The 72,089-nt window shown below is 41.2% G+C and overlaps 1 protein-coding gene across 2 annotated transcripts; it reads left to right on the forward strand.

Annotated features, from left to right (window-relative positions):
• Positions 1-4,534: 4,534 nt before the first annotated feature.
• On the forward strand, positions 4,535-49,045 carry tbx4 (T-box transcription factor 4). 2 transcript variants are annotated; one of them, XM_033630824.2, is made up of 9 exons: positions 4,535-4,618; positions 10,551-10,696; positions 11,906-12,000; positions 19,050-19,169; positions 36,815-36,962; positions 45,894-46,046; positions 47,233-47,321; positions 47,519-47,754; positions 47,862-49,045. In XM_033630824.2, the coding sequence occupies exons 2-9, from the start codon at positions 10,553-10,555 to the stop codon at positions 48,515-48,517; spliced, it is 1,641 nt and encodes a 546-aa protein (XP_033486715.2). In that variant the 5' UTR covers positions 4,535-4,618; positions 10,551-10,552; the 3' UTR covers positions 48,518-49,045. The 2 variants fall into 2 exon arrangements, with proteins under 2 accessions (XP_033486715.2, XP_033486714.2); XM_033630823.2 differs by lacking the exon at positions 4,535-4,618 and adding an exon at positions 7,049-7,243.
• The last annotated feature ends 23,044 nt before the right edge of the window (positions 49,046-72,089 follow it).

The following is a 72,089-nucleotide window of genomic DNA, read 5'->3' on the forward strand; positions in this document are numbered from 1 at the left end:
TGTTATTATACACATATGATTATTGTCACATATGTATACTATCAGATATTAATATATACTTTCAACATATTGTACCACAATAGCCGGAATTATAATTATAATATTATTACTTTCATTAATGTTGTTGTAAGCTACTGTCATTACCGTCTGTCCTGCATCTCTCTCTCTGTCTCTGTCTCTGTCTCTGTCTCTGTCTCTCTGTCTCTCTCTCTGTCTCTCTTTCTGTCTCATTGTGTCATACGGATTACTGTGAATTTATCATGTTGATCTGTTCTGTACGACACCTATTGCACGTCTGTCCATCCTGGAAAAGGGTTAAAGAGTTTTTCCTTATCCGCTGCGAGGGTCGTAAGGACAAAGGGATGTCGTATGCTGTAAAGCCCTGTGAGGCAAATTGTGATTTGTGATATTGGGCTTTATAAATAAAATTGAAATCCAAGCGGTCCATGTTCATAGCCTTCATTGTGGAGGCAGCTACCAAAAGTTGTGGACAGACAGTCGTTGATGCCTGTCATAACGGCAACCTCAGAACCTTCTTGTGGACACCAGCAGTGAAGGAGGCTATCAGGCTGAAGAAGGAGGCCTTTCAGGCTTGGTTGGTCCAGAGGTTTCCCGAAGCAGCAGATGGGTATCAGTTGGCCAGAAGAGCTGCAGCTCAGGTGGTTGCCAAAGCAAAAACCTGGGTGTGAGAGGAGTTTGGGGAGGCTATGGAGAAGGACTTCCGGTAAGGAAGGCCTTAAGGAAGTTTTGGCAAACTGTTAGACACTTCAGGAAGGGAAAGCAGGGCTTGTCTCAGGCTGTGTTCAGCAGGGGAGTAGAACAGCTGACCCCCTAAATGAGGATATTGTTAAGTGGTGAAAAGAGCACTTCCATACGTCTTCCGTGGAGAAGGCAGAGTCTGAAGAATAGGGGGAAGCCTTATCTATATCCCTGGCAGAGGTCACTGAGGTAGTCAAAAAGCTCCTTGGCGACAAGGTGTCAGGTGTGGATGAGATTCACCCTGAGATGCTGAGGGCTGTGGACCTTTTTGGGCTGTCTTGGCTGATAGCCTTTTCAGTGTCACAGTTTTCAAAAAGAAGACCCAACAATTTGCTCCAATTATTGGTGTATCACATTGCTCAGCCTCCCTGGAAAGTTTATTCCAGGGTACTGAATAGGAGGCTCCGACCAAGTCTAACCTTGAATTCGGGAGGAGCAATGCAGATTCCATCCTGGTTCCGTCCACAGTTGAGCAGCTCTTTACCTTTGCAGGGATGCTGAAGGGGTCATGGGAGTTTGCCCATCCAGTCTACATGTGTTTTGTGGACTTTGAGAGGGCTTACGACCTCTTCCCTCCTGTGGAGGGTACTGCAGGGATACAGGGTACCAGGGTCATTACTACAAGCCACCCGGTCCCTGTATAACCAAAGTGAGAGCTGTATCCGCATACTCAGCACAAAGTCAAACACATTTACAGTAGGTGTTGGCCTCCACCGGGATTGCCCCTTGACACCAATTCTGTTTGTGATATTCATGGACAGGATCTCAAAGCACAGCCGGGGAGAGGAAGGGGTCCAGTTTGGGGACCTCAGAATTGCTTCTCTGGTCTTTGCAGTATGCATGTTTGCAGCCAAGTATGAAGCAGTTGTGATGAAAGTCAGTACCTTCAAATCTGAGGCAATGGTGGTTCTCTGCTGGAAAATGGTGGATTGCCCCCTCTGGGCTGTGAGAGAGGTGCCGCCCTAAGCGAAGGGGTTCAAGTATCTCAGGGTCTTATTCACACGTTAGGGTAAAATGGAGCATGAGATGGACAAGCAGTTTGGCATGGCATCAGTACTGATGTGTTTTCTTCTTTTGGTATTGGATCAGTGTGCTAGGGACTTAAACAGAGGGATAACAAAAAAAAATGAGCCAGAATGGAATGGTTCTCTCGGTACCATCCAAAGACAATGGAAACTCTGGTGTCAAGATCTGTCAGTATACTTCAGTGGATTAAACCATTTGGCTTGTGAATTATATTGTTTGGAGGGAGGATATCTTTTGAACGGAACAGAACTGAACTGAACTGAACTGAGAGACTGTAATTATAATTGACTGGACTGAGAAATCCTGGAACAGAGTTTTTGTAGATTGTACTTCAGGACTGTGTTTCTTGCTGGATCTGTTTCACTCACTCCACATTCACTTCTACAGATTAACTGATTACTTGTGCTTTGAATATATTGTTTGTTGGATTTCAAGAGATGTGGTTCAGTGATTTGTTTAAGAGGATGGAAATCATCCAGGGTATTTGAGTCTCATTGCAGTGTTTAAAAGGGTCAATTTGATTTATAAGGTGTATTCTGATACATGTACTTTTTATAGAATTTGACAAGACTCTGACAATGGTCAGGCCCCGACCTGACTGGCACCCCAGCTACTAGTCAAACCATTACATTATGATCTCAGAGCAACTCCACCCTAATACTTTATCACACAACTTACACAACACTTAACTTGTATTTTACTGGTGGTCATTGGTGCTGTTTAGATATATTTATGTAATATTTATATGTACACCTTTTTTTTAACACTGTTGTGTACGTAATAGACTTAACCTTTATTTGTCCAGGTCTGTTGTCCTTGTTCCTAGCTGTTATGCCTATTTCTGTGTAAGTTCATTGAAAGCAATGCAAAAAAGAGTCAAATTGTATGTGTCCACGTTGGCCAACAAAGGTGATTCTGATTCTGATAACTACTAAAGCATGCTTGAGCAATGTATTGGAGGTCAGCCATGAACAGTATTACACTGGAGGCCTAGGGAGGGGAGCTGAGACAAAAATCTCCGCCTTGTCTGTGAGGCACTAAAGCCATTTAAAGCTCAGCGTTGGTGAGGATTGAAAATGGCCAATCAGTGATTAGAAATGAAACAGCATGAAAATTGAGGAGGTGGGAGGGGCCTGACAGTGTATCCAGCTAATAAGAAAGGGAGCCTGAACCTCCGCCATTTTGACTGTAGAAGAAACAAGGAGGTGTGGAACAGATGTAGTAAGAAATGTGGTGGAGTGCATTAGCCAGACCCCACCTTCTGCCAATTACATAAGAAAATGTTATGCCAGGAAGAGAAAAGGCCAGACTCCCACTGCTATAAATCTGACACCCTACTCCTTCAACCACGACACCAACAGCAGCTTCACTTCAAATGAGTGAAATCAAAGCCGTTTACCCACTGCACCACTTTGAGGATGAACTGCCTTTTCAGCTTGACAATCTCTGAGGTGTCTGAGACACGCAGTCAAAAGCATTGATAATACAAGGAGGTGAAAATGAAAAACATATTCAACATTTCTAACTGGACAAAATCACTGAATTGGCAGTAAATTGTAAGATCAGCAATCAGTTTATGTCTGAATCATTAATACAGATGTGTCAGAGACTTCTTTTCAGCAATGCAAAATGCAAATACACAGTTTGAATAGAGTTAGATGTCAATGCCCTCAAGCAGGAAAATGACCTTATTTTCAACTGTTGCTGATATTATAAGTACAACATTGTAAACACAACGACACTGAAAGATTAAAATTAATCTATTCAGCAGACAGCACTTGGATGTCAATAAAACTGCTGAAGTGTAATTTTCATATGCTGTTTAAGCCATGAATGGGGTCAGATATTTTGACATTAATACTTTGATATCTTGTGCAGTTTATGTCAATGCTATTGAAAACTACCTGATTCACAACTTTATGTTTCAGTTATTTGAAATTAAATTTGTAAAAAGATCCGTTAAATCAGAAAAGTAAACAAACTGGAAGTTGCTGATTTTCTCACATCTCATTGTTATCCTGTGAATCTCCGTGTCTCAAAAATATTGAGTTTCATTAGCTAAAACAATAACCCTGTTTTATGTTAAATGACGATGTGTTTTTAGAAAAAAAGTTGAATTTTTTTAATTGTTTATTTAACCTCAGTAGTAGTGAAGTATAGAGGTAAATTTTCTCAATCCATAAGGGAAGTAAGGACATTTTATTTGAAAAATCAGAATTACCTCATTTGGAGATACATGTTTATCACTGGACACTGAAATTTTTCATTTTCTTGATATAAATAAAATATTACTATGAAAAGAGTGGACTGTTAACATAAAGACATGGCAATGTTTTTATAATGTATGACACTATGGAACACAAGCAAGACATTTCAATGTATAAGCATATACAGACAAATATGGCATTTGATACAGAATGCACTGCAGTTAGGAATTCAGTGGAGGATACACCAATAGAGTTAATGTGGTTGCATGAACTGTGTTTTTTCTATTGAAAACGTTACAAAATAAGCTATTTCATACAACTTCTGTGAGACAGGGTTGAGTCCTGGGGATACTGATGTTTTTATTCCTTCCAGTGATCACCAATTGGAACTCATATTTCCCAGTGCAGCACTGGTGTCAGACTGACTGTTGCTACAACCTCCTCCTGCTCCAGCCACGTGACGGTGGGAGTGTGCCTACGTTCAGTTCCTCTTCACAACCTCAGCTCAGATCTGCTCCTATAAAAAATATCTAACTTTTTGATTGCAACAGTTACTTGCAGAGGTGCTGCATGTGTGTGGACACTGAGGGAGCGCAGAGGTGAGAGAGCAAAGCAGGAGGTAAGAGGTAAGAACGGATATCACTAACACTGATCCAAAACTAATCAGTATTTTCTGAGTAGAATGCTTTTTTTAAATTATTATTTTTCTTTTTTTTTCTACTTGTGGTTAAAACTGTTAATTTTTTCTTAGGGAGTCTAGTGCATTTCTGCCTGACAAAGTCGGTTTCTGCCTTCAGCCTGTTGAAAATGAAAAGTAAAAAATAGTTAAATTTGGTATTTGCACGAAATAGCTTTTTTTCTGATCCACTAATGATCACATTTCTGCAGGTTTGCCACCTAAATTTACCTACAGTAAGTCCATTGCCTTTGGCCTCATGACCATGGGGCACCTTTACAAAATAAATTTGACAGTTCAGTCTTGTTTTTATCTCATAATATTAGAGGTGGGAGATGTAATTACCAGTTCTCCCCAATGTACACAATGTGTAAATGTAGCAGACTTTACAGGCTGTGAACGAGTTATGATATCATTGTGTTCCAATTAATTTGACTGATTTTCTAATTGGCGATTATTGAAATAAATGCAGCCACATCTTTCTTTCCCTGCTGCAGACAGAACTCGGCTAAACATACCCCAGGCGTTATTTTACAGCCAATAGCTTAATCAACACGCAAACTGAAAGGTGAAAATATGAAAGTAATAGGCTAGAATAAAAAAAAACAATTCAGTGATTAATGGACTTTAAATGGGAGTAAATTAAGCAGATGATGTGATGTTTATAGTGTAGTGTGAGAATGTGTGTGTGGTTAATAGTTTGAGGTTGGAGAATAAAGCACCCAGCAGCCGCTCCAACTACACTTTTCAGCAGATGGAGAGAGTGGTTAGGTGTCTGTCAGCAGCGCGATCAGGCTGCTTGGAAAGGCGGCGGAGCAGAGCTGAAAACATACGCACAGTCGAATGACAAACGGTGGCCGTTCATTTGCCCATGTCACCAACAGATATATAAGTCATACTGGTACCTGATTTATAGACGCGCCGCAGACTTATGCTTCATTTACTGCAAAACCACAAGCGCATATTTCACCTGCAAATACAGCGCGGCCATCCACAACCGTGAGGCTGCACCTCTGCAGGATGACGGCTGGTGGTCGGTTGCTACCCCACACACACACACCACACACACACACACACACACACACACACACACACACACACAGGGAGCATGCAAAGCATATCTTGCTTGCTTTAAACGCATGAAGTGATCCAAAGGAGTATTTACTGCGTGGCAACACGTTTTTTTTTCTAACAAAGGTCCGATTTACCAGAGTATTTTTGTAAATCAGCCCATTCTTTTATCGCCATTGATTCTATATATAGTCTACCTGCAGTTTTAAATGGAAAAATTTAAAACTTCAAGCCTTGAAACTTTAAAACTTGAATTTTAAACTTGAATTTGCATTGTAACAAAACGGGCCCATTTTCTGACACCAGAAAACTAAAGTTTTCCGCAAATAATAATTGTCAGTCATTCAGTCTGTTAGTGTGGAGAGTCATTACGTTACAGGTTGGACTAATTTCGTTCTTAAAAAGGCAATGAAATTACGGCATTTTATTTTGTAGACTGACAGATAATTTTAAGGGTCGATTTATTGGCTAGAAAATGAAAGAATATTGCTTTACACGGATTAGAGATTGTTTTCCAGGAATATATCTTAATATTAACTGCCATTATTTGGAAATAAGTTTATTGAAATCTTGATCAGAGGAGATATCTATTTTGGTGGATAAAAGAATTTTTGGGGTTGAAGTATTCTTGTAAAAAAAACTGGATGTTGATCAACAGTGAATCTCCTGAGGCAGCTGAATGTTGGGGATATCTTTCGGAGTTAAGTTTAATTCAATGCACAAAGTGTTTGTGGCCATTGAGGCCATGGCTATGCTTCTATGAGCAGTGAGTCAACATCAGGTCAACTGAATTAAAGGCTTCCTGAGGTGTAGTCCACACTGCTAACCTAAAACAGGCTAATGACACAGAGACGACTCACGTCACAGCGGCTTAATATTGACTGCTCCACAGAGGCAATTACAAGTAATCTTTGTCCCCAAATCAAGATTATGTGGAAAATGATACGGCAAATGTATTGCAAAAGTGCATGCAGATAGATGCCAAATGTAGATGGTGGTGGTGGCTGGATGTTACCAGGGTTCCGAGGAAGAACACTTGGAAGGCACTGCTTTCCCGCTGCAGCATCGGGGTCAGCCCGGAGAGCGAAACGGGGAGACAAATCTCACACACACATAAAGGGGGCTGAGCAACTGTGTGCATGTAACGTGCAGCAATGTGTGTGTGTGTGTGTGTGTGTGTGTGTGATTCCAAGAAAAAACCACACTGACTCGCCCCCCCCCCCCCCCCCCCCCAGAGCTCAGATAGTGCACTGCACATGCGCAGAACCCAGCTCGATGCTGGGGAAGCTGAAAGGCACTAAGGCAGTCGAACCGACCGACGCTCTGACACTACCCAGCGGACAGCCGCCGCCGCAGCCTCCACACTCCCGCCTGAGAACGGGCTCTTTTTAAACCACGTGCAGCCGCTGTGGGAAGGGAAACACCCTGCTGTTAACAGGCTGAAAGACAAAGCTGCGGTGCGCAGGATGGATTTAAGCAGATGATAGGTGACTGACTGCATGAGGTACAGTAGAGACACGTCTGTGCTTCTGATAAGCTGCAGTGTAAATTAATTATCTGCTGATTATCTGCTTGCTTGTAAACAGCGCTGTGTGTTCCAGACGGGCTATTAAAGACATGGTGTTAGAGGACAAGTGGGCTTTGAAATACACAGTGTCATCCTCTGTGAGGGAGATCAGCTGCGGTACGAATGGTACCACAATCTGATATGGAAGATTTGAATCTGACAGTTAGGGCAGGGTGGAGGGAGAGAGCAGGAGTGTGAAATAAGATGAAGTGATTAAGCAAATTAGATTAATACTGAGGCTTTCTTTTTATTTTTCACTGTTCATTGCCTATTGTTCCTTTTTCTTTTTACATGACATTGTTATATTATGTAATTAGGCCTACATCGTAATCAAATGCAAAAGTATCGGTCTTATTTACAGATACAAGATGGATATTCTTTTTCTGTTAAAACAATTTATAAAAATAACACTTAATTTTACTATAATTATTGTTGTTTATTATACATACATACATAGGCTACATAGGCTAATTACAACTTTTTTTTATTGTAACCTATTGCTAAAATATTGAAAGATGGCAATTTTAACGTAAGGAAATGATGTGAATAGGCTATATAATTTTAAATTCACAATTTACTGTCAAAATATTTTTTTCAGATATGGAGAATGGTGTTTAAAGGATTTGTATTTTCATTTCTCATTAGCTTAAATTAGCCCTGGACAAGACATTGGGTAGCCTATTATTATTATTATTATTAGTATTAGTATTAGTATTATTATTATTTTCAATGGAATACGGTTAGAAAGCCACACTTGATTGGCACTAAATTCACTGTGGGAGTTTCCATGACGCTGGTCATTGCATTCCATCTTTGAAAAAGTTTACAGTGTTGTTAGATTAAATGCCAAATCAGGGCTTTAATTTATGATGATTTTCTAAAAGTAATTTAAATTTCTGTAGACTGTGCAGATTTGTAGTGAAGTGTCGCCAAATTACTGTGAAACTACAGAGAGATGTTGGAATTTTATTCTTTCTTTCTTTTTCTTTTTTTGCATGCTTTACGTACGTATTCGTCATCTAATATTGTTTGTTGTTTAGACTGAAGAACCTTCCCTGTTGATGCTCAGGCCTTTATGCATCAGGGCTGCAGACACAAAATGGCGGCGGGTTGAAATTTATTGGGCTACAGCTGTTTCAGTTTGCACGTGTCATATCTTAAATGCACACACACACACACACACACACACACACACACACAGACGCATAACTCATGTATTTCTATTTAAACTTTTCAGGGTATTATATTTTTTATTTTTGCATTTTTCATTTTAAGGTCTGCACTCTACTTTCTGCAGACCCTTGCCAGGATCTGATATGTTGTCAGTAGAGAATGTGATGTAATGTTGATGGCCAGACCACGTGACCTCCACCAAAAGCATGTAAAATAACAGTGGAGCTTTACATTAATTTGTAGTCAAATGTGCACCAAGGATAACAGAGTTTTTCTGATACCACAATCTGACATGCGAATGCTCATATTTACTGTCTAGATTTTTTCCAGACTTTCCAGATCTGCATATGAAAAAGACTAACACTGTTAATTACTGCTGCACGGACACTATTTCTTCTTGAAGTGCATAGCAGTGTTTTGCAAGCAGATTCACTTAAAGCAAACATTTCTCACAGTACAAACATCAGGCAAAAACCAGACTCCCTTGTGGATTCTGTACATTTAGGCTACATACAACAATATGTGCTCAAAACAAACATCTAACAGCACTTAAGGACAGAACCTATGTTTTCATTTGTTTACCCTTTTTTAGTGTTGACAGGTTATAAAATAGCACTGTATGTGCAGGAATATGTGGCCTGAATAGTTCTCAAACTGAATGCCCAGACACAGTGACAGGAACAGAAGGAGAAACAGTGTTCTGGCTCATGCTGCTCAGTTAAACCACAGTGAAAGGCCCAGTTTCACTCTGGTCTTGCTCTGGTCATTTCCCAGTCAGTTCTTATCTTTATTAGCTTTCACAAATGTCTTCATTAGTTTACTCTGGACGCCGCCTTTCCACTTTCATGGCTAAGAGAGTGGCAGCTCTGTGTTTACAGACTCACATCCCCTGTGTGCAACCAAGAGGAATGAACAGCATTGTGCTCTCAGAGGCAGGGAGAAGAAAGGAACAGGTTTCATACTGATGTTCAGCAGTAGTTTGTGTAGTTTTTGCCTAAATTCTTTAGAAAGGCCTGTACTTAGTGTAATTGAGAACACTAAAGAGTTACAGAAGAGTGCTGAGAACCTGCTGTTAGTGTGAAATACAGTAGCTGAAACATGATATGAATGAGAAATTATTGTCAGATTATGAAATACTAAAATGTGAGGTGTTAAAATGCTTTTGAATGCAATTGAGAATAAAGCATTTTTAAAAAGAGAAAATGTTTTTGAAACAGAAAAAATGGTTTGTTAATCCTTGACCGATAGTTCCAGCCTCTTAAGTAGCACTTAGAGAACAGTGTTTGCAGTTTTGAGCCTGATGGCACCCTCAAGAGTCTTAGGTAGACATGAAGTTCATAACAGCAGCAGGATGAGACACAGACACAAATGTGGAGGTATGAAGCTGTGTGAAAGACAACTTTCAGTGGTTTTGTTGGTTTGAACGACACAAGGACCTATGACCGTCAACATATGACAAGGGCAAATACATCCCCCGTTTTACTCCCACTCTGTTACTTTAACTGGATTTTTTCACTGGTTTTTGGTCCCGACCTTTCTTGCTAAAAACTTGAATCCATCCATTTAGAAAGGGTTTTAAATCGCTGGCCTGTGTACTTCATAATTACATCAAACATCATTACATCATATACCTCACATCTTCTTAAACCATACTGCACTCTCAGTAGTATTTTTACTATAGTTATGACTGAGTATGTCAGTGTGATTTGCTGCTGAGACTTTGAAATCTGAAATACCTGAGCTTTGACTTGTTGACTACCTATTTTTTTTAATTTTGTCTGAATCCAAAGTAAGACTTGCCCAGCAAAACAGATTCATGTAGAATTTAGAGTCTAACAGCTGATGCGTACACTGCTGGTACAAGGCTGAAAGCTCCTCACATTCACTGGAAAAGAGCAACGGAGTGTGCAGAGCAGGCTACACATACATGTTGCAGTCTATAGGCTATATACTGAATGTGTGCATTCTTCATTATATCTGTTAAGTGTCAGATGCAAGGTCTGATGTACATTGAACATCACAGCTACTCACTGATGAGTCTGACAGCTAAGTATTTTTTTTAATCGTGCAGAGATGCTGCAGGAGAAGCTTTCACCCGTAACGGATGAATGTATGAGCCAGGTCCAGACCGGTCGGGAGACGGATCTCCCTCCAGACCATTCACGACTGGGCCTGTCCACAGCTCCCACCATTCCCAGTTCTAATGAGCCTGACCAGGTATACATGGAGAGACCTCACAGCAAAAACACACAGTTGCTTCTTGTGGCTGCAGCTTGTAGAAATATGGAGGGATGATTCTCCAAATAGTTAAACCTTAATTAGAATTACATGTTTATTGGGATTTTTTAAATAAATATATTTCATCTAATATATATATATATATATATATTTTAAATGAAGTAGTTTCAGTGGAGAAAGACACAGCAGATACATCTGTTTATCACCATAAACAGATCTATCTGCTTTGTCTTTCTGGTGTATCAGACCAACACCTAAATACAGCTCTTCATTAATTGTGCCCTGATGATTTTTTTTATGGTGTCAAAACAAATGAAATACTCTAATCAAGAATGGTCAAATCAGTACAATAATGGAGTGGATTTAAAATTTGATAAACTGCAGATGATTTTATACATTGCTCTGCAGCAGTGGTGGACAAAGTACTGTGATCATTTACTTAGCTAAAAGTAGTGACACCACAGTGTGGAACTATTCTGGTATAAAAAAAAAAAGAATTATGCATCAAAAATGTTAGTTAAGTAAACGTACCAAAGTAACAGCATCAAAACATACTTAGAAGACCAAAAGTAAAAGAACTCATTATGCTGTATGGTCCATTTCAGAATATTTTACTGTATATTATATTATATTATATTATATTATATTATATTATATCACATAATTAGATTATGATTATTAATTTTAATTTCATGATTTTACATATATATATGTGTGTGTGTGTGTGTGTGTGTGTGTGTGTATTGACATTTTTTTGCAAGGTTTCATGTGAATATCGACCTGGGGACCAGTAGAGCCCCGTTATATATATTATTATTATTATAGGCCTAATGTCATTTATTGATTACATTTTGCATTGTTAATCTGAATCTGTAACTAAGTTATCCTAAGTAACTAAAATTGTCAGTTAAGTCGGTTAAGTGTAGCTGAGTAAAATGTACAATATTTCTAAAAAGAGTACACAAATAAAGAAGCAGAAAATAGAAATACTCAGTAAAGTACATGTACCTCTAATTTGTCCTTATATACAATTTGAGTAACTATACTTATAACTTTCTACCACTGCTCTGTAGTATATATTCAAATACTTTACATAATATTAGGTTTTTCTTGATACCATATGTTGTGGTAATGACAAGATGGTTTGGTTTGTGTTGAGTGTAACAGTGATTTCCACTCTTTTTTCAGAACATTGAGAACATTAAGGTTGTTCTTCATGAGAGTGAGCTGTGGAAGAAGTTCCATGAGGCCGGTACAGAGATGATCATTACTAAAGCAGGCAGGTTAGTACAGCAGTTAACACACCATCTATCTGTAACAGTACAGTCTACATGCAGAGATGGGAAATCATCAGTTAGTTTCAGTTTACAAATTAGCCAAAATGCAATAATTCTTAATTTAAACATTTCTTATCCATGACCAAAAAAAAGTGATGTCCTGTATGTATTTAGAAAGGTGGTAATTGAGAATGGATGTGTATATATGCTACTATGTTAACATATTCCATTATTAGAAATTACCGTAAAAATCACTGCTGGAAGAAGTATTCAGATGTTTAACTTTAGTTAAAAGTAGCAACACCATACTGTAAAATAATATTAAAAGTCCTGTATTTAACAATTTTAATTGGAAGCACAGAAGTACGAGCAACATTTACTTTAAGTTATCAATAGTAAAAGTACTTGTTTTGCACACTGGCCACTTAAAAGTGTTGATATGAATTTTGTATTAGTTTACTGATTGGTTTATTTTTTATTGTTGATGTATTGACATGTAAAGATCATGTTAGTGTTGTAGTTTTAAGTATTTCATGTACTGCTGGGTTAGCTGAATAAATGAAGATGCATCATTTAATAAGATGAACGTGAGTTTTGTATGTAAAATCTTTATGTGTAAAGTAAGTTGTAACTATAGTCAGACAAATTTAGTGGAGGAAAGAAAATAAAGAAAAATCCTCCAGAAATGTGATAGTGGAGTGTTGGTATAGAACATTAGAATACTCAGAGAACAAATACTTCAACATTCTATGTAATTTAGTACAAAACTAAAATTAACTGAATTACTTACTTTCCACCGCTGTGCATAATGAATCATTAGATATTTTACACCACACAAAAATAGGATTCAGACCAAAGTTATAAATAACATAATACATTACACTAGAGTGAAGTCATCACAAACAGAGAGTCAGTGGCTAAAGGGAGCCTTTCCTCAAAAAAAAAAAACACTTTCACTTGATTTTAACCAAGACGTCAACAGAAACTTGGAAAATTTTACATATATTATTAGTCACATTATTAACCAAAAGTTGCTTATATTCTTCATAAGTTCGTGGAAAATAACAGAGAAAGTGATATTTAAGGGATGGATTCATTGCACAAAATTAGTATCATACCTTTCTGTGACCATCTGTTTAGGCAGTTAATAGTAACACAAAGCAGTTATAAGTTTGTCTTTCAGGAAGAGACAGAAAGTTCCTGTACCAGTGACTTCATAATTGAAAACACAAATGACTGCTTGGCTTGTTGGATTTAATGCGACCTGAGGATTAGATGGTGAGGCCTTTGGACATTAACCAGAGAATGAGTACACTCTCAAATCGACCTCCGCCTGTCATTCCTCATGGGATGTTTTTTTTTTTCTCAGTAAAAAAATGTAAAAGGTCACCACATTTTTTCCTTAATGCTGCATAACCGTAAGTAATGGGCTTTCCCTTGTCCAGCTGATAAAGTGGGCTCTGAATCCTTAAAGCCCTTTGAAGAGCCATGCAGTGCTTTACCTGCGCAGCTGTACTGGGAAACCTTCCTGGGTTTACCTACTGTCAGTCTGCAGCAGACATACTGAAAGTCGCATGAAACTGGATTCATCCTTCAGGAGCAACAGCTCTGAAAATGAACTCACACTATATGATAACACCAGATTAAATTATTCAAGTATGTTATGAATAATGCATTTAGAACTACTCCCCATGTTATCATGGCAGAAGACATTTAGTCACATTGAAGTCTGGTAGCCCAGTCAAATACAGAATACCACTGTATTAAATGTGACATTTGAGCAGAGCATCCTGTAAGTGCAATCAGAGCATCTTGTACATTAGAAAGTTTTTCAGTGAAGTGAGTCATTTCCATTGATTCTCCCAAAATGTTTCAAATATTAATCACAGAGAATACAAGAAAATGTAACAAAATGAATCATCTAAACCAGGCACAGATTACCTTTTAGTGTTTAATCTAAGTCTAAGTCTAATCTGTGTTTGATTGTTTAATTCTCAAAAATGTCAAATCTATGCCATCACTCAGGACACCAGTTTGTCTCATAATCAGAGTCAGATGATAAATCGTGAAACAGAAGCCAAAGAGGCTTCATTATTTATTTTATAGAATCACAAACCAGTGCAGATAAAATAATGACTGCATGAATATGTTCTGCTTGATAAAGGAGTGAAATATCTGGGGAAAAGACGCCATAGTCAGCCAAGCCTTAAAATCATAAATCAAATAATGAGAGGCTGGACTCTGGCTAAATGCTACTGCCAGTGTGGCAACATGCTCCCACTGACAATGCTTACATGGAACAAATACATGAATGAATAAATGAATGAATGACAATATAGCATTTATCATTTCAGTTCAGCATGTTAGCATATTAACATTAGCCAGTTAGCGCCTAACACAAAGTACAGCTGAGGCTGATGCTGTCACTAGGCTTGTTAGTGCTTGGTCATATACCAGTGTTGATGAAGTATTGGACAAATTAAACATTTTGACCTGATGATGAGGAAAGAACAACAGATCACAAAAATTATTACAATTTATCTTGTAGTGTAACATGAATATCATAGACATGCTCATTTTCAGGTTTGTTCTTGTATTTTGAGTTTGTATCAGAACATATTTACATGTTTTAATGTTCAAAGAACACGTTTATCTCATTCTGTCTGCTGCATATAGCCTCATTGACCCTTTGTCTGAAACACTCAGTCTCAGTGCCTGTTCCTTCAAAGGGGGCTCTATGCTAAATTCAGAGAGTATGAGTTGTCTACACACAGTTCTCAACATTAAGGTGGCTGAGCCAGCTGCCAGTTGCTAATTCCATAAACAGCACTAGACAATGGTAACAGTGCTAACAATGCTGACCGAGTTTATAGTGCTGTAAGGGGAGAACTTGAGAGTGAACACAGTGCAAAGCAGCAACAATGAGCTAGCCAGTGGGATAAACATATGCACCGACATGCACACATGTCCCAAATGACTTACAACAACACACTACAGAGAAGCTCGAATCACAACTCACACAGAGGGAGCATGACTTCATTCTAAGCTCAGTAAGCCATTATTCCAGCAAGTAGTGGTTTGCTGCTGTATTAATTAATATTATAAATGGCACATACAGAACACTCCTTCCATTCAACTCGGTGACTCTTTTTCTATATGTGGATCTGACAGAACAGACTCTAGGTAGAGAGAGAGAGGAGGCATATGTTTTATGGTGAATAAGGACTGGTGGGAATGTGAGGTGCTGTTCACTTCCTCCCCACCATGCGCCCCAAGGAGAATAAACTGTCACTGTCTGTGTTTGAGTGGACTGGCCATGCAGCCATCTTGTTGAGGTCAAGAAATGTGAAATGACTTCAACTCATCCCCCCAGTGACACGAGAGATGGAGTTATCATAGTCTGGAGCATGTTCCAAGACACCACCATGGACATCACCCATGTAATCAACATGGATCTGTGGTGGATTTAATTTGTAAAACAACACAGACAACAGTACCCAAAACTACAGTTAAATCATTCCACAACCACAAACCATGGATTACTAGAACCATCCAGGATGTCATAGACACACACACACTGCAGCTCATCTGGGAACATGGACAATTATAAAGCAGCAGCCTACAATGTAAGAAGGGCAGAAAAAGGACATAATCACAGTGCACAAGTTAGAATAGAATAGAAAGCCTTCTTTGTATTCTAAATGCACAAGTTGAATAAGCTGATCTGATCGCATGTCACAGGAGTCATACCTTGTATGACTTCATTTGACAAATAAATAAGTGACTGATTGATCGATTGATTGATACCAAATAATACTGGAGGGTATTGCATATACCAATACTTTACATTCATAAGAATGTTATATATTATCTGAGGTAGTCGAATTACACCTAGGCACAGAACAGTATACTTCTGATAATTACATTAGCCTACAAGTTGTTTATATTCATATAAGGTTATGAAACATATGTTATACACTGGGCACTTAATGTGCAAATTTAAATGAAAAAAACAAAAACAGTTTCACTGTTTGAAACTGTCGATCTACTTCATCAACATGTTTGTAAAATCGGGAGCCAAAGGAAAAAAAACATATGAAAGGGGTGTCCTGGTTTAAAAAGAGCTTTGGACCCACAGTTGTAACATGAAAGGAGGGTCGGTGCAGAGGTGGCAGGTGAGGAGGTACAGAAGCATCATCATGCAGGGGATCCAACATTTTCCCAACACTTTGAAATGAAACTTGCTCAATCCACTCCCATGCAGCACCTATCTAAGCCTAGTAGACTTGTTATTGTGAGTGTAATTGTCCAGGCATAATCCTCCCTCTTCAAAGCACCCAGCGCAGCTCTCTCCTCACTCTCCATCTTTGTATACAGCCCATCAAGAGAGCAGTGGCAGGTTGATAAGAGGAATCTGGCGCCCACAATACTCCACGTCTACTACATTGTAGCCCCCCCCCCCCCCCCAAACCCGCGTCCTTTTGATCTTGCCGTGGTACTGGAGATTCCCAGAGAGGGAATGGATCACCGGAGGGCCTAAACATGTGGGATTGTTAAGAGAAACAGCTGGCTGGGCACAGAAACACACACACACCCTGACACTGATATCATACACACACTCTCGGACTTCCATTTCTCATGCTCCTCTTAAACTCACTCACTTAGTCACACCATTGTATGTATATGTATGCTTTCATATTGTCTGCCTTAGAGAATCTGTTGTCTAGAATTGCAAAACTTAGAATATTTTTAATAGATTTAGCAGATATACAACTCCAAAATATACCGTGTTTGGACTTTGTAAAACAAAAACTTTGATCCTGTCAGTCAAGTGGGATATGGCAAATGATTGGAACTACATTAATTCTACAACATGGTTTAGGATTAAACTATGTGGGTTGCATTCAGATAATTTGGTATTATTACATGCAATGGATGTTTTTTTTAAGTGAAAGTTGTGCTATTTCTTATCCAAAAATCAAAACACACTGTCCTTGTTCAACAATAAAGGTTTATCGGCCTCAGTATGCTACCAACAAAGAGTTTGTTGGACTGCCTAATGGCATTCGGAACCCCCTTTCTGATAGTGGAATGGGGAGGCTGTATTAAACTATTTTTGTAACTTTCCAAAAGTGATAATCCCAGACCCTTGTATGCTGTAATTGGCCAGGTGTGAGGAGGTGTAAAAGAAGGCACAGTTAGACCATCTTTAAGCTGTCATTTTGGAGACACTGTCCAAAAGTGTGACAAAATCCCCATTTGTACGTTTTATTTTGTCTCCACCTCACTATAACCTGAAGTGTGGCTGTTCTAAACACTTTTTGCCTTAGACTTGACCAGCTGGCACATCATACAACCCAATTTGTAGTTTGAAGTATACTCTGACCTAACAGCATACTCTAGGACCAAGCTAAGTAATTTGTACAGAACTAAGACACATTTTACTCACAATATTAATTTGTGTATAAGATTGCAGTGCATCCAGTTTATCTGTCTGGCTTGACCATAAGCTGAGGACTGAGCAGCAGCAGAGCCCATCACTAGGTAGTTATGGCCATATTACACAAATCTGAGGGCCACATGTGTTGACACAGGCCTCCATCTGCTCTGTCTGTATAGTGTGAGTGGAGCCAGGGATGGGAAGAGGTCTGTTTTGAATGTTCCTCTAAGATTAACCCGTCTTTCAGTGAGGATGATACCGGGACTGATCTCTCCTACTGATTGGATTTGAAGCCTGGGAGAGAGATTTAAATTACCTGCCCTCAATCCCCCTCTTCTCTCTCTATCTTACGTTAGGGAGTATTTACAGTAACATGATCAGATGGTGTCAGGCACTACGAGCCTTTGAAGGGCATTTGCTCCAATTGGAACAGCAAATATGTAGATAGGGGTTTTGATACTAAGCCATCTTCCCAGAAAGCATTCAGGGTTTTCATTGGAGTGTCCTCCAATGTTTGAACACATTGCCATGGGCAGCACCCACAGATAAACTGCAGGCCTTTTTGATTGTAGCCTCTTGAGCAATGATGAGTCGGCTGTCTAAACTATTGTCCAATCTTGGGTGCCATTAAAAAACACTTAGGGCTTTATAAGGGGCAAAGAGCCCCATGCAAAATTTCCTTTGGCACAGATAGGATGAAAACGTTTTTGGTTTCCCAGAAGAGGTCAGGAAAGGTAGTTCCCTTCATATGATGTATTGCTTTGAGTGCTATATTAGCATATTATATGTTTTAGACTGGATGCATTTAAAGATGAAAGATAAAGTGTGTTCCCATACTTTTTATGACCTCTTGGTATCACAAGTATGAGAGCGTTGAAGTCTTCTACCAAATAAATCCCTGCAAGGAGACAAATCATTACCAGGCCAAAATATGTGATATTTTGATGGTAAGGACGACATCAAGAAAATGATTGTGGAAGGTTTGGCAATTGGATTTTATTCTGTACTTTGCTTAACAGGGTTATTTGTATAGAAGTAGGTTTGATCCACTTTATGTTCAGGTCAAGGTGTTTCAGGTTTCAGAGAAGGCAGCTTCTCATCCTGCTTTTCTCTCAGTCCCACAATAATAATAATAATGATAATAATTATAATTTTATTTTATATAGCGCCTTTCAAGAAACCCAAGGTCACTTTACAATACATAGTAATGAAACAATATAATGGGTCCTTTCTCATCCCAATCCCTTAAGAACATCACTGAGCTAATCCGATCATCATCTGCACTATCCGTGACGATACTGCACTTATCCTGCACACACACCTGTTTTAGTGGCCCCTGCAAATTCAGACCTTTGGTAAAAGCAGGTTTTTATTAGTCCCTGAAATTGTTTGTATATGAAAAGGCAGTTCTTTTTTAGATGTATGATACAGTACGATCAAATCATTCCTAAAGAATCCAACCACACTGATATATGTGTGAGAATAAGAATGTATGTTTGTATGTATGCGTATGTTTTTAAGATGATAATCGGATACTCAGTTGTTAAATCAAGTATTACCTTGGCTTCATGTGAAAGCGCATTTCTAACACCTTTTTATTTACATTCTTCAACAGGAGGATGTTTCCCAGCTACAAGGTTAAAGTGACTGGGATGAACCTCAAAACCAAATACATTCTACTTATTGACATTGTCCCAGCTGATGACCATCGCTACAAGTTTTGTGATAATAAGTGGTAAGTTTGCAACTGCCACAGCCATAAATGAGTGTTTTTTTGAGGGGGTGGAGGGGTAACCCGCTGTTTGAAGTGCTGAAGGACCATGTTTGAACACATTGCCATGGGCAGCACCCACAGATAAACTGCAGGCCTTTTTGATTGTAGCCTCTTGAGCAATGATGAGTCGAGCGAGCAGCTCTCCTGCTTTCTCTGCTCTGTTAGAATGAGCTAACACAGCAGCAGCGGCTAACATCTAACACCGAGATGTTAAATGGTCCCAACATTCTCAAACTGACACCGAAATGGCTCAACGGTGTTGTTACACTGGTTAATAACTGTTGGGTAACGTTAGCTGTGTGATACTTACATTTAGCCCTGTCACTGTGTTTGTGATTCTGTCCCAGGCACAGAGCTCACACTCCTGCAGTGGTCATCTCATAATAAACAAAGAGAGAAAATATAGGAGAGGGGGGCAAGAAGGGGCTGAGCAAATAAAAACGCTGCACGCAATTAAATGAGATTTTAATCGTTTTAGTATAAGAATAGTAAAACTTGCATTAAAGTTGCAGTGATGGTTGTGAAGCCTCCAGTGAAGGTTGGCTGAATTTGTGTTAATTGTTGTGATCACAACATCAATATCAGACCATTTTGTGCATCCAGTGAAATGATTTTCAAAGTTGTTTCTATCTGTGCAGGGAAACTACTGTATGGTTAGCATTAGGAATATATGTTGATAGCAGAAGACTATGGTCAAGGTGTAGTCAGGATTAGGCAACTTTAATACTTAATTTTATTAATTTCAAGTTTGTTAGGGAATGTGCAGCACTGAATAATATCATAGTATAATTTCAGAGAGGGATATCCTGCATTATTACCTACAGTAATATAGTAAGGTGATGTGGCACTATACAAAAATAATAGTAGATCCAATTTCCAAATGTTCCTTTTTTTCTTTTTCCTTTTTTAGTCCTTATTTTGATTATTGTACAAGAGCAGATCATCTGAGGAATAATCTGATATGTTGGGAACTGGTGGTTAAAAGTTTTAAAATAGCTTTCAGAAAAAAATGAATGATTATTAAAAATAGTTGTTAATTATATTAATATTATTTAATTTACATTAAATCACTATGTGGGGCACCTCCTCCCAAAAGAGGAAAATGATAACCAATTAATTAACTCAGTCTCATAAAATATACTAAACTATCACTTTGGATTAATAATTTAAAAAATAATAACCAAAATAACCATATCAATAGTAGAGATGGAAGGATTTTGCAGGTCTTGACACAGCAGAGGTTGATGGAATTAGGGCTGAAACGATTCCTGAAGTAACTCGAATAATTCGATTACTAAGCCTCGAGGCATCTTTGTTAAATCCAGTACAACTACAGCGCACTGGATATTTATTTCTGTTACACAACCCGCTTACGTTACCTCCACTATAGAGCTATAAATTAATCATCAATAATATGGCTGACGATTCATAATGAAGATGGTTTGCAGTTAGGCCTATGTGTGATGAATTAGTGGCACGGGGGCTATTGATAGCCACAGCCGTGCGTAATGGTCGCGCGTAATGACAGTTATTCTGTCGGAGAACCAGGCCGGTGCGAGACAGTCTGTAAAACTGCACTTCTTCTCTGCCATATTTTGAATCAACAGGTCTAAGTGATACAGAAACACCCTTCAATCACTTTGCAAATCGATATCTGTGTGGCTCAATTTATGTCTCACTGTGGGAGTGTCAACAAAGCTCGTGCATGTGCACCCAGCTCCACAATGCCTGAGATATAAGTGCACGTGAAGCTTTCTAAATCTATACATTCCATAAGTTTAACATCCGGGCGTAAAGAGACCTTCACATAACTTTATCAAGCAGCCAGCCGGTCAATGAGCAGGCAGTCCTGCGTGGAGTTTCCGTAACCATGTCAGTGATGACGCCGAGTTACAGACCAGCCATTATGCCAGAAATACGGGACAAATTGCGTCCAGTATTGAATCAGTAAGGGACAGTTCATTTAATTTTTCAATATGGGACAATCCCGTAGCCTATTATACGGGACGGATGGCAATTCTATCGTCTATATGCCTCGGTGTGGTGCTGGCCTAAGTCACATTAGGCCTACCTCAGTTTTACTCCGCATAAAAAGAGTCTGATGCATTTTAGAACTTCTCCTGGGGGAAAAAAGAACTTGTAACTTGTACGGTACTCTACTCGGTCAATTAATTAAGTTAATTATTGAAAAGCTATTTGACTCAGAAAGTAGTGACGTTACCACTACGCTACTGAGATTGCTGTTAAATTCATGACGTCGCTACTTGTAGTGAGCTACTGCCCAACAGTGATTAATTTGACAGCGTGAGAAAAAGCGGCGTAGCGTGAGTGCGTGTGAAACCGGTTATTTGCGTGAAGTTGACAGCTCTGACTTTCATTTGTTGCTTATTTTCTCATTTCTCTTTTATATATTACTACTGTCCTTAAATAAAGCGAAAGTAATTTGATGAAATCACGCAGTATTTCTTATCTGATCACTCGATTAATCACCAGAATATATTTTAATATTATATCTCTAAAGGAGCACATCCAGTATGTAACTTTATGGACATTAGCAGCCCAGTAGTAATGCTGAAAAATTAGGCAATGCCAGACCACCTCCTGACTTTGACTTTTCTATCTATCAATCAATCAATCAATCAATCAATCAATTTTATTTATAAAGCCCAATATCACAAATCACAATTTGCCTCACAGGGCTTTACAGCATACAACATCCCTCTGTCCTTTGGACCCTCACAGCGGATAAGGAAAAACTCCCCCCAAAAAAAACCTTTAACGGGGGAAAAAAAACAGTAGAAACCTCAGGAAGAGCAACTGAGGAGGGATCCCTCTTCCAGGACGGACAGACGTGCAATAGATGTCGTACAGAACAGATCAGCATAATAAATTAACAGTAATCCGGATGACACAATGAGACAGAAAGAGAGAGAGAGAGAGAGAGAGATGCATGACAGACGGTAATGACAGTAGCTTACAACAACATTAATGAAAGTAATAATATTATCATTATAGTTCTGGCTACTGTGGTACAATATGTTGAAAGTATATATTAGTTTCTGGCAGTATACATGTGTGATAATAATCATATGTGTATAATAACAGTAGAAGTATGACAAATGACTAATGATGGCAGCAGCAGCAGCAGGAGGCATCTGGCAGGACCACGGCAGCAGCACAACCACACACGTCACGCTATCCAGGCACTGCTGTGATATGAGTTAATCTGAGAGACAGTGGAGCACAAAGGCTCCGGAGAAGAAGCTGAATTAGTGACATCCAGAATGGCCGAGTTAGCAAGATGCAGTAATAGGATACGAGAGAGAGAGAGAGAGAGAGAGAGAGAGAGAGAGAGAGAGAGAGAGAGAGAGAGAGAGGGAGGGAGGGAGAGAAGGTGCCCGGTGTATTATAGGGGGTCCTCCGGCAGACTAGGCCTAAGTCAGACTAACTAGGGGCTGGTACAAGGCAAGCCTCAGCCAGCCCTAGCTATAAGCTTTATCAAAGAGGAAATTCTTAAGTCTAGTCTTAAATGTGGAGACGGTGTCTGCCTCCCGGACCGTAACAGGATGATGATTCCACAGGAGAGGAGCCTGATAGCTGAAGGCTCTGGCTCCTGATCTACTTTTGGAGACTTTAAGGACCACGAGTAACCCTGCGTTCTCAGAGCGCAGTGTTCTGGTGGGATAATAAGGCACTATGAGCTCTCTAAGATATGATGGAGCTTGACCATTTAGAGCTTTATAAGTTAACAGTAGGATTTTAAATTCAATTCTGGATTTTACAGGGAGCCAGTGCAGAGAAGCTAAAACAGGAGAAATATGATCTCGTTTCTTAGTTCCTGTTAGTACACGTGCTGCTGAAATGACCTACGAATATGCATGATTTTCTTGCTCCAGATAAATGTGCTAATGTGCTTATCTAGCTCCTTAAAGAATACCTTAGGTACAAAAGTAGGGATTGTGTTACAATAGTCTGGGTAAAATAACCATCTTAAGTGAATTAATTTACCTGCTAATGAAATGGGGAGATATTCCCAGCACTTAAGATCCTCTTTAGCCTTTTCTAGAGCATGTTTGAAATTCTTCTGAAATAAGTCTGCATATTCTCTGGTCATGCACACCCCGAGATAGGTAAAAGAGTCCAATCCAATCCAATCCATTTTATTTATAAAGCACAATTTATATAAACACGAAGGTTTCCAAAGTGCTGTACAGTAAAATAAACACAATAAAACATAATAAAAAGACAAAATACTACATAAAATCAACAACCTACGTGGTGTTAAAAGCCAAAGAAAAGAGGTGCATTTTAAGAAGAGTTTTAAAATTAGACAGTGAGGAGGCCTGTCTAATGTGCAGCGGCAGTTCATTCCACAATTTTGGAGCTGCAACCGAAAACGCTCGGTCCCCTCTGAGCTTCAGCCAAGTTTTGGGAACCCTCAGGAGCAGCTGGTCAGATGACCTGAGAGATCGGCTGGGTGTGTAGGGGTGCAGAAGCTCAGAGAGGTACGCTGGGGCAAGACCATTTAGAGATTTAAAAGCAAATAAAAGAATTTTAAAATAAATTCTAAAATGGACGGGTAGCCAGTGGAGTGAAGCTAAAATCGGTGAAATATGCTTAAACTTTCTTGTGCCAGTTAAAAGACGTGCAGCTGCATTCTGTACCAGTTGAAGACGTGCGATGGAGGACCCACTGACCCCCATATAAAGTGCATTGCAGTAATCTAGCCGAGTGGTCACAAAGGCATGAATTACTGTTTCAAAGTGCTGTCTCTGTAGAAAAGGTTTTACTTTTGCCAGCTGCCTTAACTGGAAGAAGCTTGTTTTCACCACAGCTTTAATTTGGCTGTCAAACTTGAGATCTGCATCCACTTTTACCCCCAGATCATTAACAATAGGTTTGGCGTACTGTGCCAAGGAACCCAGATCGACTGGGGGGGTCACAGAGGTGCCACCAAAGACCATCACTTCAGTCTTCTTTTAATTAAAATTTTAAAAGTTTAGAGCCATCCAGGCCTTGATCTAAACAATTTAATAGTGGCTTAAGGGAGAATGAATCAGCCTTTTTAAGGGGGACATAGATCTGGCTGTCATCAGCATAACAGTGGAATAGAATGCCAATTTAGAAATGGGCCTAAAATTAGCCATAACAGCAGGATCCAGTCCAGGTTTTTTAATTAGTGGCTGCACAACTGCATGTTTAAAATTTACAGGAGCAACTCCTGAGGACAGACTGCTGTTAATGATGCTGTGTAAATATGGCCCAACAGTGGGGAAAACCTCCTTAAAAAGTTGAGGAGGAACAGGGTCATTGGGCGAGCCTGATGGCTTTAAATGCCCCACAGTCTCCTGCACAAAAGGCAGGGTCACAGGCTCAATTGAGTCAAAAACAGCAGAACAGGGGACAAACACTGAGGGGTCATAAGCAGGAAGTGAAATAAGTGCTCTGGTAGAAATGACTTTAGCAGTGAAGAATTGCAGAAAGTTTTCACACACAGAAGGGGAGGGCTCAATTCCCACAGTCTGTGGTGCATTCAGAGCAGAGTTGATCACTTTAAACAACACACGAGGTTTGTGGCAGTTTAAGACAATAATATCAGAGAAATTTTTCTTTTAGCCTCTTTCACAGAGGACTGGTAACGACGCCAACAATCCCTCAACATTTGAAAAGACACTTCCAGTTTATCCTTTTTCCATTTGCTCTCAGCTCTACGACACTCCTGTCTGGCAGTGCGGGTTGTTTCATTCAACCAAGGCTCTGATTTAACTTTATGCTGCCTGCTCTTTAATGGGGCAGCAGAGTCAATGGCAGTTTGACAAGTGTCAAGAAACTGAGAGCTAAGAGCCTCTGTATCATCGCACACAGGAACGGGAGTGACACAGTTCTGACTGAAGGCGGCTGAGAAGCGAGCAGCAGTGAAAGGGTTAATAACGCGACATCTGCGAGCAGCAGCACGAGGTTTAACTGAGTTACAGCACACCGCAGCTTCAAAAAGTATAGGCATATGATCAGAGAAAAACGCTTCACAGACCTCCAAGTTAAAAACAGGCAAACCATATGATAAAACAAGATCAAGTGTGTGTCCCTGTACATGTGTCGGGCCCAGTACACACTGCTAGGCTGACCAAACGTCCTCTTTTGCCCGGACATGTCCACTTTTCACGCCCCGTCCGGGGCGTCTGGGGGGGTTTTATAAACTGATGATAATGTCCAGTTTTCCGTGTGTTTGTGTGTGTGTGTTAGAGTGCGGCACAGGCCGCATATTTCTGCTCTATATGTAGAGCAAAAATGTAGCTCTACATTTTTGACCAAACCCGACCCGTCGGGTACCGTCGGGCTTGGATCGCCACACTCTAGTGTGTGTATGTGTCCCCTATAGAGGCCTATCTGAATTTCTGTCTTTGAGAGATATTATTTTGTAATAAAACTGAATTTTCTATCCATTCATATAAATTTTAAATATATTAAAATGATAAGGCATCTTTGAGTAAACTGCGAGTATCATTTAAGTAGTCGTGGCCGGCCGAGTGTCCTCTTTTTTGGAAATCAAAATATGGTCACCCTAGACTGTACAAGATTTAAAGAGTCGATTATATTTGAAAAATCCCTCGCCAGGGGGTTTTCTGGACAACACACATGAATATTACAATCACCGACAATCAGGACCCGGTCATATTTCGGCATGATATCAGCCAAGAACACAGAAAAGTCAGTTAAAAAGTCTCTGTTGTATTTGGGAGGCTGATAAACCACAGCACACAGCACTGTGTGAGAACTTCCCAGCTTAAACAAACTTAATTCAAAGCTGGCAAGAGCCGATGACAGCGAGATCTGTTTACATTTAAAATCGCTTTTAAAAATAGTCGCACTTCCTCCTCCTCGACCAGATGTCCGTGGAGAATTAAAATAGCAACACTCGGCAGGTAAAAGTTCTGTGAGGGCACTGGACTCACCAACACTCAGCCAAGTCTCAGTGACAAAGAGGAAATCCAGTTCACAAAATGTGAAGAAATCCTTCAGAATGAATGTTTTATTTGCAAGCGATCTTGCGTTAACCAGGCCAAACCTGGCAGGAGCTGGCGGGTCTGGGCGAAGAGGCTGCAGGTTCCCCGGATCCACTCCACGCCAGCGGGGACAAGGTGGGCAGGGACCGCGGGGCAGGAACAGATCATCCGAGCCGGCCACCAGTACCAAGCAGACAGCGACAGGGTCCAGCCAACGTCGAGAGACACAAAGGCGTGGCACCGCTCCACATCCGCCACAGTCAGGACGCACCAACCGAGCCCTCAGCCTCACCAGACAGCCGCCATGCTTACCACGGCGGCGGTGGCGTTTTCGCCGAGGGAGTGGCGCTGGCATGCGGCAGAGGTATGCTGGGATGTCCGACAAAAAAGGAGACAGCGTTTGCTGTCCATAATGATCTAAGTTGACCAGATCTTTAGCAGAGATTCTCAGATCTAGCAACGTTTGGCGATCATACACCAGCAGACAATTGACATTATGTGCAACAAGTGTTACAAACAGTATAAACACAAATTCGGAGCAGCGGACGGAACGCCTCACACACTGGCGCCATCTTCAACAACAGAGTGAGTCACCACCTTGAAAGGAAGTTGCACGAAAGAGAGCCTTGATGCACTTGCATTAATTGGGACAAGTATACTTTTCGTTAAGTTAATTTTATAGCCAGATATCTTGCCAAATGAATGGATTATATCCAGAGCAACAGAGACTGAAGTGAGAGGCGATGAACAGTACAGGAGCAAATCATCCGTGTACAAGGATAGTTTATGCAAAATACCTCCCCGCTTGATGCCTTTAAAATCATCTTGCTCCTGGAGAGCTACCACTAGAGACTCAACAGCCAAGTCAAACAAGAGAGGAGACAATGGGCACCCTTGTTTTATACCTCTCTGCAAAGGGAAATATTTAGAGACAATGCCATTTGTACGAACTGCTGCTTGTGGTGAGGAGTACAGAACCTTTATCCAAAAGACAAAGACAGCTGAAGCCAAATTTATCAAAGGCAGAAAATAAATATTTAAACTCAATACGGTCAATAGCTTTATGAGCATCAAGTGACACAAACACCTCTGGGGTGGGTCCTGATTTAGAATATAGAATACTGTACAGTCGATGGAGATTTGCAAAGGATTGCCTCCCCTTTATGAATCCTGTTTGATCGGGATGAATGATTTTGGGCAAAACAGCCTCCAGGCGCAATGCAAGAACCTTAGCAAGAATTTTGTAGTCACAGTATTAATAATAATAATAACTTTATTTATATAGCACCTTTAAAAACAGAGTTTAAAAAGTGCTTCGACAAACAAAGCAAAAAGCTGAATACTCGGGCAGAAAACGAGAAAAATAGAGGGGAGGAGGGGAGTGGGAGGGGGTTCTGGGGCATTTGTCTTTCTATTCTGTGAAGCACTTTGTTACAATTTATTGTATGAAAATGTGCTATATAAATAAAGTTTGATTGATTGATTGATTGAACATTTCTGCTACGTAGCTTGGGGCCAAACCCAGGCGAGCTTTAAAAGTGATCAGTAAAATCTTAAAATCAATTCTACAACAAACAGGAAGCCAATGGAGAGAAGCCAGGATTGGGGTGATGTGATGTCGTCTATTAAAACCAGTAAGAAGCCTAGCTGCTGCGTTCTGAACAACACACCAGGGGGGGGCTTTGAGTTTGAACGATGCTGTGCTTTAGTTAATCACAATGGAGGGGGCGGGGTGCAGGTGTCGCCAGGAACTGTGTACCTCTTCCACTGAGGAAACATTGGAGTTAAGAACTAAACTATGATAAATGACATAAAATATTAAGATGTAGGCCTAACATAAAATACTTTCGTTATTAAATAAATTAAAAAATATAGTCCACAGTAGATAAAAGTAGAACATGCTAAAAGTAAATACAATAATAGGCTAAATAATATCTAAGCAATAATAAATAGTGTCTAAACAACAATAAATTGTATCCAAGTTATCTATTAGGCTACCATTCCACTCTGTAAATAGATTTTAAAATTTCAATATAATTTTAATATTATTTTTGCTTATTTCATTATTGTTATTATTGGTTTTACTTTTTAGTAGTATTGTATTATCTGAGGATGACTCGTTTAGTAACTATCTACAGTAAAAAAGAAAAAAACAAGCAAAGAAACAAATAAAAATCATTTTATACACTGGGCCTTCAAAGTGCTCTCTGAAACTACACGTGGCATGGCTTGTGTCCAAAAAATGAAAAAATCAAAACTTTGTCATAGAGCTAAACCAAATACATCATTGGAAAGGTCTCAACCCGGAGAGTAACATATGTCCGTATGAAGATTCTACACGGCTCCTGCTTTCAGCCATTCACCTTTGAACCTTGACCTCAGTGCATGTTTGTAGGCTTATAACTCAGCAAGAAAAGGGGGTACAGACATGGGACCAACTGTTATAGAGAACTCTTGACCTCAACTATCATGTGAGTGTAGTCAACAACTGGGGGTGCTGTCAGATATGGGTAAAATATGGATAAAATTAATTTTCACCCATTTAGAGATTAGATATTTAAAATCTGATTACACAAGTGTGTTTACCATCCCCTTAAAGTCCACAGTGTACTCTCAATTCAGTATTTACAACTTCCAAATCTAGGAAAAACACTTATCTTTTTTAAAAACTACAATTCCCTGGGACCACGCCATGCAGCTTGATACATATCAGCAACATAGTTGTAGTTCTTCTGATTTGCAAAGTAGGGTTCTAAATAGGGTTGTAAAAAGATATATCTACCCAATATATCTAATATCTAGTAAAGCCGAGCTAGTTATTGCACTGCACCTAGATGAACTATGTTAAAAAAAAGTAAAGATGTTGGCTACGTTTTCTAATATGCTAGAAACGGCGTTTTTAGGACGGTAGGTTTGTTTGCGGCTTGTAAAATAGGGTCATAAAAAGATAGATCTACTGAATATATCTAATATCTAGTAAAGCCGAACTAGTAATGACACTGCACCAGGATGAACCTACGTTAAGAAAAGAAGCAAGGATATTGGCTAATTTTAGATATTTTAGATAGTACTCTAGAAACGGCGTTTTGGGGATGGTAGGTTTTTTGCGGCTTGTTGTAAAATAGAGTCGTAAAAAGATACATCTACTGAATATATCAAATGTCTAGTAAAGCAGAACTAGTAATGACACTGCACCTAGATGAACTATGTTAAGAAAAAGTAAGGATGATGGTTAATTTTAGATATTTTAGCTAGTATTGTAGAAACAGCATTTTTGGGACTGAATATTTGAATAGACCTATATCAAATATCTAGTACAGCCGAACTATCATGTTATTATTATTATTATTGTTATTATCATTATTAGGGACTGAGCCTAGAGGCAGAGGACTGCTCACAGAGCAGAGTTGCTCACAGAGCAGTCCTCGGACCCTCTTGTTTTTGCTGCGTGTGTTTATTAGGGATCAAGCTCAAAAGCAGTGGACTACTCACAGACCAGTCCTCGCCAAAGGCGAGGACCCCCCCTATACTTTTTGCTGCGTTTATTCTCACAGACCAGTCCTCGCCAAAGGCGAGGACACTATTGTTTTTTATGTGTTTATTATTATTATTTCTTTCTTTCTTTCTTTCTTTCTTTCTTTCTTTCTTCCTTTCTTTCTTTCTTCCACCGCTTCTTTGAGCTGGAATTTGACCCCCTAAACATGCTCAAAAACTCACCAAAATTGGCACGCACATCAGAACCGGTGAAAAATTTTAGAAAATCATGACATTAACCCCTAAAGTGCCAAAATGGGCTCTCTAGCGCCACCTAGGCACACAAAAATGGCTGCCATGGCCTGTAGGAACGTCGTAGAAACATGAAACCAAAAGTGGCATGTTTGTCTCATGAAGACCTAAAAATCACGCACTGACACCCCTGACCTAAATCCAACAGGAAGTGAGGTATTTGCCCTTTCAAAGTAAGATTTTGCCTTAAAACTGCCTTTCCTAAAAAATCTTCTTCTCATACACCGCTTATCCAATCGGCTTCAAACTTGCACAGATGACAGATCAACTCGTTCTAATCAAATCTTATTCGTAACTTTTTCATTACTCGCTTAGATTTTATGGCCTCCATAAGGTGAGATGTCAGAAAAACATCCTGACGATCTTCGAAAGCTGTCCCATAGGAAATGAATGGCAGCAGGGGCTTTTTCTAGCATTTACAGCGTCTCCATACTTTGTGTTACAGACTCCATTCCAACTCTCAAATGTTGCCACAGGTCTCATCTATTCACTCATGTTTTCATCTTTTTCATATCTTTTACCGTTTTTCATCTGTGCCTCTCAAAGTACCATGAGCAAAAGTGGAGAAATTGTCACTTTACAATGGGTGTGTATTGCACGGAATGCTGTGAGCTAGAGTGGAGAGGGCTCTAAAAATCGTCTAAAACTTTTGTCTTTAACTCGCTGCCATGGCCACAATTTTCACTGTACAGACACAATTTATACCACAAAACGTAGGAAAATTTGTCCTGGTCACAGATATGCTGACATGGAATCTCTCACATGTACACATTTTTGCTGAGTGGCTCCAAAGCGAAGGGAGCGCCGATTTTTTTCTCATTCACTCCCATGTAAACTCAGAGGAGAAATTTCTGGAAACAGCTTAGGTGCAACACATTTTAAACTCGCTCCCCTGACCACATTTTTGACTCGAGAAATATAAAACGCGACACGTGCGTTCACGAGACGTGGCTGGCTCTCAAAATCACTTTATTTTCTTGCTTGGACCAATGGTTTGGGTATGCAAAGCATTTGTTCGAGGAGTTAAAACCCATTATAAACAGCCTTTGGTGATCTGCTCTCCTGACGTGTCTGTGTCTGCCACAGGTGCAGGCAAGTCATTAATCGCCATGACAACGGCTGCACACACAGACACAGCCACAGGGTTCTCTGGTCTGTGTGTCTCACAATCTTTAAAGGACAGATTACAGCAGCATAAACTTCATTTCAAACAGCAAATACACATTATTAACCCCTAAAGTGCCAAAATGGGCTCTCTAGCACCACATAGGTGCACTAAACTGGCCACAGCAGCCTGTCGGAATGTCGTATCAAGATCAAACCAAAACTGGTGTGTTTGACTTACAAATCACGCGCTGACACCCATGACCTAATTCCAACAGGAAGTGAGCTGTTTGACCTTTCAAAGTAAGATTTCGCCTGAAACGTGCTCTTAAAAAAAAACATCTCCTCCTACACCGTTTATTGTATCGGCTTTAAAGACGCACACATGCCAGCTCAAATGCTGCTAAACAGATCCTCTGTATAACTTTATCTCTCTCATTATCACATTATTTTCATGATTGGACCAACGGTTTGGGAATGGGAAGAACTTGTTCAAGGAGTTAAATCTCCACTAAAACAGGTCTCTCTGTGTTCTGTCTGTCTCTCTCTGCTCTTCTGCCAGGTGCACCTACTTCATCACCATGGCAACCACTGTCACACACAAACTCACAGAAACATGATGTGTGTGTGTGTCTTAATCTTACATGCAGACATGACAGGGGCACAATCTCCATTTTAACCCTTTAGGTGCCAGAGTTTATTGAGGAAAATATTCCATTTTCATTTCAACATTTCAAAAGGCTGTGGCTTGAAAGTGGTGAGAGATAAAGGCATACTGTAAATGACAAAAATATTCATCATGACCCAAAGTTTGTCATGGGAGTAAATTAACTCATCTAATTTGCATATTGAGACGTCACTAGTCAGCGGCCATATTGGATTTCATACATCTCAGTAAAACAACATTTTGAACATATTTACACAGTAGATTTCTTTTGTGCTGTTTTTGTTGTCTCTTCCTCAAAATAAATCTGATGGGAAGAAATTCGCTCATCTAATTTGCATATTGTGACATCACTTCTACATGCCTACAGCTACAGAAAGCATTCAAACATCAAAACGTTCAGCTCTGTAAGGATTTTCTGATGTTTGTGGCAATATGTTTGATATTTCTAAATAATTCACAGTGACGACCTAAGCTGGGGGCCGAAACGGGCGCGAGTGCGAGGTCCCGCCAAACGCTGCTTGCAGCTTTAATTATTATTAGTATTATTATTGGTGGGAAATTATAACACAGGAATATATTTGCCGTTTTAATATCAAGAACACTTTCGTGTTTTTGTGTGTATACAGGACATTGTTGAATCAGGGAATCCGTGTGGACACCACGACAATGGATCCTAACTGCCTTTACATTGGCATTGTTTCCATGGTACCGGCACATAATTTCAACCCATTTCGTGCTGCCACCACGGAATGCGGTGTTAAGAGGTCATGGTCATTTCACGTATTTCTGTGAGATCAGGTTGTGTCTGAGTGGCTGTTACATGCTGTGTGCAGGCTTTCCATCATCTGCTCCAGTGCCGTGGTCCAACTGCTAACTTGGTCAATGGTACCTCTAAGCTCCTCTCTTAGCTGGGTGATTTCTCGCTTCAGCTCCAGTGACTGAATCTTGGCGTTTTTATCGATCTTTTTCAGCAGGTTTTCCCTTAAGCACTGGATTGCTTCCATAGTGGTTGATGAGTCGGTGCTGCTAGCATGGTCTGGAGTTTTGCTAGCATTGGTGCCATTCTTAGCCTTAGCACTAGCTGTGGAGTGTTTCTGCTGAATTGAACTCATAGTCAGAGATTGGGCACAAAATCGAAAAAAGACTGTGGTTGAGAAAGGGTGTGTGTGTTAGTGTGAACAAACAAAGACCAATGGCTACCTGAGTCAAAGGCCGCATGGCCTACAGTTAAAAATGGTTGACCAGGGAAAACTACACAGAACATGACCAAATCAAAGATGGTCACCGAGAAGGGCTGGGAGGGAATCTTTCTGATGTGTTACATATGTGGTCTGTGTAGGAGGATGATTAGTTTCATTAGTTTGCAAGACCCTGCATTCGCTTACTAACATCAGCTTAGCAGTAACAAAACCAACTACCCAATAACTTGACTACAAAGAAATCACAACAATAAAACCAACTGAGTAACATCAAATCAATATATATATATATATTGAAAGAAGTTAAGCAGTTTTGCTTAGCCTGTCATTTATGTCGGACCTTTCAAACTACAAATATTTCACCATCCAATGTGAGGAATCAATGCTAACATTCAAAAATAGCTACAATAGCTACATTTCCACAAACAATATCTGATGGCCAGTCTGCTTCTTCTGGCAGCCTGCAAGAGACAGAAAAGACAATAAGCACATAACTTCAAGACACAAATCCCAACTTCACCATTGTATTTCTTTTTTTTTTTTTTTTTTTTTTTAGTATTTCAGCTGTCTTTTAGCCAGATTGAAGGCTTTGGGTCCGTCACTCTGCTGCACTCTAGTGTTGAAACGGTTAAATAACGGGATCCGATAACTCCGTTAACTGTTAACAGCAGCTCACCAATCAGTCCTTCATCTCGAAAAAACAGTGGTTTACCTGTAGCCACCGGGTCAGTTTGCTTTGCAGAGGAGACCTCGACTGATAAATTGCCCATAAAATCACATTGACAACATACCGAATGCATCCTTAAACTTCACTATTTGACCTCTGCGGTCCTCTCCACTCCTCTCACCTACACTTGAGCACCCGTTCTGGGATACACAGTGTCGGCCCGCCCGGCCTGACCTTCGCGGTCCTCTCCGCTCCTCTCACCCACACTTGAGCATCCGTCCAGGGAGGGCTGCGGTGGTCAGGCTGGGTGGGACCATAGGTGAGTGGATCCCAAGTCTCAAGCCCTGCCCGGGACCATGGGTGGGAGCTCCGGGCACTTCCACTTTAACCCAAAACGAGTGTTCACGATAACCAGATAAGCAGGTAGCATCAGCTTGGGAAAATAAAATGAAAACAGCACAGTTGTAGCCTGTTAGCTAACAGGAGCTAAACTAGCTAACAGCTAACGAAAGATAACGTTAGCTGGTGGGGACCTGTGCTATATACACCCAGTCGTGCCTCACCACTCACCAGGAACTTCTTTTAACGGACACAGAATGAACAACATAGCCATTTTCTGCCAATTTATTCCGATTAGTTTACCTGAAACCAACTGCGATGAGATGCTGCGACCTGCGAGCTCAGTTCCAAACATATGGGCCGACCCAAAGCCAACGTAACAGAGACGTTTGATGAGCTGGGACAAAAGAGTATTACATTTAAAGATATCCGCCCACGCTTGTCAGACATTATAAATTAAGTGCCAATGTTGGCCAGATGTATGTGTGCTATCTGGGTAGTTGCTTGTAATGTTAGCCTGCGGACATTGTTGTAGCTGCTGGCACTAACTTGTCTAGTCTCCTCTACCCTTAATGCCTGGATTACACTACACGATATCAGCCCGAATATAGCCCGATGCAGCGACAAACAATCCAATCGTTTCATCTCGTGTAGTGTGTCATAGTAGACGACAACCGATGTCATGTCTGGGACGCCTCACAACGTTCCAACAGAAAGTCTAGCATGTTTGATTTTCTTTTTGTTGTTCATGACTGCTCCTTTCACAGCCGTCATTTTGACCAATAGGAACACAGAGCGATATGCTGCCGTGGACACCTGTACTGCAACACCTCAGCCTTTTAGATATTTCCTCCAGGGATGTTACCACTAGAGAGTAAAAAGGGAAAAATGATGGGGTGAACACTTTATTAACCCACTGAGTACTGCCATCAGCATCAAGTTAGCAAACAATGTTACTTCTTCATAATGGAGACGGACATAAAGTATGAAAATTAAAATATAGTGACGGGGCTTTTACTTACCACAACTGCAGAGGCTACCAGCTTCATTTGAATAAGACTACATTATAAACGGGCCATTATTTATTATTCCCTCTGTATTTTTATATTTTTACTTTTTATGTGCTCCCGTTTACCTTGATAAAGTTAATGTATTGCACCGTCATTTCAAACTCAACACCCTCCTGTATCTGTATAAAATTAAAAGCCCATTATAACTTTGGTGGAGAGAATCCCTTAATTTTCTAAAAAGGCTTTTATTGTGAAACATTTGCAGGAACTTGTGGAGGATTCAGTAGCCCCTTTTACACTACCAGATTTTCCACGAATGTTGGGCCATTTTGCCGGCCAGCTGTGAGCGTTTAGACACACAGAGGTGGAATGGCGCGTTGATCCGAGGCGCCCAATTTTACACCTCGTAGGGTAGTCATATTGGCAGAACCCTTTTAGTTTAAACAGACTGAGACAGCCTTCCGTAACAGGAGGGGCTGTTAATGACTTGTGGGAGGAGCTGTTGATGACGCTGCACGTGTGAGCCACTGGCGGTGGATAAACAGGAAACAGCTGATAGCAGGAATTAGCGAGCAGCTAGTAGCAAGAGGGAAACGCAAACCTGAAAGACACTGTAGAGATGAGCAACTGGGGAGAAAAGGCATTGCGTGCCCTCCTTGCCCTCGCAAACGAAGAGGCCATTAACCGTCAGATGACGGGGATGGTAAAGGACGGGCTGACTTATGAGAGAATCGGCATTTTGCCGCACTCCCCGATTTTGTTTTTATACTGCCAATGCTGAAAAAAGACTGATTGGACTTTCCTGCAAATTTGCACAATTCCTATCTAAAAAGGGCTAGTGACTTGCATGTTTGCATGTAGTTCCTGCCATCTGGTGGTACTTTTTACGTTACTACAACAACATTTCGGCTGGCACATGAACAGCCACAGTGACTGAAATAATAATAGTAACAATGTCAAGAGAGTCATGTCTGTCTGCCAAGTCACGGCATGATTTTATGACTCCACAATCACGTAATCTGACATAGTGACTGTCAGAATGGACAGAAATGTCACGTAGTGTGAACCAGGCATTAGAAGAGTTCAGTGTCTACTTTGACCGGGTTATATGTGATGATCAGAGAGCCACGGTGGAGAGAGATATTGCTTTGTTGCCTAATGCAGCAGGGTGGTGAGTAAAAACTGAAGATGGGCAGGCTGGTCCTCCTGCAGCAGTACCCTCCTTTGTGGAGATTCCAAAAAAGAAGAGCAAGTACATCAGGCGCTATGTTTTTGTTTAGCAGGGTTTTCACACATAGGATGGAGGGAAGTTTCCATTCCACAATAAAGGTCCATCTTACCTCACAGAAATTAATGAATCATCTGTGGATACCAGAGATCCCAACAAATAGTTGGGATCTCAGAGTGTCAGATCAACACTGGCTGAGCTCAGTATTTCTCCAGTGAGGTTATTTCCTGTCATTATATCCTGGAGGTTATGCCATTGCAGTTCTCGGTCCACCAGTATAAAATTAGAACTTGATCATAGATGGACAGAAGGTTTTTGCCAGGAAAAGTGAAAAGACCACAAAATCTCCACCAGAAAGAGGTCATTTTACAGCCATTTGTTTTTGATCTTGTAGCATGGCCTACAGTTTGGTGTGTCCTGGTGTTTCTCAGCAACACCTTGGAGAAGCATAATTAGTAATTACATTTTAGCAGAGACCACCTCCTTCCAGTCCTCCATTATGGAAATGGAGGCTTGGTTCATGTGGTGACAGGAACAGACATTTTTAGTAAGCCCCCCAGTTATCATGGTTTACTTATGCATATCTCTCAATCTGTTTTTAGGATGGTGGCTGGCAAGGCTGAGCCAGCAATGCCAGGCAGACTCTATGTGCACCCTGATTCCCCTGCTACAGGAGCTCATTGGATGAGGCAATTGGTGTCATTTCAGAAGCTCAAGCTAACAAACAATCACCTGGATCCTTTTGGGCATGTGAGTACCTGCAGAGAATATTAGTGCTTTCTATAACTCAAGGAAAGGTTAGTGTTTTTACAAACTGTAGTGGATTTTTGATTTTGCTATTATTCTAATAGTTAATGATAACATTTAACTCACCAGTGTCATTGCTAAGATCCCAGCACATGGCAACACTTCTTAACTCAGATTTTCAATAGTGTCATTTAGAAATCTGTGGTTTACATCACATGAATCGTGGACAAAACCACTAGAAGAAAACCTATGATGTAAAAAGAAAAAGAGAGAACAGAATTTTCCTTGAAGTATTCAGGGAGTACCCAAGTGGCACCTGAGTCAATTCAATGACAAGTCCAGTGGACTTTAACAAGAGGCTGATGGTATGCTACTGGTTCATTGTAAAGAAAGCCAAATTGTTATAGAGATGAATCAAAGTATTGGACAAGTTGATGATGAAACCTGAATTGAATTGTAATCTATCCAATAGTTGAGACATTTCCCTTTGAAACCACTAAAATGTCCACCTCAAGGATGACGCTAGAATGAAATTCAGGAGATCACCAAGGTCATAAATATTTATCCTGTGGGACACATTATCTGTACCAAACACTTTTACCAATCCATTTTGTAAATGTAGAGATAATTCACTGGATAAGTGAAGTAATTGACCTGCTGGTGGTACTACAGGAAAGTCAGGGGGTTGCCAAAGTCATTAGGATAAATCCTTTGGTCACAATGAGTATCTGTACCAAATTTCATGGCAATCCATCCAATAGTTGAGATATTTCACTCCAGCCCAAGATGGTGGAACAAACAGAAGACTAACATTGCCATCCGCAGTGCAAGCATGGCTAAAAACAAGAAAAGGATCAGAGCAAATTAATGCCATTCCTGATGGTCTTTTCAAGTGGGCAAATGATGAGTGAAGTGTTCATCTGCCCTGCACTATACAGTTAGAAAAATAGCCTACTAATCAATATATGATGTAATAAAGGGGTTCTAGATGTAATCCCTTTAGATGTAGAGCTACAGGCATTAAGATAAACCACAGGTTAAACACTTATTTATTTCTAAAAGCTTTTGTGCTCCCAGGGCACTTTATTCATTTAGACTTTGTCTGTATGGAATACACATCCTCCAACACTTCAATATATTGTTGAAATTTTATGACTAGAGGGAACTCTGTTCAGCCAAAAATCCCACCCAGTGTCAGAAACATCAGAGTGAGAAGAAGCTATTTGTGAAACATGCAGCTGATGTGAAAAATTTTGTTGATACATGAGCAAACAGACAAAGCTGAAGGTGTTTTTCACAAGCAGATTTCTGAAAGGAGGGTTAAAAGAAACTCAGGAGGCAGAGTCTGCAGAGGGAGGTGAAGAGTGTGACTGTGGCAGTGCTCCCCAGGGGAACTCCGGGATAGCTTGTCTGAAGCCATTCCATCAATGGGGGGACTCATTAGGTTCATAACCTCTCTGATCAGTGGCGGGGCCTGCTGTCAGATTGAGTTGAGTGCCTGGCCAGTGATAAGGGCAAGTTATGAGGACAGAGTGAGTCTGAGGCCAGGCAGAGCCCAAATGATGCCTAGACCAGGAGGTGTGTAGTAGGGCAGGGCCTCATACAGTGGAGTGAAAGAACTCTGATTCTATGGAAGCGCATTGCATTCACTGGATAAAAAAAAAAAATTAAACACCTTATCTCATAATTACAAGATCCTTATCTTGTAATTATAAGAAAAGATCTCATAATTACAAGATCAGGATCTCATAATTACAAGATAAGGATCTCGTAATTATGAGATCAGGAAAGGTGCCACATTAGCCACTGCTTCGCTCAGAACCACATACTGTACATACACGAAGGGGGGTCGGAACTACTGTAACCAGCTGCCACTCGGGTGGTGCCATCTTGACTATATCCCATATCTTTATTATAATGTGTATATATTGGAAATTACGACGGAGTATTACACTAAGCAAGGACGACAGTGCGCACCGTATATGTTTTGATCTATTTTATACTTCAGATTTATATTGTTTGGCATTAATTGGTGACAGAAAAGAACAAATTTCATTCTGCAGGGAAACGTGTCCTTACTGTGCATATTGAATCTCGAATCTATGTTTTATGAAGACCCTGTGTGCGCTCAGAGCTGTGGCACAAGTTATGCACCGAAATCTGGCGGAAGAAAAATAATAAGACGAAAAATAAGTAGGCTGTGTGTGACTTATGTGCTGTTGAAGTGGTGAGTGATCGATGTGCCTGACATCGATTGATTTAGTTTCAGTACCACGGTAGTGGCCAGCTCCTGTTAAGAGTTTCTTAAAGAGCGATCTCAAGTAAAATCTTAAATGGATGCAGACAGTGAAAAGAAAGCAATAGCCTAATTTAAAAAGTTGCCTTTATTGAAAATGCATTTAATCTATAACGGGATGTGACTTAATTGTGTGAAAATATCGTAAGTGAAACAGAAACAAGCGTTAGTTAGGGGACAAGAGTCAAGAGTCACAAAGACTCACGTAGGCTATATTGAAACTTACTTACAACCAGTGTATTTACTGTAGGCTATGTGTCCGGGGCCCTTCGCCTGTGGAACGAGTAACGTGACCACTAACTTGTCCCCAAACGAACGCATGTTTCTGTTAGGCCTGTGTGTTTCACTAACGTTCTTTATGTATTATGAAGAATGTCAGACTGGCCAATCAGTGGCAGAGCTGGGCCAGAGTTACAAACAGCGCATTTCGACTGACACAGAACCAAATCGTCAGAACACCGGCACGGTGCCGGTTCCCGAACCTAATTAAGTAGGCTACCTACAACGGCATGAAAGACAATCTGACATTCTAATTGTTGTTGGTTATTTCCTTAAAAAACTACAACTTTATTCTCGTAATATTATGACTTCAATCTCATTAAATAACGACTTTAAAGGGCCAGTGTGTAATATTTGGCATGGTTTATTGTCAAATCTGAATCTGAATCTGAATATTCTACCCATTAATATGTTTATCTAAGTGTATAATCGCTATAAAATAAAATTCGTTTGGTTTTTGTAGCCTTATAATTATGCTTTTATATATATATATATAGCAAGGGCCTTGCTTTAGAGAGGTCGCCATCTTGCGCCGCCATGTATGTAAGGCAGCCCGAGCAGACAATCCAGCCAGCCAGAGAACGCGTTTCGCATGTATAAATAAACCAACGAAGACAGCGGGAGGAAGGAAGAAGGAGGAGGAAACAGCAGAGAGTGTTAGTAGTTCGTCGATGGAGAGTAGTGAAAAGTTTTTTTAGTTATAAAGTTTGCGAATGGACCACACTTACCACACAACAGGAGAGAATGAACCCGAACCATCATCTGCGAGGAAAAGAAGACACAACTTCACTCCTTGTGATGCACTCTCTGCGGCGCTTTTCCTCCTGATGATATATCTCCCTAACGATGGCAACACCGAATCCCATTCTGTGCCGCCAAATGGGAGCGGAGGATTCAGCCTCTCTTCTCGCCCGCTCAGTGTACTCCGGCTCAAACAGGTATGACTCTAGGTCTGTGTCCGCTACAAGAAACTCTTCAAAATCGCGTTCAAAGTCGTCCATTGCGGCTACTATAGTCCGGAGATATTGCTAGGCTAAATAAACAGCTGAGCTCTGTTTACAGGCTACGCTGTCAGTCAGTGTGCGGGCTGGAGATTGGTGGAGCAGAGAGGGGAGGGGTCCCCACTAGGTATTGTAAACGAGTATGTGTGTTTGAAGTGTGTGTGTTATGCCAGAAGAGTCAGAGTTTGGGACGGAGTCTTTTACCCCCTGGAGTGTTACCGGAGTTTTTGGAGTGCTCAAATAAACTGGCCTTTTTCCTGAGCGCTACTCCGGTCTCCTGCTCGAGAGGGATTCATTACAATATCGTAACATGGTTTAGATTTCTAAATAAACATTTACCTCGTCGCTAGATAGACCTACTCCTGAAAAACTCGTGTCTGCGCAAGACTTTTTGTCCCTACGAGGCCACCGTCATTTACCCGACGGGAGGGGTGAGCGAGTGAGCCCTGCAATCTAGAATTTGACCACTGATGTCACTGTTTTCAACCCATTTTACACACTGGCCCTTTAATCTCATAATTCGACTTTATTCTCGTAGCCTAATATTATGACTTTTTCTCAGTTATGACTTTATTATTATTTTATTATTTATTCTCGAAATCTCCGAAACTCCGTCGTAATTTCCAATATATACACATTATAATAATGATAAGGGATATAGTCAAGATGGCACCACCCGAGTGGCAGCTGGTTACAGTAGTTCTGACCCCCCTTCATGGATGTGCAGTATGTGGTTCTGAGCGAAGCAGTGGCTAATGTGGCACCTTTCCTGATCTCATAATTACGAGATCCTGATCTCGTAATTACGAGATCTTTTTTCATAATTACGAGATAAGGTGTCTAATTTTTTTTTATCCAGTGAATGCAATGCACTTCCGTACTGATTCAGTACAAATTATGCACATTACTGAACAAGTTAAAAAAAAAAAAAAAGCAAATTCAACTACAGTTCTCACTTTACCTTAGAGGAACTGCCCTTTATGCCAGTTCAACTTAACAAGTACATTTTACCAAATTGAGAATTCCTGAATTGGGCAATACAGCCCTTTATGATTTGTACCCATTGCCGTGGGTCATTACCATTGCAGGAACAGTCATTACCATTGCAGGAAATATTATGTCTTTAATGTGGCAATGCTGAAAGGGTGTGGAGGTTTGGGTTGGTTGAAGGATGTATAGACTGGAATTTAGCCCCGTTTCCACCAAACACTTTTGGTATGGTACCTTTCAAACCAAAAGTTGCCTTCAGACATGGTACCCAGACACTAGCGTTTCCACTGCAAACAGTACCCTTAAATGTGGGTAGGGTTGTTGTCACTCACTGCTTTGTCCAACACTCACTGTATTTCCTCATTACCAGTGACACAGATGAAAGTCTGCACCTCGTTTATCGTCCACAGAACGAGGGTGCACGCAGACATTTTCAGAACAAAATAAAACAGGCTGCAGTGAGAGTCTCTCTCCATGGGATATTTAAAAAAAGGGGGTTTGTGCATTTAGTCCTTCTAAGGCAAGCTCGGGGGTTTAGTGTTGCTGTAGCCTGACACTACACAACCTTTTTTTTTTTCTCCATGTGAGGATAAGAATATATTATGCAGTTCACATAACCTGGCTGAAATTATTATATATAAATGCTTGAAGATCCACCCATTACTAGAAGTGTATGTCATATAAAAATTTAAGTAATGGTCAAAGTTGTCACATGGAATATTTAAGGTGTGTTGATTGATTCACGTTGTGATCTCATGAAGTTATTTTTTCTCCGACTCCAGCTGCTGCAAGAGGCAGCAAAACACCTTTTCATTTTATAGTTACAGTCTACTAATAAAACTCTCCATGGTATAAACAGTGGTTACATGAGCTTCAAAACCAGACACAACTCAGCCCTGAGCAGAGTGACCGTCCGTTATTGACCAATCAACGGACTGCAGTGTTCACAGCTCCACCTTTTAGTACCAGATCTGTGTGCTAGGTACCCCAACAGAATGGGTACCAAAAACGGTAACGGTACGGAACGGTTCCATTGGAACCATCCACAACATTTCACAGTGGAAACAGAAAAAAGGTATACCGAAATTAACTGGACCATACTGTACTGCTTGGTGGAAAGGGGGCTTTTGTGTCCCTTCACAGACCTTTAATCGATAATCACCTTTTAATTAACCGTAGCCACAATCTTTTCCCTAATTTTAAAGGTATACTATGCAGCATTGTCTGTTAGTTGTAAACACCCTCACCAGCAAAACTGAAGTGAAAGCCAACCCCAGATTCACTTTTGTTTGCTGTTTTGTCTCACTATATTTGCATGTTTTTTTGTTTGTATGTTTGTTTGTTTTTCCCTGGCACTGTGTCTCCTGGATGCCTACTATTTATGATTTGGTACCTGGTCGCTACCATTTTATAAAGCCCCAACCTCACCTGTGCACTGTGGGGGTACACGCCCATTAACATCCTGAACAAAGAAAATAGTAAATAAATATCTAAAAATAATCATGCCTAAATGTCTTTATATCAGGGAAGATGAAAGCATATACCTTCTTTAGCTTTTTACTGATATGAGAAAGGTTTCCCTGATTACTACATTCAGACACTAATCCAAGAGTCTCCAGTATCACCCTCAAACAGCAGCCAGACAGCAGAGCAGACAAAGGTCAACAGAGAGCCTCTGGTGAAACAGACAATAGCTTATCTGCGTCTCCAGCCTGCCTGTGAGCACGGGTCCATTTGGTGTTCAGCCTGACCCTAGCTTCCTATGACCTGTTCAACCTTTGCCTCTCTTTGAGAGCCCCCTGGAGGAGAAAGCTCCAAAGGAGAGTGTCTGGCAAATGGGAAGGGGAGCTGAACTGTAGATCTTGATCCTTATCAGCATTGACAGAGCTGGACAAGTAATGACCCTGCCCTACTGTTGCTAATGCTTCACTGGGCACAGCATTCGGCTGCGGAGAGCGGACTAATGCTAGTAAGCTGACCTGCAGCCACCCAAACAACCTAAACACTAAGCATGTTCAGCACATGCTACCTGCTATACTAATATACAACACATTTAGATTCCAGATCAAGTGATATGAAGATGAAAAATGTAAAATGCTCACTGAACTTATTAATTCTAACAACTTCGCACTTGGAAAGCTCAGTTCCAATGAGGAATTCAGCAACAGATAGTAACAGGCATGGTATACTATGCGCATGGGATAGATTAGCTAACAATATTAAAAAAGATAATTCACCCTATCAAGCTAACTACTTGGCTAACACAATAACAGAGAGAGGCATAAACACACCCATTACAAATAGTTTGGTCTTATGGCATGGGTTTAGGTGTGTCAGATGAGTTGTGCACTGGCCCAGGTAGAATTTTCTTGCATGTTTTAATTCCAAAATAGTTCAAGCACAATAGAAGTTGTTCAGCTGCCCATAAATTTCCACCATGCGTTGTAAAAAGCAGTAAGCATAGACTGGTGGCAATGTTCCCCTTCACAGAGTCACAGATTGTGATGCCCACTCCCCCTCCATAAAAATTCTGTGAGGGCTCAGGGTTGTGCCACAGTGACATCAGCAAGTGCAAAAAGTGCATAATTTTACAGCATTTTATACTCATCTAACTTTGAGTTTTAACACTGAATGAACATTATTATTGATATCTATTGATGAGTTATGGTTCTATTACACACAGAGATAATATGCTGAGTGTAAAAAGTAGTAGCATTTACCAAAATTAAGTTACCAAATTACTAAATTACCAAAAAGCTGATGTGATATTTTGTTTTGTTTTACACTGTTAAGTAGGGCGGCAGTAACCTGCGTCTGAAGGGACGTGGCTTGGGGACCAGAGGGTTGATGCTTCAAGTCGATAGAAGTATGTACAGGTAACTGGAGAGGTGCCAGTTCACCTCCTGGGCACTGTCAAACCCCCAACTGCTCAGAGCACATGACTATGGCAGACCCTCCATAACAGCCCTCTCGACATCAATAATGCATGTCTATAGGTCCTGTGTGTACATGTCTGTATTTTGGGCCTTTGTGTGTGTGTAACAAGACAGTAAAAAAACTGAATTTTCCCAATAGGAAAACCGCAAAGAAATAAAACCATGCAATTGTACAACAGTCATCCAAGGTTAAAAGGGAAGAATAAGTAAATGTATCAATCAGTAATTAATCGAGTAATAATTTAAAAAAATAAATAAATACAAACACACAATTAAGAATATTTAAACAGATAGCCGCCAGTTATAGGCTATGTTAAAAAGGTGTGTTTTGAGTCTTTGTTTAAAACTGTCCACTGAGCCAGCAAGTCTAATATTTAAAGACAGGGTGTTCCATATTTTTGGGGCGTACCAGCTAAAAGAAGCATCCCCAAAGGTTTTTGTACTGACATTAGGAACAGATAAAAGGGCAGCTGCAGAGGAACTCGGGCTTCGTGGAGGGACATAAGGTGATAGGCAATCTATTATATAGGAGGGGGTGAGGCCATTAAGAGCCTTAAAAACCAAAAGAAGGACTTTAAAATCAATTCTAAAAGATACTGGGAGCCAGTGTAAGTCATGTAAAATAGGAGTTATATGGTCTCTCTTTTTAGTTTTTGTTAAAACTCTGGCAGCAGCATTCTGAATATTGATTATGCATTTGGCCCTTTTCATGGCAGACATTTTTAAATGTCATGTCAGGAAAAGCTCAACATTAATGATTACCACATTCCATGTATTTGTTCTAGTTCAAGGGCATACATATGTATGCTTGCTTACTAGGTAGGTCTGCTACCTAGTAAGGCCTCCAACTAATAGAAGTATTCACAGGATGTTGTGCAGTTCATTTTCAAGCACTTTTTATGACTTTTTAAATGTGTTGTTCATCATTATCATGAGCTTTTTAATTATGACCCAGGTCGATAACTCATATTGTAATCTCAATGTTGATTGGCAGTGGATATAATCTAGTCCACTGTATAGTGTTTTATAAACCAAATAAACCTAACCTAATAAACAAGGGGCCAGTTAGAATAACAGCCCATTTTGCTGAAAGGTAACAGTGTTAACTGGATTCTGGAGAGCAAGAGCAATATCATGTGTAATGTTCTGCCTGATGTATATGTGGTGCCATGGGTTGGAGGACTTGTTTGGTGTGTCCCAACCTATCAGAGCATACCATAGCTGTTTAGCGGATTTTCTCTTATTGTCAGTACATCAAGGACTGTAGAATTTCAACTGTGTAATTTAGTTACCTGTTAAGACAGTTAATGTTTTGGGGTTTTTTTATAAGCTAGTGGTGAAAAAAAATGTACCTCACCATACTGGCTGTTAATAGACCATTGCTATAAGAAGTTAAAAATGAAATGTTTTTTCCCTCTCTTTGCCCTCCTAGATCATTTTGAACTCTATGCACAAGTACCAGCCCAGACTGCACATAGTCAAAGCTGATGAAAACAACGCCTTTGGATCCAAAAACACTGCTTACTGTACTCATGTCTTTCATGAGACAGCCTTCATCTCTGTTACTTCTTATCAAAACCACAAGGTACAGCCACTCTCAACATGATACAGTGTACTACATTCACTTAAAGTTAATGCAATATTCCTAGTTTTACAAATATAAAGTAACACTTGTTTATGTTAGCGCTTAATTTTTTGAAAGAAGGGGATTACACTCTTTATATTTCTGTCTGACTGTGAATCATGTTTATCTAAATTGGAGAGACTGACGCAGTGGTTCTCAACCTTTTTTGTGTAAAGGACAACTTAAAGGGATAGTGCACCCAAAAATGAAAATTCTGCCATTATCTACTCACCCATATGCCGATGGAGGCTCAGGTGAAGTTTTAGAGTCCTCACATCACTTGCGGAGATCCAAGGGGAGAGGGGGTAGCAACACAACTCCACCTAATGGAGGATTACGGCGCCCCAGATTCAAACGTCCAAAAACACATGATTGAAACCACAAAATATCTCCATACTGCTCGTCCGTAGTGAAGTGTCCTGAAGCCCCGAAATAAAAAGTTGTTTGGAAGCAGTATGGAGATATTTTGTGGTTTCAATTATGTGTTTTTGGATGTTTGAATCTGGGGCGGCATAAGCCTCCATTAGGTGGAGTTGTGTTGCTACCCCCTCTCCCCTGGGATCTCTGGAAGTGTTGTGAGGACTCTAAAACTTCACCTGAGCCTCTCTCGGCATATGGGTGAGTAGATAATGGCTGAATTTTCATTTTTGGGTGCACTATGCCTTTAACTGATACACGTCAGAACCCATGATTTCACTTTAGGGGCCTCCATCTGAAAATATTTTGGTTGTCAGATGATTAAGACCAGAATTCTATGTTATCAACTACAGCTGAAGAGATAACCGTGGAAGAAGTGAAACCTATGATCAGAATAGTCACTCTTATGGCTCTCACATTGGGTTCACTTCAAGGAGTGATAATAAACTATTCCTTCATTTTATGGAGGACCCCTGGAACTCTAATCAATATCAACTCAAATACCCTGGTTGAGAACCACTAGTTTAAAGGGTAGTACATTTTTCTAGGTGTAGAATAAGTTGATAAAAATGTAATTATTAAGGATGCATTAGAGTGCATAGGTGATGCTCCTGTCCCCCACAGCAAAGAACCTAAGGTTGAAAATCGTCAGTGTTGCTGGAATTGCTTTTCCTATGGTTTGGTTTATACCAAATAGAATGTGATCTTAAATAAAACATCATGTTCCCAGATCACCCAGCTGAAGATTGAAAACAATCCATTTGCCAAAGGGTTCCGGGGTAGTGAAGAAGGAGATCTGCGCATTTCAAGACTACAGGGGTACGTTCACACAAAACAGAACCAGCAAAGTAAAGCTGAACCTGTAGCACACTGGAAGTCTCTCATAAATATCAGCTCTTTAGGAGCTTTGTTTGTGAATGGATATAAAAAAAGATATTTCACCACCTTGAAAGACTGGAACTGCAAACATGGCAAACTGATTCCTTTTCTCATCTGTTGTTGCTCCTGATGTATAGGAAAGAATATCCAGTGATTTCAAAGAACATGGTTCGCCAGAGGCTCATCACCTCACATAGTCACCTTGCAGGGAAGCTTGGAGCAGGAGTTCTCACGGGGCACCCTCAAGTCCTGTCCTCTTATCAGTATGAGAATGGGGTTCCTTTGTCTAACTCAGACCCCCAAGATCTTATCTCAAACCACTTCCCCCAGAGCAGAGATCCCAGCCTCCTGTACCACTGCTTCAAACACAGAGGTATGTTTTTAGCCTCTGCTGTGTATGCCATTCTACAGAATCAGATGTCCCTATTAAGTACTCCTTCATTTAAAAGAAACTATGCTATTAACGTTATTCCTTTGCAGATAATACCCGACACCTAGAACTTGGATGTAAGCGGCCATATCTGGAGACATCATCTGCGATCTCAGAGGAGCATTATTTTCGTTCAGCTACCTCATATGAGTCACCTTTACGGTCTCATCCATACTGCACTGAGGCAATAACTTCGAGAGAAGCTTGTATGTACAGTGGTATGGAAACAGAGTCTGGATCTGGAGCAGGGGACCCAGATGACCTGACCAACACCTCCTCAATAAATTGCAACATGTGGGCTACAATGCAGCCCTACCCACGCTATAGCGTGGACAGTGTCCCGTACCAGCGTTTCACTGCTCACTTCACCAATGCTGCCACAGTCACACCTGTTTTACCACACCCCACATCATCCATGGGGTCACAACCACAGGCTGACTTAGGAGTCTACAACTCAGCTACCGTCCAGCGAGGTCTGCCTGTCATAACTCCTTCATCCTCCTCTTCATCCTGTTCTCCAGCCGCTCCAGGATCCAGAGATAGGTCAGGCCATCCAACTATGTACCACAAGAAGCCAGAGTCACCACTCCAGCCTCACCGAGATTTCTCAGCCTATCCCACACAAGGCAATATATCCATCCGGGATCCATCCTATCAGTACCAAGTGGGGCTGAGTAGCGCAGGGACTCACTGGACTGACAGCTAATGTGGACATCTGGAGAACCCAGTTTTGTCTAATATACAAGTCTGAAATTAATCAAGGTTCAAAACCCTGCTATGAGCTGCAGATGCCAGGCAATGATAATGAACTATAGCCTTGATTAGTGCCAAATTGCACTCCAAAGCCATTTATGTCCATGAATTCTCAATGAAGCACTGTTACATACAACACTGTATGTGGTGAGCAGTGGCTGACCTCTTCTTTACTTGTGCAGATGCATAGCATATGTGCAAGCCTGTGATCAGATAGGGTGGTTTTCTAATGTTAAAATGCAAAGTGCAGACTTGAGCAGCACTGATGAGTCAGTGAGGCGTAAGCTCAAGGGCACAAGATGTGTTAATCTGACACAAAGTCTGACAGTTGCATGCTAACAACAACTATCCAAGAGGTATTAGCTGCTTAACTTTAAGTAAGAATAAGCATACTTTTTCAATAAATGAATAAGGGAAAATCAACTATTGTTGTTGTTCTCCACCACGAGAATGAGAGGAATATGTATTTAAAATATGTGTAGGCCCACATTATATATATACATATATATATATATATATATATATATATATATATATATATATGTATATATGTATATATATATATATATATATATATATATATATTATATAGAAAACTAAGCACTGATGGTTTTAGAATTTTCTGCAGAGCTCCACCTAGATAGAGGATGTTAAATGAATAAGGCTAGAATTATTTTGTATGTTTCATATTGTCAATAAAATCCAATGAAAAGACCAAAACCAACAGTATGTAACACCATCTGTCAATCATTCTAACTCTACCTTTGTCTGTATGACTCATCCACAACCCCACTGGGGAGAAGATGTAACCCTTTGGCCAGTAAATGAAGTCACCTAACCAGCCACTCTGGCGAGTGAAAAAATAAGGCCAAACTACTGTTATTGTTGTTTCTCCCGCCCCTGGCTGTGTGTAGGCTACGTAATGTCATTGGTTGCACGCCGGTGTCGTACAACAGATCTTCAAGCCCACAACATGCCGCAAAGTGGGAGCTAGAACGTGAGCGTGTAGTTGGAGATCCGCGGTCTGCCATTTCCACGCCCTAGAAAGGCTGATAAGGGGGTGCTGTGGCCGTGCTGCCTGCTCTCTCCGGTTTTACGCCAGGCTTGGCTCCTTTCAAAGACTCCTTGTGAAGCACTCCAGCGACCAGATCTTTGCTCTCAAACCACAAAAAAGATGTGATGGCACAACAGTCTCCTTCAGTACATTAGTCTGTGCTTTCTTTTGATTTTCACATTGGCTAGTCATCCTGTTTAATTTGTCTTCTGATTAAATCGGAACCGTTGAAACAAGTTGCAGGAAGCCTCTGCAAGCAATTGGTTGCTGGCACTCTGTACTGCATTGAGCAGGTCACAGTCTGCGGCCGTTTTCAAAACACACTTGTGTCACGCACTCCAAAAGAAACTTGTTGAAACTTTAAACAATAATTTATTGTACAAAATGGGGAAACAAACGTTGACAAAAACGGTTCCATAATTCATATTAAATTCAAAAGATAACGAAAATCAGCTACAAGTTAGAGGAAATAGTGATAAAGTGGTAAAACTGGGCACTGATCCACAGCCTCAGACGGATGTGCTCAAGCCTGCCACGCGCACAAGCTCAATTGGTAGGCTATACTATATTTTCACATTTTTAACAATACAATTTAAAAGTTTTGATTTTTATTGATAACCTACATTTACCAACAACAAAAAGACTACATTTAGCACCAAAAAAATATGTAAAAAAAAATAAATAATAATAATAAAAAAAGTAAATAAAAAAACGAATATCGAATACCAAATTTTCATAACGAATACCTACCCATAGAAACGAATATTCGAATATCCGAATATTTGGGTACAGCCCTAGAAATAACTGACCAAAAATATTGAAGTTTTTCACAATATTGTGATTTATTGAGATACACCAGTATATAACAATGAGTTGATACATTTAATGTAAAGCTTATTAAGCAAAGTATGTTTTAATAAAGTATTTTAAACAATCAAATTTGACTCATTTCTTAATTCCACACAAAATTATGCTAATATCGTATTTTGAGAATTGCTCGAGTTTATTATAGTAATAACACATTGAAAATATACCAAAATGCTATTTATGATTTTTGGCTAGTGAAAAAAATTTCTGGCCAGTAGATTTTTAAAGCCTACTAGCCACTTGGCTAGTAACCCAAAAAGTTAAGTTTGAACCCTGAATACATATATGAATAAACATCTCTGTTAAATGTCACAGTCATATAAACACAAGCAAAATAGCCATCACTAACATACCTTTTAGTCTCTCTGGCTGAATAAGCTACCTGGCCGCCAACAGGTCCTGCTCATGGTTGTGGGTGTGTGCCTTGTGCTAATGTTAGCTCCCAAATGAGAGGCTATAGCCATGCAGCAGCTTTCATGTTGACTGTGCAACCATGTGTGTGCTGCTGGCCTGGGTGCTAAGGAGAGTCTGTAGCTGTGCAGCAGCTCGTCCTCCAGCTCATGGGCCGTGTCTGTTACTGTGCTACTGGGTTAGCTGCTGAAGAGAGTCTGTAGCTGTGCGCTGACTAGTTCTTTGGCTCAATGTAGTTTTATCCACCATTGTTTCTTGCCATCATCCCCATAATTCACAGCGAAACCAAAGTGACTCCAAACACCTGAAGGTAATCAGAGGATCTTCTATTTCAAGTCTGGTAATGGCATTAAAGACCGTTTGTAACCATATGCTGTAAAGCCCTGTGAGGCAAATTGTGATTTGTGATATTGGCCTTTATAAATAAAATTAAATGAATAAAAACATATCGTCAAGGTAACGTTGTACCAAATGGTTCAATATGACGTGTATTGTTACACCTCTAGTTATCACAGTTTTTAAAAAGTTATCACAGCCAAGCTCCTTTGAGTTCTATTTATACCCATGTGCTAAAAATAGATTTGCTACACCCTGATGTATACGGTAAAAGTCTATTAAGTCTACTGCAGAGTAAAATGGATCATATCAGAATATAACAGACATAAAAGTTGATTCTGCGTACACTAGGAATCGTATGCACTAAGACTTTCGATCAGCTAGCTATGTATGCCAGTCTTTTGCCATGACATACATACAGGGCAATTAAATCAAGTAAAAGGCGCACAAAGAAAATCCATTGTGAGAGTTGTTTGTGCATGGGTCTCATTCAAAACTTAGTAACAACACTTTCCACAGGTCTATGCTATAGTATTGCGTGATACTAGCACTAATCTGAAGAAAACATCTTGTTGTAAGTGTAAGACTAAGCCATACTACTGTGGTTGTTCGTCAAAGCTTGGCTTCAAACTCATGACTTCAAACAATATTCTAGTGAAATGGGACGCAACCAGATGCAGGCTTACAGAACTCCTGTTAAGCTGGGTGAGTACTGGATAAGAGAGCTTCACACAAATCCCACTCCACTTGCTTGGAAAAAAATCCTTGCACGTCTGCAAATACAAAACAGCCTGAGCAGGCAAATACGAAACAGCCTGAGCAGGCAGGAAAGCTGAAAGACAAGGCTCTCTGTAGCAGCACATACAGTAGAGTTTGAACTTGACAAGGAAAGATTCGATAGGATCTTATGGTGATCTCTCGTGCAATTGTGTATTGTCCCTTTATTTTATGCCATTAGAACATTGTTACATTGTTACATTGTGAACAAGCTGTTAAATAAGGCCATGCTTGTTAGTTTGTTTTTATTTATACAGGAGAATGAGCATACCCTAAAGAACATACATACATAATGAAGTTTTATAACAAAGTTTGGGAATAAAGACTGCACCTCAATCTCGTCCATTTCCACATCAAAACTTTTTAAGCACATCTTATCCGTTTCCCTCCCCTATGACTCCGTTCTCACAAGACCCGTGTCAGACAAGTACAACGAAGAGAAAATAACTTACCTTCAAGCATGGACCAGGAACTCACTCCAAATACCTCCGTCAGCAATCTTTTTGATGAACATCAATGTCCTGAAGTCTCCGAATCCTCTCCATCTTCTCGCGTTCAGTGCCGCCAGCAACACCGGTTGCGCTCGGAAATTCACATTGCCTGACGTCCCCAGCATTAATCCTCTGACAACTCCAACATCACTGGTCCCTCGCCTTCCAGCAGCCCAAGGGGAGGATCCCGTATTCTGCGTCGTCCCCTCCAGACGCCTCTCGCCTCACACTTGCGGTCCAGCCACTCGAATGACAGAAGTAGCCACCCGGAGTAGTATTCACCATGGCACCACTCCAACCCGGTCTCAAACATATCCAATTGGGCAGTCGCTCCCTTAAAGCACCCCCTCACCGAACAAAATATCCCTTTCCACCACTCCAACAGGAAAGCCAGACTTTTCAAGCGGCTCATCGACTCCCAGCAAAACGTCATTCTCCACACTTCGACACCACTTCCGGGTTCCCGACACCCCGCTCACCCCCATGCCGATGAGGTCATGACGCAATCCAGAGACACTAGGGAAACTTTGCCCTCCACATCAGCCCTCTCTGAGGGCCAGGTCGTATCTACCGTACAACCTCCCCCCGTTCCAGCACTGTCTTCTTTCCCTCAAGTGTCACAAAATACCCGAGCATATGCATCCCTCCATCCCAGCTTGCTTTCTTCTTCTCTTGCTCCTACTTTTCCTATGCCATCTCAGCTCTACCCACATGGATATCAACTATCCCAGCCACACAAAGCGCTCCAATGACCGCGACCCATGGTGGTATCAAGAGCCAGAACTCACTGTTTCCTACAGTTCCTTCTCTTCCCCCTCCCCTTCCCCATCACCCACATGTACCTAACCTGGCAATTCCGCTTCTAATGCACCCCTTTTTTCCACAGCTCCGCACGTAGCCAATTCCAGCGCTTTTCCCACATATCCCCCTCCGCCTCACAGCTTCACGTTAGCCTCCACTTTACCCCCAGTCCACCTAGCTGCATCCACCCAACCATCCCCCATGTCACCCACACTTAGGCAACAGATTCTTTCTGGTAATTACACTGATCTTGCTCAGCTATTACCTAAATCCACATGCAGGTCAGAGCTGAACAACTACTTGTCTCTGATTCTTGATCTGGCCTCACTCCAAGCATCACTGCCTACCGAGAAAATTCAACAGATTTCACTGCTCATTTCCAATCTCATTCTTGCCCACACATGCACCAAACGCCAAGTCTTTTGCTAGCGGCTGCTTGGGCACCTCAGCTACACCATCCGTATAATTCCCAAAGGTCGATCCTTCTTGTCTCACCTCCTTTCCATCGCCGCATCTGTTCCATCTCTCCACAACCAAGTTTTGCTTGACGAACCATGCAAAATGGAACTTAAAGTGTGGCACCAGTTCCTCACCTCTGTCAATCTGTTTCTTTTACGACGACTACATCACCAGGCTAGAAGACATCCAGCTCTTTACAGACGCAGCCCCTTCATCGGCTTTGGCAGCTACTATGGCAGCAGGTGGTTCTCCACCAAATGGCCGCCTGAATTGTCATCCCTTACTTCTTCCTTTACCATCTACAAAATGTATCATGTCGTCATTGCAGCCATTCTTTGGGGGCATGGTCTAAGAAGACCATCGCCATCTACTCCAACAACAGTGCTGTCATAGACATCATTAACAAAGGACGCTCCCATTGTCCACACATCATGCAGTTCATGCGGAGGCTCACCCTCATTTTAGCCCAGCACCAATTCATTATCCGAGCCGCCCACATTCTAGGTCATAAAAATGTAATTGCCTTCCAGAAGTTCAGGCAATTGGCCTCAGCCTCCGACCCCATTCAGACTCCGGTCCCACCGTCTTCAGCCACCATCTTCAACTGACCCAGTGGATGGAACATCTTGTCACCACTTTGCAAGACGCCAGCATTCATAGCTCTGCTCCCCGAACACTCTCTTCGTGTCTTACTGGATGGAATTGCTTCAAAACATTCCACACCTCCTTCAGCCTCGCATTCCCTTCACTCGATGTCCTGACCCTCTCAAATTTTATTACATTTGCCCATGCCATTCTCAAAATTAAATCTTCCACTAAACGAGTCTATATCAGCAGAATTAACTTCTTTGTAAAACTGTCCTCCATGGCACCGTGTCCAGCCCTGAACTACTCACATATCAGCATGTTAATCAAAGGCCTCCGCAAGGCTGAACTACATCCCGTGCCTAAACGTTTTCCCCTCACTTCAGACCTTCTCACCTGTTGCATGCGAACCCTCCGTTCCACCCACAGATAAAGTTTTGGAATCCATGTTCCTGCTGTACTTTTTTTGGCTTTTTTTTTTTTTCCTTTTATTCATCCAACACCCTCATCTACCACCTCAAAAGCAGCAAAACCAACCAGTCAGGTCTACCACAACCAGTCTACCTCTTTCAACCAGACTCATACTTGAGTCCATACGAACCCGTTCTGAACTACATAAATTCAAGACTTGCCAGCAAAACTTCTCCTCGTGATCCTCTGTTTGTCTCCGAGACAGGCCAAGGTGCCACCCGCTTCTGGTTCCACCACCACTTCAGCCAAATTCTTACCAGATCAGGAATATCCCCCAAGCTATACTCAGGACATGCCTTCCACATTGGGGAATCACCACCACTTCCAGACAGCGAATCTCGGACCATATAATTAAAATCCTTGGCCGCTGGTCCTCTCAGGCATACCTCACCTACATCTACAATGATCTTAACGACACCAGAAACACCCATACGCACCTTTCATCATGACGTTTCTCTTGGGGACTCTATCTTTAGTAGAGCGAGCGAAGAGATGACTCCACTCTGTCTCAACTCCCCTGGTTCCGTTGCACTCTCCTCCCTTCAACCGACACCGAACCATCATCAATTCTACCCTCCACTCGTCTGCAACCCTAATTCTCCCAACCTTCCCCCCACCCTCCTCTGTCTCTACATCCCCTCATCCCTTCATCCCACATCTCTTGATTCTCATCCCTACTTCCCTTGACTCCCATCCCTCCATCCCTCAACCTTCATCTCCATCATTCATAATATGTAATAAACTAATTGCAATCTATAACTCCATTGGCATGGTCTTTCTTAGTGAACATACCCTAAACAAAAATAGTAAAGACTTTATTCCAAATAAACACACCAGCCTAAACTTATATCAGAGTGAAAATAAATCAAATGAATTCTGCTGGGTGAGATGAATTGAGATTAATATTACAAACTTACAGAAAGCTTTGTCAGGACCTATAAATACACAGTATGTTATGTTTGTCTGTAATCATGGAAACAATAACTTGCCAAAGCTGAGCATTTAAGTGTAACTTTCTCTTCTAACTTAACATATTAATGCTAAAGAGCTCTATGGTGACGAAGTTGCCACTTAATTTGAATAAGTCTCCAAACATCGCTTTTTTCTGTCACAGTCTGCTCTGCCCCTCTCTTGCCCTGCTGCTTAGCCACACGCCTCATCAGCTTAACTGCTTACACCTGCTGCTGTCACCTGCTCACCATCTCCAATCAAGCCAGTATATATGCAGCTTCACTCCACTCATTCTTTGCCAGATTGTCTTCGCTCTCATGCCTGACTCTCCAGCACTTGTTCCCGGACTGCTTACCTGGTATTGACCCGATTTGCCTCCGACCTTTGCTTCATGTCTCAGCCCCGGTAAATCCACCAGCCTTCTGTCCCCGACTACAAGTATTGCCTGCCTGTTTTCTGTTCCTCGTCTGCCTGTGGCTGGCTGACACCTTGCCAGTTCACCTCCTCTGGTGCCGTCAGCCCTGTCAACTCCCGTCTCAAGGTCCGGATCCACACCCAGCCCTCATCTGAACCACTTTCCAGTAAGAGTTCCATCAGCAGTGAGTTTGTGCCATTTCCCCTCCACCACACTCTTTGAGGCTGTTGAGAACTTTTGGACAATTACCTGCTCACGAGCCCCATGCCCTCCCTGCCTGCCCCGTTGGTCCTGTGGTAACTTGCTTGTCTGGCACGTGGGAGACCCGGGTTCTAATCCTGCCATACTCACCTGCTCTGTTCTGCTGCATATTCTGGTTAGCTGTGTTCCTGCTTTAACCTGCTGAATAAAGACTGTTAATACAAGAAACCTGGTTCATTTGTGCTGCAATTGGGTTCACTCTATACCCGTTACATTTTCAAAGGTCATGGTTATGTACATTGCTTGTCCAGTTGTCCATAGTTTTTCCATACAACATGTACACTGTAAACCACAATTCACTCACTCAACTTAAAATATTTTTGGAAACAGTTTGCATTCAAAACTTTTCATTTAGTATAATGCAGTAACATGAAGTTTTGAGTACCCCAGACACACAGTAAAGGCTCATTTATGCTCCCTTTACGTACGAAAATGTATACGTCCGTTTCAAACGATGTTACCGTCACTGCCCACATACTTCCATGCGCCCTTTACCAATATATCACTAGAGCTACATATCGGGTAGTGATAGCAACACTGCCCCCACGGTTCCCGGTGGTACTGCTCCGTTTGGCCCGTATCCGTAAGCTTTATGGGGACGTGCAGAAATACGGACGAAATGAATGCGGAGCACGGACAGAAGGCTCCGTCCGGATCCGGATCCGGATCCGTATTTAACGCTGAGCATAAATGAGCATTTAAAGTGTCACATGACCCTTGTCTGACAGGATGTTATGTCAGTTTAATAAACTATTTTTGTTGTTGTTGTTTGATCATTTAATTCTATGTTATATGAACATAAAAACATTGAATAAACATTTTACAATTTTCTTTTCTAATATCATTGAACCATAAAAATATACACAGGTGGGTGGTCACTAATTCTGCATAAGACTTAACTCATGGTGCAAAATGTCTTCTACAACAACATTAACTGTAACCCATTAGAACCATTGTGAAATAAATATTAATCACTGTGTAATGGGTAACACGAGTGATTTAGAACACATTTAAAGGGATAGTGCACCCAAAAATGAAAATTCAGCCATTATCCACTCACCCATATGCCAATTGAGGCCCTGGTGAAGTTTTAGAGTCCTCACATCACTTGCGGAGATCGGCTAGCACACCTAATGGCAGACGGTGCCCCAGACTAACGTCCAAGAACACAAAATTGAATCCACAAAGTATCTCCATACTGCTCATCCATAGTGATCCAAGTGTCCTGAAGCCATGACATAAAAAGTTGTTTTGAAAAACGTCATATGAACTCTGTTTTTAGCCTCACTGTAGCCTGTAGCTCTGACTGCTTCTCTCTACACACTGACCCTGTGTAGTGTGCACAATTGCAAGATCATTTTCAGGGTCCTACAACATTTTTCTTGGAATGGCATTCATCTGAATGAGTAAATACAGTAATGACAACATAGGATACAGTGCACGGATTTACACACAGGTCATATTCTAAATGTGGCTGTTACAAAATAATGGTGCCAAAATGAACAAGAATTTTCACAAAAATCTCCTTTGCTTCAGCTTTTAACATGAGAAAGCAGAACTGGACTGTTGCTGGGGCCAACTTAATCTGTAAAGAACATGTAACAAAGTTTGATACTTTCTCTAAAAACAGTGTTGATATAGGTATTAATATACATATATATATATATATATATATATATATATATATATATATATATATATATATACAGTACAGGCCAAAAGTTTGGACACACCTCATTCAATGCGTTTTCTTTATTTTCATGACTATTTACATTGTAGATTCTCACTGAAGGCATCAAAACTATGAATGAACACGTGGAGTTATGTACTTAACAAAAAAAGGTGAAATAACTGAAAACATGTTTTATATTCTAGTTTCTTCAAAATAGCCACCCTTTGCTCTGATTACTGCTTTGCACACTCTTGGCATTCTCTCCATGAGCTTCAAGAGGTAGTCACCTGAAATGGTTTCCACTTCACAGGTGTGCCTTATCAGGGTTAATTAGTGGAATTTCTTGCTTTATCAATGGGGTTGGGACCATCAGTTGTGTTGTGCAGAAGTCAGGTTAATACACAGCCGACAGCCCTATTGGACAACTGTTAAAATTCATATTATGGCAAGAACCAATCAGCTAACTAAAAAAAAACGAGTGGCCATCATTACTTTAAGAAATGAAGGTCAGTCAGTCCGGAAAATTGCAAAAACTTTAAATGTGTCCCCAAGTGGAGTCGCAAAAACCATCAAGCGCTACAACCAAACTGGCACACATGAGGACCGACCCAGGAAAGGAAGACCAAGAGTCACCTCTGCTTCTGAGGATAAGTTCATCTGAGTCACCAGCCTCAGAAATTGCAAGTTAACAGCAGCTCAGATCAGAGACCAGATAAATGCCACACAGAGTTCTGGCAGCAGACCCATCTCTAGAACAACTGTTAAGAGGAGACTGCGCGAATCAGGCCTTCATGGTCAAATAGCTGCTAGGAAACCACTGCTAAGGAGAGGCAACAAGCAGAAGAGATTTGTTTGGGCCAAGAAACACAAGGAATGGACATTAGACCAGTGGAAATCTGTGCTTTGGTCTGATGAGTCCAAATTTGAGATCTTTGGTTCCAACTGCCATGTCTTTGTGAGACGCAGAAAAGGTGAACGGATGGATTCCACATGCCTGGTTCCCACTGTGAAGCATGGAGGAGGAGGTGTGATGGTGTGGGGGTGTTTTGCTGGTGACACTGTTGGGGATTTATTCAAAATTGAAGGCACACTGAAGCAGCATGGCTACCACAGCATCCTGCAGCGACATGCCATCCCATCCGGTTTGTGTTTAGTTGGACGATCATTTATTTTTCAACAGGACAATGACCCCAAACACACCTCCAGGCTGTGTAAGGGCTATTTGACCAAGAAGGAGAGTGATGGAGTGCTGCGGCAGATGACCTGGCCTCCACAGTCACCGGACCTGAACCCAATCGAGATGGTTTGGGGTGAGCTGGACCGCAGAGTGAAGGCAAAGGGGCCAACAAGTGCTAAACACCTCTGGGAACTCCTTCAAGACTGTTGGAAAACCATTTCAGGTGACTACCTCTTGAAGCTCATCGAGAGAATGCCAAGAGTGTGCAAAGCAGTAATCAGAGCAAAGGGTGGCTATTTTGAAGAAACTAGAATATAAAACATGTTTTCAGTTATTTCACCTTTTTTTGTTAAGTACATAACTCCACATGTGTTCATTCATAGTTTTGATGCCTTCAGTGAGAATCTACAATGTAAATAGTCATGAAAATAAAGAAAACGCATTGAATGAGAAGGTGCGTCCAAACTTTTGGCCTGTACTGTATATATATATATATATATAGGAATAGTTATTGATAATTTTGCAATGTTGAAATATTGTCCAAAACAGCAGTAAAGGTTTTAAGTAAATAACTCTTGACATTAAAAGAAAAAGTAACATAAGTTTATACCAAAGATCCCTGAGTTCAGTTTAATAGTCTAAGTTATTTTATTCAAAGCCTTAATAGTGCTTTAAAGGGCCAGGCAGGCATAATGAAATTTATGTTATCTAACTTTCCACATAAAACTCCAGTCAATCTCATTATAAAGAAGCCAAGTTTAAGTCCCGTATGGAGCACAAGTTAACCAAGCTGAGTATGTATCTACAGTGAGAGAACCTGGGCCTGCAGTCCATCTGGAAGTCATTGAATGGAGATCTGGCCATTCCTCTCTCCCCTGCGTTGCACTGCCCTTCCCTACTGTCGTCCCATAATCCCATCTAACAGCCGCCTGGGCTTGGTTGGCCCATTCCGACACACTGACAAGCTTAGCTTGGCCATCTTGTAAAAAAGAGAGCCTGTTTTTTCAGCCAGGCACTCCAAAAAGACACTTAAAATATCTGAGGGGGATTTAATATCAAGTCCATTAGGGATTTTCCCAAGCCCCGTAAATAGTCAATTAGTGTATGATTCTGATTTGAGCCACATGCAGGACGATCTGCCATGGAAAGGACAAAAAGAGGCTGGGGGGTTACATCAGACTACCATCCATGTGCCACAAGCACAGGGTGACACTGTGCATTAGTAGAAGTAAAGGATAATAAACATTGCTAAGGTGTTTCAAGTATTCTTTCTTTTATTCCTTCATAAAAATGATTAATTGTGAACAGGAGGCCAGAAGACCACAACACTCACAGATGGATTAGAAACAGTGGGCACTGCTTTAAGAGTGGGAGGCTTGAGGACTGGGCCAAAAGGGCAAGCTGTGGGTTCAAAGCTTTGGAGGAGGGACATTAAACTGTTTGTGTCCCTTGATCAAACATACAGCTGGCTGGCAACAGTATAAACCAAAGCTAAATCTGCTGTATAAAACAGGATTTCTACGTTTCAAAATGGCTTTGGATAAAAGCATCTGTAAAATCTAATAATCATTCCAATAACTTCCTGGATTTGACATTTAGAGAGGAAAGGGATGGCGATTATTTACTTTTTTACACAGGAAAAAAAAAAACAGTTACACTGGAAAAACTCATTTTCTTTGGACGTATCGTATAATGTCATCAGAACAGAGACAGACAAACATACTGTACAAAGTACTGAATTTGGAATTGAACAACTTCCAAATGAAACAAAACAAAAATAAATCAAACCCAAATTACTATCAAAATGAACACTGCAGTGAGGCTGCAGATATGCTACACTATTGTGGAGAAACACAATTAAATACTGCAGACTGCAAAACAAAGGGAGCTATGCTCTGCCTCCTCCAGGCAGGGTCATAAATCAGCAGTGGCTTTGGAGCAAAAATGTTCTCAAAAGTTTCAGAAAATGATTGCGAAATCAAAAATGCATTTCACTGTTTACATTTCAAGTACATATATGCCATCATTAGGATATATAAACAGTGAAGGCTCTTTGGGCTTAAACCTCTAATAAAACAGGACAAAAACAATAGGGTTTCACCCTTCGGGCTTGAGCCCCTAATAATGAAACAGGACAAAAACAATAGGGTTGAACCCCTAAAAATACAGTGTTTTTCACACTGATGAGTTATAATTAATCATAGTGCCTCCAAAGATTGTGTAATAGATTAACTGCATCTTTGACCCTGACCTGCTTGTGGAGTAATCATGCAAGCGACTGACCCATGGAGTGAAAAAGTGCTGTTTTAGCAAAAGTAGCACCAGAACAGGAACACAGTAAAACAGTACACCTACAGTACACAACACAGCTGAAGACAGCTTGAAAGACTGTTAGTCTTTCATTGTTTTTCTTTGTAATTCTTCTAGTCCCACTGATTTCTTATTAGTAATATGATTTTTTTTTCTACTGTAATACTTGGATATTGATTAAATTCTTCGAAACAATTCTTTCTTCCATAAGTATACTGAACACACAGCGCTGACAAGTGGTACTATATATTAATATAGTATAATAATAAAGATAAAAGCTGTCTTCAGCTGTTTACTCATTGTCTTAACGCTGTTCCGGTCTCTGTTGAAGAAGTGTTGTTTACTTAAATTCCCCAGCTCTCTGAATAACGTGTGTATTGACTGTAGTTTACATAAACCCCTGGATGTTCAAACTTCCCTTTTTGTTTCCCAAGAAGTTGCTTTGAGGTTATTCAATCAAATACACATTTACACATGCTAAAATTACGTATTTGGGAGTTTCCACTGGATTATAGTTCTGTAGCTCTGAACAAGGTTTGGTTACACAGGAAAGGTAACTGCTGACCCACCGGCACGTTAAGTGGGTTTAAGGTTTGAGGTATCTCTGTACCCTGTAACTGTTGTTACCACTTTTTAAAATTTCTAAATTGCCCTCCAGCCTCCCTATTTGACTGTATTGTGTATTTTGCTGCTCTTTTGATGTACTTCAGGAAACACGTAAATGGACCTTGTTATTTACTGTTTGGCTATTTCTAATATGCAATTAACATCACCTTTGGAGGTGAAAGAGTAATAAAAAGGAGCAGTCAGTGTCAAATGTTATTGTTGAGAAACAATAATAGGGTTTTTTTTAACAAAGTGTAATAAGAAAGACAGAATAGTTGTAAAAGCAACTAAATTTAAGGCAGAGTGATTTGATCAGACTTTATAACTGAAAACTAATTCCATATAAATATAATAATCCTTATTTTCATACCTGTGCATCTATTATAAGTTGCATTATAGTTCCAGAGTAAATGGTAATTGTCGTTTTTTTCTCAGCCCCTAACCTCCACTGCTGCTACCTGCATAATATGGCTTGTAAATGTTACGCTATGCAATTGATGAAAAACTGATTGATCTACTTTGTCTACTTGGATGTCTACTTTGAAGATTGATACAAGAATTTGAACAGCCAATATAGAAATCTTTTCCATGTAGAACTCAAACAGCTATTGCTATTGTACTTAAATCCTGTTGGACTCAAGGCTCGTCCTACTCTCCAGTGTGCTATGTGTGAGCTCAGTCCTGCGTGTTCTTTAATGAAGCAATAGGAGAAGATATTTGGTCTGTTAATGTAGTTTATTAAGCAGTAAAGGAATAAAATTACAGAGCTCTGGGTCTCAACTTCTTTCCCTGACAAGCAACAAAGTGTGCCAGTTCACGAAGTCTGACTAACTATCTTTTCCTGACCCAGTGTATTTAAACGTCACATGAGTCACTGTGCATGCGAGGCGTTGTCCTCTTCTCATTGGCGGTTCCACTTCCTCCTTCGCCACACCACGCCCCTGCCTCGTGTTAATCTGACTCCTTCCCGCTGACGGTGGGGGCGTGGTTCCTGTTTTGAAAGACAAGAGAACAACACAACTCCCTACACGCGCTGTACCTTACTATCTGTACATCACTTTCTATTCTTTTTACCATATATGAAACTAATTATCTAAGCATTGCGGTATGTGCTCCTCAGACTTCATGTCTCTTCCTCTCCTGTACTTCTCCACTTCTGCAAAGCAAACACATTCAGATCACCTGAAATCATCTCAGTATTCTCATTGTTCACACATCTAAAACTTATATAGTGAAACACAACTTATAGTAAAACACATAAAATCATTCTATTCCCGACAATCCTAAACTTAGCTAGGCAAAATGTTTGATTTCCTTTAATGTCTCTGGTAAATGAGAGTTGTTAATAAGACACACATACTGTATTAGTGCATGTAATGAGTTCCAAAGTATATAAGTAAGCAGGAGCTGTTTGGCCAATCTGACTCTAAATTTGGCAGTGGTGGAAGTTTTTTTTTTTTTTAAATGTGTAATGCAGTGACCACAAGTGAAGACAAGCACAGGACATATAAGCAGACAGAAGAAAATAGACAAGATTAGGCAGAGACATACAATATAAACTAAGCCAAAGTGAAATGTTGAGGACATAGAAGAAAAACAGAAAGACAAACACAAACAAACAAAAAAACAAAACAAAAACTACTCATGTCCAAACTGATGGAAAAGCAGAAAGAGAGGTGGAGGCAGCAGACCTGAGTATATAGATAGGTGTGTGTGTGTGTGTGTGTGTGCATGCGCACCTGTGTGTGAGTGTGTATGAAGCGTGATACAGGGTGTGTGTGAAGCGTCTAGTGCAGTAGGGTAGAAGTGCTCATAGTTAGTGCATGCTGCATGCTGCCTTCTGCTTGCAACTCTCTGCTTTCAGCTACTGCCGCTGGTTAGCCCCCTAACAGAGGGTGAAAAGAGGAGCCGAGAACATAAGTCTCTTCCGCCAGTACACAGCCTCTCCACCACCAAGACTCCTGCAGTACCTCCTCGCGGTCTAATGCAGTAACTGGGTGCCCCAAGACAAGTCTTACAACATGAAACTGGCAACGTGGAACATCAGGACCGTCCTGGACTCCTATGGCAGGACTGAGAGGCCCCATAGAAGAGCAGCACTGGTTGCGGCTGAACTGAGGCGCTATAACATCGACATCGCTGCACTCAGTGAAACCAGGCTCCTTGATGAAGTGTCGCTAACAGAGGAGGGATCGGGTTATGGAGAGGAGTTCTTGGCAGGCACGGGGTTGGACAGGCAAACTCAAATGGTATGAGGTTACTCACCCTCTGCTCTGAGCACAGCCTGACCATAACCAACACCATCTTCCAGCAGAAGACCAAATACAAAACATCATGGATGCACCCACACTCACACACACCCACACCCGCACCCACACACCAAATGCTGGCACCTGTTTGACTATATTATTGTGAGACGTTGTGACATCAGAGACGTTCTCATAACCCTGGCCATAAGAGGTGCAGAATGCTGGACAGACCACCGTATGTTTATGGCCAAAGTACACATGAGAGTGCACCATCCCCCCTGTGGAAACATGGACCCTGTCGGATATGCCTAGACTGTGCCCGTCTGGAAGACATCACTGCATGGAATGAGTCCCCTGGCTGAGAAACTTGGCGAGCTTGAACTCATCTTGAGTGGTGAGAATGCCACTGACCAGCAATGAACCTCTATCAGCTCAGCCCTTCTTGAAGCAGCAGCTCACACAATCGGCTACAAGGGCAAGAACCACCAAGACTGGTTTGACAATAACTCAGACACCATCCCTAACTCACTGAACACCATGCACAAAGCACACCAGGTGACCCTGAAAAACCCCTCATCGAGCACCGCCAGACAGCAATGGCAGAGAGCTAGAAGAGAAGTGCAGAGGACCTTGCGGACCATGCAGAACAGGTGGTGGATGGAAAAGGCACAGGAGATCCAGTCATCTGCTGACAGAAATGACATTTACAACTTCTATAACGCAGTCAAATCTATCAATGGGCCATTTAGCCACTGCATCACTCCCCTGAAAACAGCAGATGGGACCAGACTCTTAAAAGACCGGAGCAGTATACTGGAGAGGTGGGCTGAACATTTTAATACCCTGCTAAACCAAGACTCTGATGCAGACCATACCATCCTGGATCAACTGCCTGAACTTCCCCTGACTGATAACCTCAGTCAATCCCCAACCTTCCGTGAGGTTCTGTCAGTTATCCGATCACTGAAGAACAACAAATCTCCCGGCACTGACAATATCCCAGCAGAGCTGCTGAAGCACAGACGCTATCTCTGCACTAGAGCGATACACCAATACATTACCAAGGTCTGGGCCGATGAATACATCCCACAACAATGGAGAGATGCCAATATTGTCACCATATACAAGAACATGGGTGACAAGACCATCTGTGACAACCATAGGGGCATTTCACTCCTTGCTGTTGCTGGTAAGGTCCTGGCCAAGGTGATGTTGCAGAGGCTGATTAACACCATCACAGAGTCATTACTCCCAGAAGCACGGTCATCATGGTCTTCACAGCCCGGCAACTTCAGGAAAAGTGCAGGGAACAACACCAGAACCTGTTTATGGCCTTTGTTGATCTCTCCAAAGCTTTTGACACTGTGCAAAGAGACCTCTTGTGGGACATCCTTTTCCAGTTTGGATGCCCTAACAAGTTCATCAACATCCTCCGACAATTCCATGATGGTATGAATGCTTGGGTGACAATAGGAGGACAAGAGTCTGCCTCCTTCCCTGTGTGCACTGGGGTCAGGCAGGGGTGTGTACTTGCCCCAGTGCTCTTTAACATCTTCCTCATATGTGTCACCCAGCTTCTCCATAAGGAAATCGAGCACAACAGCGGGGTGTCAGTAGCCTACAGGCTAGATGGCAACCTTTTCAACATCAGGAGGCTGCAAGCAACCACCAAGCTGCACAGAGTAAGGATCCTTCAGCTGCAGTATGCAGATGACTGCGCTCTTGTGGCTCACACTCCAGAAGACCTCCAGGATGTCCTTGATGCAGCAGTAAAGGCATACAGCAGGATGGGTTTGACCATCAACACCACCAAAACAGAGGTAGTTTGCTAGTGGAGTACCAACATTCCACCCACACCACCTGTCTTCACTGTTGCTGATAAACAACTGTCTGTCGTACCATCATTCACATACCTGGGAAGCATCCTTTGTGAAGACAATAGCATTGACAATGAGGTCCAGAACAGAATCCAACAAGGGTCTGCTGCCTTTGGAAGACTCAGGCGCCGGGTCTTTCAAAACAATAATCTACATCTCCACACAAAAGTATCGGTCTAGCAAGCTGTTTGTATCACTACCCTTCTCTACAGTTGTGAAGCCTGGGTCACCTACAGTCACCATTTGAAGTCCCTGGAGCAGTTTCACATCCGCTGCCTTCAGCGCATCGTAGGGGTCACCTGGCCTGACAGAGTGCCTCACACTGAGATCCTCAGGTGAACGGGCTGCAAAAGCATTGAGGCCACCATCACCCATCACCAGCTACGATGGCTGGGGCATGTTCTAAGGATGCCCCAGAACCGGCTGCTGCGCAGAGTGCTCTATGGCCAGCTACACCAAGGCCAACGCTCTGTGGGAGGGCAGAAGAAGCGGTATAAAGACCAGCTGAAAACAGCACTTAAGAAGTGCAGCATCAAGCCCGGGGTTTTGGAGAGCATGGTTGGTGACCGAAACACCTAGATGTGGTGCCTAGACAGGACCCAAGTACTTGAGGAGGAGAGATGGGGACAGGTTCCAGGGGCCTTATGGCTGCACAGGCTGCAGGACAGCAGTGTACTGCAGCCATCAGCCTTGCCCCCACCTGTCTCCTATGTCCCTCAATTTTAATGCACCACATCACATTTAGGGGTACTCACATTCACACTCATGGTGTGTGTGTGGGGGGGGGGGGGGGGGGGGGGGGGTTGGGGGCATGGCACTGTGGCAGGTGGGGGTTCCTGCCAAAGTTCTGGCCTTCCTGCCCCGCCCATCTGGGGTGCGTCTCTGGCTCTCTGGGGGTGCTGGCCATTGCCGCCCTGGGTCCTTGGGCCTGCATGGTGTCCCGCGGTCTCTGCAGCTCCCTGGGCGTGGGGTCTGGGCGCTCCTGCAGCCTTGGGGTGCCTTGCCGGCCGCGTTCCCCCGCTGGGCTGGGACACTGACCCTGGACCCTCGTGATGGTTCTCATAAACACATTGGGAGGGTTCAAATACACGCATGCATGTTCGATACTTCAGCTCCGTGACGCATCGCAAAGAACCGATGGGATCACTCAAAAGGGGCTCAGTTGCTTCTCAAACCTACCACACTGCTCTGGCAACTCTTCTCCACAATCGGGCTTTCCTCCACCACCAGGACTCTCACATTTCTGGTGTTCAGTATAGACTTCTCTTTTGTTTTTTTTTGTTGTGTTGTTTTTTTGTTTGTTTGTTTTGTTTTTCTTTTCTTTATTATACATTTATTTGTTTATTTTTGGTAATCTGTATGGAGCACAACAACCTCAAGGCCACAATACATCAGCTACACTGACTGTTTCTCCTCTGTTTGTTTTTTTTTTTTGTCTCCTTCTTCTCCGCATGCACTGTCGCTATATAACTCAGGACTTAAGCACCTCGTATGCTGTAAAGCCCTGTGAGGCAAATTGTGATTTGTGATATTGGGCTTTATAAATAAAATTGATTGATTGATTGATTGACTGTCCCTCAATCCCCCCTGCTTGTCCCTTACTTCCCCTTGATACACTATGGTGTATCACGGCCCTCTTTGGCTCATATTAGGAAGTTTTTCCAATAAAGGCTGATAGGCTAGTCTCCATGGAGGGTGAGTGATGGTCACAATTACGCACAGTATGGGTATAAAATACTTGACTGCAAGACTAACAGTGCATCAGTCTTCATAAAAAGCATACACCCTTTTGTGGCGCTAAGCTACGAAGACTAATGCAGACAGGTAAAAAAGAAAAAGAAAAAAAAGAGGAGGAGAGGACAGCCAGGAGGCAGCAAAGAAGACACAGAAGAAACAATACACCAATGATTGCCAGTAACACCACTACTACATACACCTGCCCCACCTGCAACAGGACCTGTGGATCCAGGATAGGACTATACAGCCACCAAAAAACCCACCGTTAAAGACAGAAGTGGACGTCATCATCGGCTTCGATGGATAACTACAAGCAAGCGTGTGTGTGTGTGTGTGTGTGTGTGTGTGTGTGTGCGTGCGTGCGTGCGTGCATGCGTGAGTGTGCGCATGCACCTGTGTATGAGTGTGTGTGAGTATGTTTGTGTGAGAGAGAGAGGGAGAGGGACAGAGAGAGGGAGATATTTGGTGGGCGGTTGGAGGTGGGGAGTGGGGGGTGGTTCTGACCAGGGGCGCAGATGGGATTTTTGAACTGGGGGGGACCAAGCTGTCAGCAAATGATCCCAACTCAATTAGTTATTTTGTGTACATATATATATATATATATACATATATATATATATGTACTGAAGCTGCAATGAACATTAGAATCGTGAGTTTTCTGACTGAATGAACATTGGTAAACAAAGGCCTACCTGATCAACACTAGCCATACATTAAACTGTTATTTGTCTGGTATGTCAATCATGCACCAAAACTTCATGCCTTCTGCATATGTTTTATTTAAACATTTGCTGATCTCAGCAGGATGAAGAATCTCAGCACAGAAACTTTAACTGTATTCTGAGAAAAAAGCAAAGAATGTGCAAAAATTAATAATAAAATAAAATTGAAATGATTCACACTCGTGCCTTCATGTAAATGATTATAAACATACCAATGTGTATGAAAACAGAAGTTTAAACAACAGATTCACATAAGTAAAAATAAGTAAAGCCTACATACATGATGTGAAATGAAATTTCAGTTAACAGTTGCTGCTTACTAAAATAACATTATACATAAAAATAATAACATTAAAGATATTCACCTACAACCTAGAATGCTGTTATTTTACATTTAGCCTACTTCAGGTAAGTCCAAATGCCTTCTTATTATTGTCAGACTAGCTACTCAACATTACAAAACAAATATTTGCCACATCTGGGAAAGTCAACAGGCAACAGGCATAGGATATTTACATCTTTTGGTTCTTGAAAAAAATGCTGTGATTATTTTTCTTTCTTCTCTGGCTTCACGTGGCAGAAAAATCACCAGCTCAGTCATTAGACAGTTGTATATGATCACTATGGTTACCGCTACAGGCACAGGCACAGCTACCAGCTCCTTTTAGGACCCCCGTGCCTTATGGTGCGTTACATTTACATTGGAAGTCGGAACCTGGAGCTCTGAACAACATAACCTCCGAACTGAACGCTTCCCAGTTTAAAACTGGGACATGGAACATGTTATTCGAAAAAAAAAAAGGACAGTTAATGAAATGAAACGAAAACCCCAACGTTTATGATTGTAGATGCTAGATTTCAATGCTTTTCCGATTTCAAAACTCCGACTTACGAGTACAACTGACTGCACCATTAGTTGTAGCACAAACACCGGGCTATCAGTGGATCAGCTGTGCAGCGTTATTAACCGAGAATTACGTGGTAAATTGAACAACTTGCTTTCCCAACTCAGCAAGGATCTGCTCCAGCCTTTCCCCTTCTTGAATCGGTGTAATGTGGATTGATCACTGACAAGGCTACTGCCGCTGCCATTTCAACTTTGTGCTGCAATGTAAGTTAGCCTAACTAACAGAACATTGATCCTCTTTTTTTACCTATGTGTGGGGGTGACAGTGGGGGGGGGGGCGGATCGGGGTCACTATAAATCTGGGGGGGACATGTCCCCCCGGTCCCCAGTGCCATCTGCGCGCATGGTTGTGACAGAGGTAGCGGCTGGCACCAGAACTGGCACTGTGGGAGCAAACCCTAAGCACAGTACTAAGTTGGAATCCTCCCAGAACACAATGAAAAATCCAATTTTATATTTTTTTCTTCTTCCGTTTCTTTTTTTTTTTTTTTTTTTCAGTTTTTAATTATTGTTAAATGAGATCTGACATCATTCGTGGGCAACCCCCAGACCCTCTGGAGGGTGTTTACTCACCTTGATGAAGTCAACAATCAACTTTGCTATGTTGTGTATTTCAATGGTTTCTTAAAGGGACATTGTGTAACATTTTCAATTGTTTATTGTCAAAAATTGATGTCTGCATTCATAAATATGTCATCATTGGCATACTATTACCTCCACCAATAATCTGACTTATTCTAGAATTTCAGATTTGTTTGTACATTGTGCAGGTGGTCTGAGGGGTTCCATAACGTTTCGCCATCTTGAAAATACATCCGCCAGCAAGGGACATACAGCCCCACCTTCTGCATTTTCGTTGAGAGCAAGGCCAGCGCTGCGTGACTGAGAAGCTGAAGGAGAGGAGTAAGGGGCATTTCTACTACGCTACTGCACCAGCAAATTTGAAAGCCTGCACTACTGCAGCACAACAAAGTCCCACTCTTTGAGCATAATGCAGGATCATGCATATGCAGCATCACGGGAGATGGAATTCTCGTCGCCAAGGAAGCGCAAAAGGGAATCAAAAGGGCAACGTGACTGGCGAATTCAAAAAATGAGGGTCAACATCGGCGTAGCCTTTCCCAGCTGGAAAGAGCTGCTGAAGGAGAAAGGTAATGCAATCACAGGCTGCAGTGATGCGAGGAGAGGGATGAGGTGTGTGAGGTTAAGCCACTTGTCAATTGTCAAAAGACAACAAATAAACAAAAAAATAAATAAATCAATATAGATACAGTATGCTTGTGTGTATGGTTGGGTGTATTGTGCTATTTGAAAGATGGTTATCATGGCAAAGACCTGTGGTCATGTACGTGGCTTTGGTTTATTGGTAGGTACTGTTTGGGGTTGAGATGAGTTAAAAATTTATTCCAGCTTTCATTAAAGACTGATATATTGTTTGTTGTGTGAACGGTCATTCTTTCAATTGAAATGTATTTGGTGAGAGTTGAGCCAGTGGAGTGGATTTTTTCGATTTCCAGTTTTGAAAGATTACTTTCTTGGCGATAGTTAGAGAGATGTGTAATGGGTTTTTGTGATTAGTCTGGAGGGCTACTTGTGTGATATCTCCTAGGAGGCAGAGTAGTGGTGAGTTTCTCAGTGACTGCTGTCCAGAAGGAGTGAACTGGCTGACAGACCCAAGTGGCATGCAGATAATCATCTGTGCTGCCCTGTGTGTATTGTGAGCAGGTGTCTGTGTCAGCCAATCTCATTTTTAACATTTTCCTCTGAGTGATGTGGGTTCTGTGGATGGTTTTATATTGTATAATTTGTAAATTTGTGTTAGTGGTCATAGAAAAGATGTTGTTATTGATTTGTAGAAGTTGGGGTTGGGAGAGAGAACCAGGTCATTTTCTTTTTTTAGTGTTATGAAAGTGTCTGAAATGGATATAAGTTTATTAAGTTTTCAGGTGACTTCTTTTGAGTTTTGGATTTCCATAATCTCATTCCTTAGTTTGGATGGCTGTAGTGTGTTGCTGGTGATGTTAATTTTGGATTTAATTATAGATTTTAATTGTTGGTAGTGGAGGAACTCGTCTCTCCCAACCCCTAATTCCCAGATTAATGCATTGAAAGATATGAATTGATAATTTTGAAACAGGTGTTGGAGATGAGTGATTCCTTTTTGATGCCATGATGGAAAGTAAATCGGGGTGTTGAAAAGCTGAAAGTCCGGGTTGTGCCAGGTTGGGCTGTATCTGTACGGTGCAAATGATGATTTGGTGATTTTGTTGGTTAGTGTGGATTGTGGTATTCTTACAGTAAGTCAGTTTTTTGATTGATTGTGGTAGGAAGTGGAGGTCTGCAATTGAGGTTGTTTTGCATTGATTTTGTTCTAAGTCAAGCCAGGGAT

The sequence above is a fragment of the Epinephelus lanceolatus genome, chromosome 4 (genome assembly GCF_041903045.1).
Source record: "Epinephelus lanceolatus isolate andai-2023 chromosome 4, ASM4190304v1, whole genome shotgun sequence".
Taxonomy (NCBI): Eukaryota; Metazoa; Chordata; class Actinopteri; order Perciformes; family Serranidae; genus Epinephelus; species Epinephelus lanceolatus.

Bases quoted from the DNA above. Each gene is read 5' to 3' on its own strand.
- tbx4 (XM_033630824.2), top strand. From the start codon at position 10,553: ATGCTGCAGGAGAAGCTTTCACCCGTAACGGATGAATGTATGAGCCAG. The intron at 46,047-47,232 runs GTACAGCCACTC...TCATGTTCCCAG, and splicing joins CTTCTTATCAAAACCACAAG to ATCACCCAGCTGAAGATTGA. The intron at 47,755-47,861 runs GTATGTTTTTAG...ATTCCTTTGCAG, and splicing joins CCACTGCTTCAAACACAGAG to ATAATACCCGACACCTAGAA.